General features: G+C 36.5%; 4 protein-coding genes across 4 annotated transcripts; 3 read left to right on the top strand and 1 right to left on the bottom strand.

Annotated features, from left to right (window-relative positions):
- Positions 1 to 14,254: 14,254 nt before the first annotated feature.
- Positions 14,255 to 23,191, bottom strand: LOC131650626 (uncharacterized). The gene is made up of 2 exons (XM_058920330.1): positions 22,713 to 23,191; positions 14,255 to 21,755 (listed from the first exon to the last, which is right to left on the bottom strand). Exon 2 carries the CDS (start codon positions 21,517 to 21,519, stop codon positions 16,222 to 16,224), a length of 5,298 nt encoding a protein of 1,765 aa, XP_058776313.1. The 5' UTR covers positions 21,520 to 21,755; positions 22,713 to 23,191; the 3' UTR covers positions 14,255 to 16,221.
- Positions 23,192 to 45,066: 21,875 nt separating this feature from the next.
- LOC131646179 (uncharacterized) lies at positions 45,067 to 45,793 on the top strand. The gene is made up of 3 exons (XM_058916304.1): positions 45,067 to 45,272; positions 45,370 to 45,423; positions 45,503 to 45,793. The coding sequence occupies exons 1-3, from the start codon at positions 45,174 to 45,176 to the stop codon at positions 45,680 to 45,682; spliced, it is 333 nt and encodes a 110-aa protein (XP_058772287.1). The 5' UTR covers positions 45,067 to 45,173; the 3' UTR covers positions 45,683 to 45,793.
- Positions 45,794 to 49,926: 4,133 nt separating this feature from the next.
- Positions 49,927 to 52,056, top strand: LOC131649060 (uncharacterized). The gene is made up of 6 exons (XM_058918806.1): positions 49,927 to 50,067; positions 50,158 to 50,224; positions 50,354 to 50,572; positions 50,698 to 51,217; positions 51,265 to 51,554; positions 51,626 to 52,056. The coding sequence occupies exons 1-6, from the start codon at positions 49,927 to 49,929 to the stop codon at positions 52,054 to 52,056; spliced, it is 1,668 nt and encodes a 555-aa protein (XP_058774789.1).
- A 1,303-nt stretch (positions 52,057 to 53,359) lies between these two features.
- Positions 53,360 to 54,297, top strand: LOC131646178 (uncharacterized). The gene is made up of 3 exons (XM_058916303.1): positions 53,360 to 53,507; positions 53,596 to 53,946; positions 54,032 to 54,297. The coding sequence occupies exons 1-3, from the start codon at positions 53,436 to 53,438 to the stop codon at positions 54,275 to 54,277; spliced, it is 669 nt and encodes a 222-aa protein (XP_058772286.1). The 5' UTR covers positions 53,360 to 53,435; the 3' UTR covers positions 54,278 to 54,297.
- The last annotated feature ends 17,792 nt before the right edge of the window (positions 54,298 to 72,089 follow it).

Here is a 72,089-nt window from a genome sequence, read left to right as displayed (position 1 = left end):
AACTTGCAAATAATGTTAGGAATGTTGAGACTTAATCCCAGCAACTGATATAATAAATCAATTCAATTATCATATTTCTCCCCCTTTTTGTCATAACATCAAAAAGCATAAAGATTCAGATGAAAAAGACACACAGAGTGAAGAAAGAAAAGATAATTTTCATTGATAATCATCAAAAGATAAGCAATACAGAAACAAATGCAATTCAAGTAGATGCAAAACAACAAAGAAAACAAACTAATACACAAGACAGACTACGACTAGCTAAGCTTAGAAGCTAAAACGGCCAGAAGGTTCTTAATCTCAGCGGTGTCTTCAATTTGCTTCTGAGTAGCTTCTTTCTGATCCTTCATAAAGGATCTAAAATCAGCATGAGTGTCCTCGTGTTTGTCTAGACGAGTAGCCAAAGTTGCTTGATTATGTTGAAGCTTGTCCAAAGTGTTCATCAGAACAGAGACAGAAGGTCCAGCAGAAGTAGCAGCAAAACTGTTGTCCATAGCAAGAGGATTTGCACCTGCTTCAACCATAATAACATCTTCATGATTTTCCTCAATAGGAATTTCTTCAGCAGGATGTTCTAGGCCTTCAAGAATTGCAGCCAGATTCTCTAGAGGTGTTGGAGCAACAGGTTCTGGAGGGTATTCAACTTCTGGATATACCATATCTGGTGCCTTATCAGAGGGATTCTCCCTTATCCAATTGAATAAAAACTGAAAAATCTCCAGTTAGAACCTTGTATGGATGTGGCTTCCACACAACGATTGCCAGAGGATTCTCTTCTTCTGCTAGCTCATCAACAAACTCCTTCTCTTCAAGAGGCTTCCAGCTGGTGATGGGATGGTAGTATCTTCCATCATCATACTCCAGAAGGAATCCAGAAGGTCCAAGAGCAGCAGCTAGACAATCTTTCTCAAGATCCAGAAAGTCTGATTGAATCTCCCTTCTAAAAGCTCTCCAGAGCTTCCCAGCAGCTACATGATCCATCTGGGATTCATAAGCAACCGTCAGAGCATCTAACCCTATCCGTACCTTATATTTTAACAGTTCAAAATGAATATCAACAGAGGGTTCAGGAGGGTTGATTTTGAAATGGGTGATTGAAGAGTCAGGATTGAGAACAAAATAGGGTTCAGGTTCTCTAGATAACAGAACAGAGGTGGTAGAAGAGAATAGAGAAGATGATGAATCTGCTGTGGAGGTGGTTGAAGGATCAACTAATGGTGAGATTGCATATTGAATGGAGGTGGTTGAGAAGATATTTTCAGAAGGAATTAGTGGAAAAACAGCATTTAGAGGTTGGGGGTCAAGAGATGGTTCAGAATGAAGTGGACGGTTTCTTTTAGTGGTGGTAGAAGAGGATGGAAGATCATAAGGAGGTGGTCTTTTCTGAGGGGGAAGGTCAGAGGAAGAATGTAAACTGGTGGTGTCTACATTGTCTATATCTTCTATGAGCTTCTAAAGCTGTTCAGAAGTTCTAGGAACTTTGAGGGAATCTGTTGATATTTGTTCAGAACTATTAATAGGTGCAGATTTAGAGATAACAATACCTGAAGGTTTCTTCTACTTCTTGGCTTGCTTAGCATCAGGACCTTCTTACGAGACCTTTCTCTTCAGCTTCTTCTGTTTCTTCTTCTTATCCTTTTTCCTTAACTCATCCAGAGAGGTAAGAGTTCTTCCACGAATCCAGGCAGAGTCAACATCAGATTGTGCTCTAACACAGGATTTCAAATAACGTTTAACTGCTTTTGATAGTTCTTCTTTGAACATATGAGAGAACCCAACAACAGGGTTCTTCTGGTCAGAATATCTGGAAACACCTTTGAAGGGGTGGTCACCTTTTCAATCAACTGCATCCTTCTCAGAGACTGAGCAGTTAGAATACTCCCACGAATAGCATTCAGATATTGAGAAGAGCCAGCTGCTCTCAGAGTATTTATCAGACCAATTTCAGTCAGAATATCTGATATCATCCTTCCAAAGGGAATAGTATTCTTCTTAAGCTTGGGATGCCTCAGACGTTCTTCTTCCCTTGATTCTTCAACAGTAGTCTTCAGATGTTGAAACAGAATATGAGGTAGATTGACTCTCATACCTTTTCCAATGCAGAACAAGGTGAACTTCTGATCTTGATTGATGTAGGTTGCAGAGTTTGTTGATTTTCTATGATAGAAAGATCCTAGAATGATCTTTGCCCAAACTCTGTAGGAAGGCTTCAGATCTGTAGTATGAGGAGAAGCAATTCCAGAATGAAACAACTCTGGGTCAACCTCATCCCAATGAGTTCTACCAGGGAGAGCACTTGTGATTCCACCCATACCCTCAAGACTGTATAGTTTCCTTATCAGTTTCTCAGAGACAACCACTTCATGACCTAGCACGAAGGAGATGATAGCAGTTGGAGTAACAGTGGCATGAGTCCAGAATTCCTTAACCAAAATGGGGTAAACTGGTCCAATTAGACGTTCAAAGAAGTTTGCCCATCCTTGTACCAACATTCCATTTTTGACTTTGAAATCATGAGCCAAGAGATTTTCAAAATCCACCATAGTTTCACAAAGAACCTCCAGTTCATCGTAAGGGATCAGACATGTCTTCAAAGGAGCAGTTACAGATTTCTTCTGTTGACCTTGATTTGAAGACGAAACCTTGAGTTGAACATTTGATGAAGAAGCCATTGATTCACAACTGAGATTACTGGGTTCGTAACTAGGGTTTATGAAAAGAGAGAAAAGGAGGCAAAACAAATGCAAAAACAATGAACAATGAAGATGAGTGGAAAGAGATGAAATGATAGAGAGATGCGTTTATATAGGCACGGATTTGAAATAATATGCAATGAGATTCTGAATGAAAGAGATTACAAACAATGAATCAATTTGCATTTAATGTTGAGTGACGTTAGGGGAAAACGTGATATTTGAAATGATTTGCACAGTTACCTAGGGCGGCGTCTCATCAACTGCACGCATGCTTGTCCCTTCAGAATGAACACGTGTTCATCATCTGGAATAGCTGGTGACAGCTGTTTTTCTTTAAAAGAAATTCTGAATCAACTTAGACATATGAAACATTAGCAATAACAGACTCAGAATATCTAATTGATAAACAAGTTCAGAATATCTGATAAGAAAATAAATAATCATTTCAAATCTAATCCATATATCAGATCTTCTCATCCTTTCATTATGGGCATAAATCCATACTGATATTCTTCAGAATGAACTTAAACCTATCTTCAACAAGGGGTTTTGTGAAGATATCAGCCCACTGATGTTCTGTATCCATACTTCTGAGCATAGTCCCTAATGAAGTGATGTTTTATCTCAATATGTTTAGCCTTAGAATGTAATATAGGATTTTTAGATAAACAAATAGCAAAAGTATTATCACAAAAGATAGGAATGTTACTCTCATATATCTGATAATCTTCTAGCTGACTCTTCATCCAGAGCATCTGTGTACTACATTCATCAGCAGCAACATATTCTGCTTCTATTGAAGAGAGGGCAATTGTGGCTTGCTTCTTGTTGTACCAAGAGATCAGATGACTTCCCAAAAACTGACAGCTTCCAGAAGTACTTTTCCTTTCAACTCTATCTCCAGCGTAATCAGCATCACAATATCCTACTAAGTTGTATTCTTCAGATCTTCTGTAGACTAAACCAACATTAGTAGTACCTTTCAGATACCTCAGAATTCTCTTAATAGCAGTTAAGTGAGATTCTCTAGGATCTGATTGGAATCTAGCACACAGGCATACACTGAATAGAATATCAGGTCTAGAAGCAGTAAGATATAGAAGAGATCCGAGGTTCTTACTGATCTACCTTCTTACTTATCTCATCCTTACCTAATACACACGTTGGATGCATATGAGTCTTTGCTTCTTTGCTTTCTGAAAGATTAAACTTCTTCAGAAGTTCTTTCACATACTTGGTCTGATGAACAAAAGTTCCTTCATAAGTTTGATTGATCTGGATCCCAAGGAAATACTTGAGTTCTCCCATCATGCTCATTTCAAACTCTGCATGCATAGACTTAGCAAACTCCTTTCCAAGTGTAGCATTAGATGTTCCAAATATGATATCATCAACATATATTTGACAAATTAAAATATCCTTTTTAAAGGTATTACAGAAGAGAGTTGTATCCACTTGTCCTCTAGTGAAACCATTGTCCAGAAGGAAAGAACTTAATCTTTCATACCAAGCTCTGGGAGCTTGCTTCAGGCCATATAATGATTTCTTTAATTTGAAAACATGTTCTGGAGACTTAGAGTCTTCAAAACCAGGAGGTTGGTGGACATATACTTCCTCATCTATATAACCATTTAAGAAGGAACTCTTAACATCCATCTGATACAGAGTGATGTTATGCTGAGTGGCAAATGAAATTAATAAGAGAATAGATTCTAACCTGGCAACTAGTGCAAAGGTTTATGTATAGTCAATGCCTTCTTGCTGACTATAGCCCTGAGCAACCAGTCTGGCTTTGTTTCTTACAACTTCTCCTTTTTCGCTTAGCTTGTTTCTGAAGACCCACTTAGTTCCAATGATGTTAAATCCTTTTGGTCTTGGAAACAGATCCCAAACATCATTCCTTGTAAACTGATTTAGTTCTTCTTGCATGGAAATTATCCAGTCAGCATCTTCCAGAACTTGATCAACAGAAGTTGGCTCAATCAGAGATACTAGACCAAATTGACATTCTGCATTGTTCTTAAGGAATGCTCTTGTTCTGATAGGATCATCTTTCTTTCCAATGATAACATCTTCTGGATGAGCAGGGTTGAGTCTAGAAGATCTTCTGGGTGTTGGCTCTTTAGAGATTCTGAGATTCTCTAAAGAAGCAACAACTTGATCTTCTGAAACTTTGCTTCTGGGTTCTTCAAGATATGAGTTAGAGATTTCTATATCTGCAAAATTCTCAAACTGCTTTGGCTTTTCAAGACCAAGCTTATCATCAAATCTGATATTGATTGACTCTTCCACTACAAGAGTTTCAGTATTGTATACTCTGTAGCCTTTTGAGCGTTCAGAATATCCAAGTAGAAAACACTTCTGAGCTTTAGAATCATACTTATGCAGATGATCTTTAGTATTCAAAATATAGCATACACATCCAAATGGATGGAAATAAGAAATGTTGGGCTTTATGTTCTTCCACAATTCATAAGGAGTCTTATTTAGAATAGGTCCTATGGAGATTCTATTCTGAATATAACATGCAGTGTTAATTGCTTCTGCCCAGAAATGCTTAGCCATATTGGTTTCATTGATCATGGTTCTGGCCATTTCTTGTAGAGTCCTATTCTTTCGTTCTACAACTCCATTTTGCTGTGGAGTTCTAGGACAAGAGAAATCATGGGCAATACCATTTTCTTTGAAATAAATCTCAAAGAATCTGTTCACAAATTCACCACCATGATCACTTCTGACCTTTATGATTTTGCATTCCTTCTCAGATTGAATCTGAGTGCAGAAGTCAAAGAACACAGTATGAGACTCATCCTTGTGTTTCAAGAACTTTACCCATGTCCATCTGCTATAGTCGTCTACGATTGAAGGATAGAAAAACACTTAGAAAGGGGGGGTTTGAATAAGTGTAGCTTTAAAAACTTGACAGATAAAAATAAATTGCACAGTTATTTTTATCCTGGTTCGTTGTTAACTAAACTACTCCAGTCCACCCCCGCAGAGATGATTTACCTCAACTGAGGATTTAATCCACTAATCGCACGGATTACAATGGTTTTCCACTTAGTCAGCAACTAAGTCTTCCAGAGTCTTCTGATCACACACTGATCACTCCAGGAACAACTGCTTAGATACCCTCTAAGACTTTCTAGAGTATTCTGATCCACACGATCACTCTAGTTACAACCTGCTTAGATAACCTCTAAGACTTCCTAGAGTATTCTGATCCACACGATCACTCTAGTTCCTTACAACTTAATGTAATCAATTCTAAGAGTATTACAATTGCTTCTTAAAAGCTATAATCACAAACTGTGATATTTCTCTTAACGTTTAAGCTTAATCTCACTAATATATTACAACAGCAATGTAGTGAGCTTTGATGAAGATGAAGATTCTGAGCTTTGAGTAGAACAGAGTTTCAGCAAGTTAATATGAGTTGTTTTGTTCAGAATCGTTAACCTTGCTTCTCATCAGAACTTCATATTTATAGGCGTTGGAGAAGATGACCGTTGAGTGCATTTAATGCTTTGCGTGTTCCGTACAGCATCGCATTTAATGTTATACGCTTTTGTCAACTACCTCGAGCCTTGTTCACGCTGTGTCTACTGACGTTGCCTTTAATAGCCTTTAACGTTCCTTTTGTCAGTCAGCGTAGCTTGCCACTTGTACTTCCTTCTGATCTGATGTTTGTTAATACAACGTTTGAATATCATCAGAGTCAAACAGCTTGGTGCAAAGCATCTTCTGATCTTCTGACCTTGAAGTGCTTCTGAGCGTGATACCATCAGAACTTCAGTGCTTCTGATCTCATGTTCTTCTGATGCTTCCATAGACCCATGTTCTGATTCTGCTTCGACCATCTTCTGATGTCTTGCCAGACCATGTTCTGATGTTGCATGCTGAACCCTTTGAGACAAAGCTTCTGAGCGCTGAATTATGCATACTCTTTATATATTTCCTGAAAAGGAAATTGCATTGGATTAGAGTACCATATTATCTTAAGCAAAATTCATATTATTGTTATCATCAAAACTAAGATAATTGATCAGAACAAATCTTGTTCTAACAATCTCCCCCTTTTTGATGATGACAAAAACATATATAAATGATATGAATTTGCGATCAGAAAGAGCAGACGGCAAAAGACAAATTACACAGCTATAGCATAAGCATATGAATATGTCTCCCCCTGAGATTAACAATCTCCCCCTGAGATAAATAATCTCCCCCTGAAATAAATACTCGAAGAACTTTAATAAAAGACTTCCCTGATTATTTCAGTAGAGACGATCACATAAGCTTCTGTCTTTAGAGAATTCATAGCTTCTGACTTCTGCTTCCATTGGACAGCTTCAGAACTAGAATTTCTTTAGATCCCTAGAACACTCACAGCTTCTGATTTCTGCTTCCCTCGGATAGCTTCAGAGCTTGAATTTCTACCAACATCACTTCATGCTAGATTTGTATCAGAACATTGTTGAATGTACCAGAGCATCATCAGAGCATCTCTACATCCTGAAATGTTACAGAACAAAAAACTAAACGACAAAAGTCAGCATGAACGAGTCAGAACATAAAATGTATATTAGAACACATGATATGTATCAGAGCCATATAGGCTAAAATAATGTATCAGAGCAAATAGAATTTTGTCAAAGCAAATAGACAAATATGGATCAAATTCTATTATCAGTGCTTCTGATTCATTCTTCTTTCTTGCTTCTGATTTCTGAAGCTTGATAGCACTCAGCTTGCTTCAGTTTCCATGAGTTTGCTTCTTGTGTTTGCTTTGAAGATTCTCTTCACTTCTTTATACCTGCAAAACACTTAAACCTTATAGAACTTGCAGTTCTTGTTAGTAAATGTGTGGGAGCTTTACCCAGCAACTGATAGATTAATCAAATCATTTATCATTTATCTTCTCCCCCTTTTTGTCATAACATCAAAAAGAATGTTTCAAAAGATTCAGATGAATAAAACGACAAATAAAATCACTGGAATGTAAAACAGAGAAACTTTTTATTGATAATCAAAGGATATTACATGAGAAGATGTTTAACAAGCAGATGCAACAAGGAAAGAAAACTACTAAGACCAAAGACTAAGACCCTAGCTAAGACAAATTCTGTGCCAGCATGTCTTGAACCCTGTCATTAGTTGCAGTTTTCCTTGTCATGAAGGAGTGAAACGCATCATTGACTGCTTCTTGGGCTTCCAGGCGAGGGGTCAGGGAGACTTGGTTCTGATGCAGATCTTCCACAATCTTTATCAGAGACAACATTCTCAGCAGGTGAAAATGAAGAGATTTCTTTGGAATGGGTTGAGGGAGAGGAAAGGTTAGATGAGGAGGAAGTTGAGTCTTGAAGGTAAAAAGATGAGGAAGAAGATGGAGATGATGGAGGGCTTTCACCAGGGGGTTGAAACACACGTCTAGAATAGTTTCCAGATAACTTTGCTTCGAATGGATTCACCTTGAGAGGGTCATAGGTGATCTTTATCTTTTTGGGTTTGGAAGAAGATGTTTCAACAGCTTTTCTCTTTTTGTTTTGATCATTTTCATGGTTTCCTGGGCTTGATGGAGAGTTCATGATGGATTTGCAGATAATGAACAGCTAGGGTTTGATATGAATGCAAAAAGATAGAGAAGGAAAACAAAGACAGAGTGTAATAGAGAAAATATAAGAGGGAAGGAGAAGCGTTTGAAGAGTATTTAAAAGAAAATAAAATGAAACAAATGATGGATAGCATTTAATGTTACGTGACATGAGGAGAGATAATAAAGACAAATGAGGTGACTAGCACAGTTACCTATGGTCGGCGTCCCTTCAACTGTACGCGCACTTATCCATGAACAGTAACGACAGGTTTACCATCCCGAGATAAAACGTTACAGCTGTTTTGCTTTAAAAGAGGTTCTGAATCAACTTAGACAATGAAACGTTAGTAATAACCGAATCATAATTTCTAAAAGATTTCAATCAGAACTTCTGATTTAAAAAAAAATCCACATTCATTTCAGAAGATACTCATACGTAAGAACTTCTCATCTTCTCATTCTGGGCATAAATCCATACTGATGTTCTTCAGAATGAACTTAAACCTATCTTCAGCCAGGGGTTTTGTAAAGATATCAGCCCATTGATGGTCTGTATCCACAAAGTTTAAAGATATAACACCCTTCTGAACATAGTCCCTTATGAAATGATGTTTAATCTCAATATGTTTAGCCTTTGAATGAAGAATAGGATTCTTAGATAAACATATAGCAGAAGTATTATCACAGAATATAGGAATGTTACTCTCATATATCTGATAATCTTCTAACTGACTCTTCATCCAGAGCATCTGTGTACTGCAACCAGCAGCAGCGACATATTCTGCTTCTGTTGTTGATAGAGCAATAGTTGCTTGCTTCTTGCTATACCAGGAGATCAAATGACTTCCAAGAAATTGACAACTTCCTGAAGTACTCTTTCTTTCAATTCTGTCTCCAGCATAGTCAGCATCGCAGAATCCTACTAAGTTGTATTCTTTAGATTTTCTGTAAACTAAGCCAACATTAGTAGTACCTTTCAGATACCTTAGAATTCTCTTAACAGCAGTTAAATGAGATTCTCTAGGATCTGATTGGAATCTAGCACACAAACAAACACTGAACAGAATGTCAGGTCTAGAAGCAGTCAAATATAGAAGAGATCCAATCATACCTCTGTATAACTTCTGATCTACCTTCTTACTTACCTCATCCTTACCTAGGATGCATGTTGGATGCATAGGAGTTTTGGCTTCTTTGCAGTCTAGAAGATTAAACTTCTTCAGAAGTTCCTTCACATACTTGGTTTGGTGAACATACGTTCCTTCTGATGTTTGATTTATTTGTATTCCAAGGAAATACTTGAGTTCTCCCATCATGCTCATTTCAAACTCAGCCTGCATAGACTCAGCAAACTCCTTTCCAAGTGTAGCATTAGATGTTCCAAAAATAATATCATCTACATATATTTGACAAATTAAAATATCCCTTTTAAAGGTTTTACAAAAGAGAGTAGTGTCCACTTTTCCTCTAGTGAAACCATTATCCAGAAGGAAAGAACTTAAGCGTTCATACCAAGCTCTGGGAGCTTGTTTCAATCCATACAACGATTTCTTTAGTTTAAAAACATGATTAGGAGACATAGAGTCTTCAAAACCAGGAGGTTGATGGACATAAACTTCTTCATCTATATAACCATTTAAGAAGGCACTCTTAACATCCATCTGATAGAGAGTGATGTTATGTTGAGTGGCAAATGAAATTAATAGACGAATAGATTCTAACCTGGCCACTGGTGCAAAGGTTTCTGTATAGTCAATCCCTTCTGAAGGATAGAAAAACACTTAGAAAGGGGGGGATTGAATAAGTGTGACTTAAAATCTTGAGCGATAAAAATAAAATGCACAATTATTTTTATCCTGGTTCGCTGTTAACGAAGCTACTCCAGTCCACCCCCGCAGAGATGATTTACCTCAACTGAGGATTTAATCCACTAATCGCACGGATTACAATGGTTTTCCACTTAGCCGCAACTAAGTCTTCCAGAGTCTTCTGATCACAACCTGATCACTCCAGGAACAACTGCTTAGTTCACTCCTAAGACTTTTCTAGAGTCTACTGATCAACACGATCACTCTAGGCTTAGTTCACTCCTAAGACTTTCTGCTCAGCCAACTGCCAAGACTTCCTGCTCAGCCAACTGCTAAGACTTCCTGCTCAGCTAACTGCTAAGACTTCCTAGAGTATACTGATCAACTGATCACTCTAGTTCCTTACAACTTAATGTAATCTATTCAAGAGTTTACAAATGCTTCTTAAAAGCGATAATCACAACTGTGATATTTCTCTTACAATTTAAGCTTAATCTCACTAAGATATTACAACAGCAATGTAGTGAGCTTTGATGAAGATGAAGATTCTGAGTTTAGATTTGAACAGCGTTTCAGCAAGTTTGATATGAGTTGTTTTGGTGCAGAATCGTTAACCTTGCTTCTCATCAGAACTTCATATTTATAGGCGTTGAGAAGATGACCGTTGAATGCATTTAATGCTTTGCGTGTTCCGTACAGCTTTGCATTTAATGTTATACGCTTTTGTCAACTACCTCGAGCCTTGTTCACGCTGTGTCTACTGACGTAGCCTTTAGTAGCTTTAACGTTCCTTTTGTCAGTCAGCGTAGTCTGCCACGTGTACTTCCTTCTGATCTGATGTTTGTGAATACGACGTTTGAATATCATCAGAGTCAAACAGCTTGGTGCACAGCATCTTCTGATCTTCTGACCTTGAAGTGCTTCTGAGCGTGATACCATCTTCTGATCTTCAGTGCTTCTGATCTCATGTTCTTCTGATGCTTCCATAGACCCATGTTCTGATTCTGCTTCGACCATCTTCTGATGTCTTGCCAGACCATGTTCTGATGTTGCATGCTGAACCATTTGAGACACATCTTCTGAGCGCTGAATTATGCGTACTCTTTATATATATTTCCTGAAAGGGAAATTGCATTGGATTAGAGTACCATATTATCTTAAGCAAAATTCATATTATTGTTATCATCAAAACTAAGATAATTGATAAGAACAAATCTTGTTCTAACAATCTCCCCCTTTTTGATGATGACAAAAACATATATAAATGATATGAATTTGCGATCAGAAAGAGTAGACGGCAAAAGACAAATTACACAGCTATAGCATAAGCATATGAATATGTCTCCCCCTGAGATTAACAATCTCCCCCTGAGATAAATAATCTCCCCCTGAAATAAATACTCGAAGAACTTTAATAAAAGACTTCCCTGATTATTTCGGTAGAGACGATCATATGAGCTTCTGCCTTCAGAGAATCCATAGCTTCTGACTTCTGCTTCCATTGGACAGCTTCAGAACTTGAATTTCTTTGATCTTCAGAACATTCACAGCTTCTGACTTCTGCTTCCATTCAGGACAGCTTCAGAACTTGAATTTCTGGATCTTTTAGAACATTCACATCTTCTGATTTCTGCTTCCCTCGGATAGCTTCAGAACTTTGAATGTCTACTAACATCACTTCATGCTAGATTTGTATCAGAACATTGTTGAATGTACCAGAGCATCATTTGAGCATCTCTACATCCTGAAATGTTACAGAACAAAAACTAAACGACAAAAGTCAGCATGAACGAGTTAGAACATAAAATGTATATTCAAATACATGATATGTATCAGAGCCAAATGTATCAGAGCATTTTAGGCTAAAAACATGTATCAGAGCAAATAATGTATCAAAGCCATAACATTATGTGTATCAGGGCAAATAGAATTTTGTCAGAACAGGAATGTTCAAATTCTATTATCAGTGCTTCTGATTCATTCTTCTTTCTTGCTTCTGATCTCTGAAGCTTGACAGCACTCAGCTTGCTTCAGTTTCAATGGTTTTGCTTCTAGTGTTTGCTTTGAAGATTCACTTCACTTCTTTGTACCTGCAAAACACTTAAACCATATAGAACTTGCAGTTCATGTTAGTGAATGTGTGGGAGCCTTTACCCAGCAACTGATAGATTTAATCAAATCATTTATCATTTATCTTTCTCCCCCTTTTTGTCATAACATCAAAAAGTATATATAAAAAGATTCAGATGTATAAAACGACAAAAGAAAACATTTACTGGAATGTAAAACACAAGGAAACTTTTTCATTGATAAATCAAAAAAAAGGGTTACAAAAGATTCCTATGTTTAACAAGATGAAAAACATTCCTAGCAAATACAAAAAAGGATTTCCAAAAAAGGAAATCACTACAAAAATTAAAAACAGAGCCCTAGCAAGACACGCTCTGTGTCAACCCATCAAGAATCCCGGAGGACTTCTTGTCTTCCAGACTGAAACCTCCACTGTAGGAGAGATCCCAGAACCAAGGAGGAAGTGAGGGACAGTTCACAGACAGAGAGCTAATGTTGCAAACGGGGCTTTCCCTCAACATAGACGTTGAGCCTATCTTCCCCCAACTCAAGAAAGTCTTCTATCTTTGGATGAAAGTTGATAACAACATCAAAGAAGGATCTGACTTGAGCGGTATTAGAAGAGCCATCCCGAGATGCACAGAGATCTGTCGCCTTTGAGTCATGGAGCTTCAACAGGCTTGAGGTGAATGCTAGGTTTTGAGAGAAGAAAAGAAAAACGAGAGAGAGAGAGAGAGAAAAAAAATTTTAAGAGGAAAACAAAGAGATAGGAAACCGAAAACCATTTTGAAGAGTATTTAAAGGAAAATAAAATGAAACGAATGATGAAAAGCATTTAATGTTACGTGACGTGAGGAGAGATAATAAAGACAAATGAAGTGACTGGCACAGTTACCTATGGTCGGCGTCCCTTCAACTGCACGCGCGCTTATCCATGAATAGTAACGGCAGGTTTACCATCCCGAGATAAAGCGTAACAGCTGTTTTGCTTTACAAGATGTTCTGAATCAACTTAGACAATGAAACGTTAGTAATAACCGAATCATAATTTCTAAACGAATTCAATCAGAACTTCTGATTAAAAAAATGTTCCACATTCATTTCAGAAGATACTCATACATGAGAAATTCTCATCTTCTCATTCTGGGCATAAATCCATACTGATGTTCTTCAGAATGAACTTAAACCTATCTTCAGCCAGGGGTTTTGTAAAGATATCAGCCCATTGATGGTCTGTATCAACAAAGTTTAAAGATATAACACCCTTCTGAACATAGTCCCTTATGAAATGATGTTTTATCTCAATATGTTTAGCTTTTGAATGAAGAATAGGATTCTTAGATAAACATATAGCAGAAGTATTATCACAGAATATAGGAATGTTACTCTCAAATATCTGATAATCTTCTAACTGACTCTTCATCCAGAGCATCTGTGTACTACAACCAGCAGCTGCGACATATTCTGCTTCTGTGGTTGATAGAGCAATGGTTGCTTGCTTCTTGCTGTACCAGGAGATTAAGTGACTTCCAAGAAATTGGCAACTTCCTGAAGTACTTTTTCTTTCAATTCTGTCTCCAGCATAATCAGCATCGCAGAATCCTACTAAGTTGTATTCTTTAGATTTTCTGTAAACTAAACCAACATTAGTAGTACCTTTCAGATACCTTAGAATCCTCTTAACAGCAGTTAAATGAGATTCTCTAGGATCCGATTGGAATCTAGCACACAAACAAACACTGAACAGAATGTCAGGTCTAGAAGCAGTCAGATATAGAAGAGATCCAATCATACCTCTGTATAGCTTCTGATCTACCTTCTTACTTACCTCATCCTTACCTAGGATGCATGTTGGATGCATAGGAGTTTTGGCTTCTTTGCAGTCTAGAAGATTGAACTTCTTCAGAAGTTCCTTCACATACTTGGTTTGGTGAACATACGTTCCTTCTGATGTTTGATTTATTTGTATTCCAAGGAAATACTTGAGTTCTCCCATCATGCTCATTTCAAACTCAGCCTGCATAGATGATCCGCTGTCGCACGCGGGTCAAAAACGAGTAAAATTGCAAACTGTAGTAACAACGGTAACGGTAACTCGTGTATCGTCTCTCAAGGACTCTTGATTTTTATTAACTATAAGCTAAATCGATTAAGGGGGGGGGTTGGTTTGGTGGTCGAATTACAGAAAAAGCGCTTAAAATAAGTGATTCTGAAAATAAGCTGTTTTGAAATAAGTGATTAAAATGCAAACGAATTCACTGTTTCGGGTTCTACTTATCATCGATTGATACAACTACGATCTCTATCCTATTTGAACACAATATCATTCAACAAGCGTGATCGACATCGTAAGATATATATCCCTATTGCCGGATTAAGCATACGGTTAAAGATATCGCAATTCAACGGTTAAGCAGAGTCGAATTGCGATCAAAATTCAAGAACATGTATCAATCCAAATTAAATCAACAATATTATAAGAAAATCGAATTAAGCAAACAATGATCATATAATATTATTGAAAGGAATAGAAATCTAATTGTAGTTATAACAAACTCAAAGCATTGAACCTGAATACAGTAAATCCGTCCGGATGGTTTAGTTCTCCATAGCAAATCGTGAAAAGCTCTCTAAAATTCGTGAATGGAAGATGGATGAACAGTAACCGCGGCTGCCTAACCTAAGTCAAAGCCACGACCCGTTTTACAATCCAACTGGGTCAAACATACGACCCAGGCCCAAAACCAATTAACCCGAAACTTAACTAAAGCTAGTGCAGCAACTTCAACGCAAATTCTGGCCCTTCTACAGTCCGATTCTGACTTTGACTCAAACATAAGAATTGTAGCTCTTTCTCTTAGCTTTCCGGCGATTATTAGAACGCCTCAATCGGACTCCTGGAACTCCAGATATGATCGTTTCCGTGCAGACTGTTATTGCTGAAAAATTAATACGAAAAACAAATAAGTGCAAAAATAAAATAAAATATAAAAACATATTAAAACATAAAAATAAATAAAACAAACCGAAGAAATGCTTGAGTACAAACATGGAAGAACGTGCATAAAAATGCACTGATCAAATTCCCCCACACTTGAACTTTTGCACTCCGAGCAAAATGAAAAGAAAGCAGAAAAACATCAACAGTTACTCATCATAGGCTACAGATCTTCTTCGGGTGAGTTTGCATCGATAGGTACTAATCTTGCACACTAAGGACATCGTAAGAACACTAACCACAAATATGCAGACATAAGGCTCCTAAATACACAAACCAATTCAAATCATATTATTATACCATAGCCTAACTTACTCATCCTTTTTGCTCTTTTTCATTCAGGCGCAATCACATTAAGCCCGTTATCTCCACACACTTATAGCAGGACAACCGGTTAGTGACTCTGATCCTTTTGCACGGGGTTCCGGTACTTGCGTGGCATAACCCTTTGCTTACTCAGATGTAGTTGCGGGGGATCGGACCGTAATCCTCCCTACCAAGTTCAGCACCAGAAACCGCTGAACCAACTAACAAAGAGTTTGAAAACTTTTTTTTTTTTTTTTAAAGATTACACAACCGTTGGGTTAAGTGACCGGGTGAGGATCACCAAACTTAGAAGGTGTATTACCTTTTTCTTTTCTCTTTTCTTTCTTTTCGGAACATTCACTTATATTCATCGGTTTCCTGCGTAAAGTGTGTGAGAGATGGTGCCGACTGCTGAAATAAACTACTCAAGAGCTGTCAAAGAATGAGAAATTAAGGCTAAAACATAATAACAAATTCAAATCAATTTCCGTATGCGGGAGACTTACGGTGTTAGAACGATATCGATCTTGTGAACTTTTCCCATGTCTCCGCAAACCCGACTCAAATCAGTGTGTAGCCTAAAACTTTCAAGAAGATGCAATTTTTATTGAAATTAAACAAAATACTAACACACAAAAAACAAATAAAACACACAATTTCCTCCCCCACACTTAAACTAAGCATTGTCCTCAATGAAAAGACATTACTAATAAAGTAGAGAGAAGGAAAAAAAAAACTCCCTGATCAAGTTGCAGCGTAGTCAGGTGCTTCTAAAGAAAGCTCCTCTATGCTGACATCTTCAGGCACCGGACTTTCATGGAATAACTTCAGCCGCTGCCCGTTAACCTTGAAGACTTTGTCAGTACCTGCACTTTTTATTTCTACTGCACCATGAGGGAAAACATTAGTAACAACAAAGGGGCCAATCCATTTGGATCGAAGTTTCCCAGCCATTAGCTTAAGGCGGGAGTTAAACAGTAAAACCTGTTGGCCCACAGAAAATTCCTTCCTAGAAATCATTTTATCATGGAAGTGCTTAGTTTTCTCTTTATAAATCCTAGAGCTCTCATAAGCCTCTAATCTAAGCTCTTCCAACTGTTGTAATTGGAGTTTTCTTTCAATACCTGCTTGTTGCATCTCCAAATTACAACTCTTCACCGCCCAAAAAGCACGGTGTTCTATCTCAACAGGAAGATGACATGCCTTACCAAAAACAAGTCGATAAGGAGACATCCCAATGGGTGTCTTGAAAGCTGTCCTTTGAGCCCAAAGTGCGTCTTCTAGACGACGGCTCCAGTCTTTCCTGTTTGGCTGCACCATTTTCTCTAAAACCTGTTTGATCTCCCTGTTTGAGATCTCAGCCTGCCCATTAGTCTGTGGGTGATATGCAGTAGAGACTCTGTGCACAACTCCATACTTTCGGAGTAAGGCTTCCATGGTGCGGTTACAGAAATGAGTGCCTTGGTCACTTATGATAGCTCGCGGTATTCCAAACCTGCAAAAGATATTAGACCTGACAAACTCTGCAACAACTTTAGAATCATTAGTCCTAGTGGGGATAGCTTCCACCCACTTTGAAACATAGTCAACAGCAAGCAAAATGTAAAGGAAACCAAATGATACAGGAAAGGGACCCATGAAATCGATCCCCCATACGTCAAATACCTCACAGAAAAGCATAGGCTGTTGAGGCATTTCACTCTTGCGAGTGATGTTGGTACCTGCTATCTGGCACTCTTTACAAGTGCGATAAATCTCAAAAGCGTCCTTAAAAATAGTTGGCCAATAGAAGCCTGAATCAAGGACCTTTCTTGCAGTCCTTTGAGGACCGAAATGTCCGCCGACTTGAGATGCATGAGAAAATTTTAAAATAGATTCAATCTCATTGTCGGGGACACATCTCCTGATTACCTGATCACTACCAAACTTCCATAGATATGGATCATCCCAAACATAATATTTGGCATCACTTTTGAGTTTGTGAACCTGTGATCTAGATGCACCTGTAGGAAAAACACCAGCAACAAGAAAATTAACAATGTCAGCAAACCAAGGTGTAATCCCATGCAAAAGAAACAACTGCTCATCAGGAAAGTCATCCTGAATAGGAAAAGGGTCTTCATCTCTCTCTATCCTGCTCAAGTGGTCAGCCACTAAGTTCTCAGCTCCACTTTTGTCTTTAATCTCGACATTAAACTCTTGGAGCAGCAACATCCACCGAATTAATCTCGGTTTTGCATCCGGCTTCTTCAGCAAGTACTTTAAAGCTGCATGGTCAGTAAAAACAACAACCTTGGAACCTAGCAAATAAGATCTGAATTTGTCAAGAGCAAAAACAATAGCTAGAAGTTCTTTTTCAGTGGTAGTGTAATTAGACTGTGCAGAATCTAAAGTCCTAGAAGCATAGTAAATAACATGGGCAGCCTTGTCAACTCTTTGTGCAAGGACAGCCCCAACTGCATAATTGGAAGCATCACACATAAGCTCAAAAGGAAGTGTCCAATCAGGGGGCTGAATGATGGGAGCAGAGGTCAATGCTTTCTTCAAGAAGTCAAACGCTTGTTTGCATTTGTCATCAAAATCAAAAGTGACGTCATTCTTTAACAAGTTCGACAGCGGAAGAGCTATCTTGCTGAAATCCTTGATGAAACGCCTGTAAAAACCTGCATGACCAAGAAAAGAACGAATCTCGCGAATGCAAGAAGGGTAAGGCAGTGTAGAAATCACATCAATCTTAGCAGGGTCAACAGAAATTCCTTTTTCAGAAATAATATGACCAAGAACAATTCCCTGCTCAACCATAAAATGACACTTTTCATAATTCAACACAAGGTTAGTCTCGATGCATCTTTCTAAAATCAAGCTTAAACTGTTCAAGCATGCATCAAAAGAAGAACCATAAACAGTAAAGTCATCCATAAACACTTCCATGCAATTTTCAATAAAATCAGAGAAAATACTCATCATGCATCGTTGGAAAGTGCCAGGAGCATTGCAGAGGCCAAAAGGCATCTTCCTGTAAGCAAATGTACCGAATGGGCACGTGAAAGTAGTCTTTTCTTGATCTTCAGGTGCAATATGAATCTGAAAGTAACCTGAAAAACCATCAAGAAAACAATAATGTGATTTACCAGCTAGCCGTTCAAGCATCTGGTCAATGAACGGCAAAGGAAAGTGATCCTTTCTAGTAGCCTGGTTCAGTCTCCTGTAATCAATACAAACTCTCCAGCTGTTCTGGACTCTAGTGGGAACAAGTTCATTCTTTTCATTTTTTACCACTGTGAGTCCAGATTTCTTAGGTACAACCTGCACTGGACTTACCCACTTACTGTCAGAGATAGGATAAATGATACCTGCTTGCAAGAGTTTGGTTACCTCTTTCTTTACAACATCAAGAATCAAAGGATTAAGCCTCCTTTGGGGCTGCCTTACTGTTTTCGCTCCATCCTCAAGTAAAATCCTGTGCATGCACATCGAAGGACTAATACCTGGAAGGTCGGCTAATGTCCACCCGATTGCTTTCTTGTGCCTCTTCAATACCTGCAAAAGTCTGTCTTCTTGATTTAAATCAAGGTTAGAAGAGATAATAACAGGAAGTTTTTCATTATGCTCCAAGTAAGCATATTTCAGGTTTCCAGGGAGCTCTTTTAGCTCTAAGGACGGGGGCTGAATGATGGATGGAAGGCTTGGGGCAGCCGGGATGTCAAGAGCATCGACGGCAAAAACAACCTCATCGGTAACAACTTCACCTGAAGGAAATGTATCAGGCTGCAAGGAAGCATCAATCTCAGCACAAAGGACACAAACGTTAGTGTCAGTGCAATCAGGACATGAATAATTATCATCAAAATCAGAGAGAGATGGAAAATCAAGTGCAAATAATTCAGAACAACTCTCATCAACTAATTCAGAAATCAACTCAATATTAAAAACCGAATGCTCCTCCACAGGGTGTTTCATGGCATCGAAGATATTAAATTTTGCGACGATGTCACCAAATTCCATGGACATGGTTCCATCATCAACATCAACTTTTGTCTTCGCCGTTTTCATGAACGGTCTGCCTAAGATGATGGGAGCTCTGCTTGACTTTGTTTCTCCTTCCATGTCCAGAATGTAAAAATCTGCAGGAAAAATTAAATCGTTAACTTGAACGAGGACGTCTTCCACTATGCCGGTGGGACGTGCATTGCTCCTGTTCGCCAGTTGAACGATTAAACCTGTATGCTGCATGGGACCAAGGCAAAGGTTATTATAAATAGAAGTAGGCATAACATTAATGCCCGCTCCTAAATCAAGCAAACAATTATCAAATTTCTTATCCCCGATGGTACAAGGAATAGTAAAAGTTCCCGGGTCCTTGCACTTTTGTGGCAAGACCTGAGAGATGGCCGAAACACTTTGTTCGGGCTGAATGAAAGCAGAGATGCTTCTTCCCAAGTTGACTCTATCACTTCCTTTTACTTTTCTCTTGTTTGTACACAAATCCTTCAGAAACTTTGCATACCTTGGAACCTGCTTAATCACATCAAGAAGCGGAATATTTACCGCTACTTTTCTGAACATATCCAGAATTTCTTTTTCTTTGTCTCCTTCCTCAATTCTTTTATTTTTCAGAACTCTATGTGGGAAAGGAACTGGTGGCACATACTCCTTTTCTTTATTTTTTTCAGTTCCGACCACAACAGAAGAAGGAGAAGAAAGCTCAGCTGGAGGAGGTTCAGAAGAAGAGAGTTCAGAAGTTACCTCAATGATTTTTTTATTTTTTTCAGGGGCTGGTTCTGTAACCTTTCCGGATCTCAAAGAAATAGCGCTCACATTAGCATTACCATTCGGATTGACAACAGTTTGTGCTGGAAGTTGGTTCGAACCTTGAGCTTGCATATTATTTATTTGAGTAGCAAGTTGCCCCATCTGTGTGGTCAAGGTCTGAATGCTAGTGTCGGTTCTTTGTTGAAACTGAAGGTTGTTCACGGCCATTTGCTTAACAAGATCTTCCAAGGATGGTCCGGAAGTAGTAGCTGGAGGGGTGTGATGTGGCTGGGGTAATGGAACGGTAAGCTGTTGTTGGGAAGGCTGCTGATTTCCATATCGAAGGTTGGGATGATTCCTCCAATTGGGGTGATATTTGTTGGTAGACAAGTCAGGGGTGTTGTTGTACCTGTTCTGGTTGTAAAGGTTGGCTGCGTAAGCTTGAGGCAGCTCGGTAACAGTATCATCTTTCAGAAGAGGACAAGTATCAGTGGGGTGATCATGAGCTGTACAAATACCACATACAGTTGCTGTTTGAGGTTTCGCTACTGCAAGTTGTTTGACTAGAGCGGTCAGCTCATCAAGTCTGGTTTCTAAAGCTCTGTTCGAGGAACCTTGAATTTGATGTACACCCTTGGTCTGGACAGAATTGGTTCGAGTGGTGAACTGCTGGGAGTTTAAGGACATATTTTCAATGAGGGCTCTGGCAGCAGCTGGAGTTTTGTCAACAAGTGCTCCACCACTAGCAGCATCAAGAATGTTTCTATCCATAGGTAACAACCCCTCATAAAAGTACTGAATGAGAAGTTGCTCGGTAATCTGATGTTGAGGGCAGCTTGAAACCAACTTCTTGAACCTATCCCAATATTCAGCCAATGACTCGTTGTCTTGTCTAATGCCACATATTTCTTTTCGGATTGAAGCAGCTCTAGAGGCAGGAAAGTATCGCTCCAAGAACACTCTCTTCAGAGCATTCCAGCTTGTGATTGAATTCGGTTCAAGATCATATATCCAGTCCTTAGCTGCACCCTGCAAAGAAAAAGGAAAAGCACGAAGTTTGATATGATCTTCAGTGATCCCTTCAGGCTTCAATGGTGTAGAGCACACCACCTGGAATTCCTTCAAATGTTTGTGTGGATCTTCACCTGCAAGACCATTAAACTTTGGCAACAAGTGTATTAAACCCGATTTTAATTCAAAAGGAACAGCAACAGCATCATATTCAATACACAAGCCATTATAATTAACATCAGGGGCTGCAAGTTGCCTTAGAGTTCTATTTTCAGCCATTTCAAAAGCAAGTTCAGAATCAGAATCAAACAAATTATGCAAATAATCAGTCTCGGAATCAGACTCAGCTATGGTCGGTGAAGGTGAACTATTGCTAGCCTGGCCTGCTCTACGAAGTGTGTGCAAGGTTCTCTCTACCTCAGGATCAAAAGCAACAAGTTCAGGACAGGAAGACCTAGTAGCCAGGACTAGTGCACAGCAATGCAGCAACAATCGTGAAAATGCCAACTATGTCCCTAAAACAACACAATGAAGCAAATCGATTAAAAATAATTCAAAAAAAATAAACTGACACCGAAAATAATCTAATGACGTAAAAATAGAATTTTGATATTTTTTTCGGAATTTTTCGACTCTATGAAAACAGAAAATAAATCATTAAAAATAGTAAAAAGGCTTTTTTCGCGATTTGAAAAATTTGTCACGTAACTACTCTGTAGTATGTGACTTTTGATCAGGGATTTTTTTCACACCTAACTGTCGGGACAGATTTTCGAAACGGTGAAATTTTCCCAAAAACCGATTTTTTCGACTCTAGAGGCGTTATGGCCGAAACCGTGAGGAACCTATGGCCAAAACGCACAAACACTACACCTAAGACTCTAATATCAGTTAATATTCACAAGAATCCCCGGCAACGGCGCCAATTTGATCCGCTGTCGCACGCGGGTCAAAAACGAGTAAAATTGCAAACTGTAGTAACAACGGTAACGGTAACTCGTGTATCGTCTCTCAAGGACTCTTGATTTTTATTAACTATAAGCTAAATCGATTAAGGGGGGGGGTTGGTTTGGTGGTCGAATTACAGAAAAAGCGCTTAAAATAAGTGATTCTGAAAATAAGCTGTTTTGAAATAAGTGATTAAAATGCAAACGAATTCACTGTTTCGGGTTCTACTTATCATCGATTGATACAACTACGATCTCTATCCTATTTGAACACAATATCATTCAACAAGCGTGATCGACATCGTAAGATATATATCCCTATTGCCGGATTAAGCATACGGTTAAAGATATCGCAATTCAACGGTTAAGCAGAGTCGAATTGCGATCAAAATTCAAGAACATGTATCAATCCAAATTAAATCAACAATATTATAAGAAAATCGAATTAAGCAAACAATGATCATATAATATTATTGAAAGGAATAGAAATCTAATTGTAGTTATAACAAACTCAAAGCATTGAACCTGAATACAGTAAATCCGTCCGGATGGTTTAGTTCTCCATAGCAAATCGTGAAAAGCTCTCTAAAATTCGTGAATGGAAGATGGATGAACAGTAACCGCGGCTGCCTAACCTAAGTCAAAGCCACGACCCGTTTTACAATCCAACTGGGTCAAACATACGACCCAGGCCCAAAACCAATTAACCCGAAACTTAACTAAAGCTAGTGCAGCAACTTCAACGCAAATTCTGGCCCTTCTACAGTCCGATTCTGACTTTGACTCAAACATAAGAATTGTAGCTCTTTCTCTTAGCTTTCCGGCGATTATTAGAACGCCTCAATCGGACTCCTGGAACTCCAGATATGATCGTTTCCGTGCAGACTGTTATTGCTGAAAAATTAATACGAAAAACAAATAAGTGCAAAAATAAAATAAAATATAAAAACATATTAAAACATAAAAATAAATAAAACAAACCGAAGAAATGCTTGAGTACAAACATGGAAGAACGTGCATAAAAATGCACTGATCAATAGACTTAGCAAACTCCTTTCCAAGTGTAGCATTAGATGTTCCAAAAATAATATCATCTACATATATTTGACAAATTAAAATATCCTTTTCAAAGGTTTTACAAAAGAGAGTAGTGTCCACTTTTCCTCTAGTGAAACCATTATCTAGAAGGAAAGAACTTAAGCGTTCATACCAAGCTCTGGGAGCCTGTTTCAATCCATACAATGATTTCTTAAGTTTAAAAACATGATTAGGAGACATAGAGTCTTCAAAACCAGGAGGTTGATGGACATAAACTTCTTCATCTATATAACCATTTAAGAAGGCACTCTTAACATCCATCTGATAGAGAGTGATGTTATGTTGAGTGGCAAAAGAAATTAATAGACGAATAGACTCTAACCTGGCCACTGGTGCAAAGGTTTCTGTGTAGTCAATCCCTTCTTGCTGACTATAACCCTGAGCCACCAGTCTGGCTTTGTTCCTTACCACTTCACCTTTCTCACTAAGCTTGTTTCTGAAGACCCATTTTGTACCAATTATGTTGAATCCATCTGGTCTAGGAACAAGATCCCAAACATCATTCCTTGTAAACTGATTTAGTTCTTCTTGCATAGCAATTATCCAGTCTGGATCTTCTAGAGCATGATCAACAGAAGTTGGCTCGATCAAAGATACAAGACCTAATTGACAGTCTGCATTGTTCCTAAGGAATGCTCTTGTTCTGATTGGATCATCCTTCTTTCCAAGAATGACATCTTCTGAATGACCAGAGATGAGTCTAGATGATCTTCTGACAGATGGTTCTTCAGAAATACTTAGATCCTCCAGAGAAGCTGTTACTTGATCTTCAGATTCTTTGCTTCTGAGGAGCTCTGCTTCTGATGCGTTGCTTCTTGGCTCAACAACTTCTGATATGTCAATATCACAACCTGCAAAATTATCAACTTGCTTTGGTTTTTCAGAACCAAGCTTATCATCAAACCTGATATTGATTGATTCTTCTACAACCAATGTTTCAGTATTGTATACCCTGTAGCCTTTTGAGCGTTCAGAATATCCAAGAAGGAAACACTTTTGAGCTTTGGAATCAAACTTACCAAGATGATCTTTAGTGTTCAGAATAAAGCATACACATCCAAAAGGATGGAAATATGAAATGTTGGGCTTTCTATTCTTCCACAATTCATAGGGAGTCTTGTTTAGAATAGGTCTGATAGAGATTCTATTCTGAATATAACATGCAGTGTTTATTGCTTCTGCCCAGAAATGCTTAGCCATATTGGTTTCATTGATCATGGTTCTGGCCATTTCTTGAAGAGTCCTATTCTTTCGTTCTACAACCCCATTTTGCTGTGGAGTTCTAGGACAAGAGAAATCATGGGCAATACCATTTTCTTTGAAGAATTCTTCAAAGGATTTGTTCTCAAATTCACCACCATGATCACTTCTGACCTTTATGATTTTACACTCTTTTTCAGATTGAATCTGAATGCAGAAATCAAAGAACACTGAATGAGTCTCATCCTTGTGTTTTAAGAATTTTACCCATGTCCAGCGGCTATAATCATCTACGATGACTAATCCATATTTCTTTCCTCTGACAGATGCTGTTTTGACTGGTCCAAACAGATCAATGTGCAAGAGTTCTAATGGCCTTGAGGTAGAAACAACATTCTTAGACTTGAATGCAGGTTTGGAGAACTTGCCCTTCTGACATGCTTCACAAAGAGCATCTGATTGGAATTTCAGATTAGGGAGTCCTCTGACAAGATTCAGTTTGTTAATTTGAGAGATCTTTCTCAAACTAGCATGACCTAATTTCCTGTGCCAGACCCACTGCTCTTCAGAAACAGACATAAGACAAGTCACCTTCTGACTCATAAGATCTTGCAGATCTGTCTTATAAATGTTGTTCTTCCTCTTGCCTGTAAATAGGATTGAGCCATCCTTCTGATTTACAGCCTTGCAAGACTCTTGATTAAAGATTATATCATAACCATTGTCACTTAATTGACTGATAGATAAAAGGTTATGTGTTAATCCTTCTACAAGAAGTACATTAGAGATGGAAGGAGAGTTACCAGATTTTATAGTTCCAGAGCCAATTATCTTGCCCTTCTGATCTCCTCCGAACTTGACTTCTCCTCCAGACTTAAGCACCAGGTCTTGGAACATAGACCTTCTTCCTGTCATGTGTCGCGAGCATCCAGAGTCCAGGTACCATGACATGTTGTGCTTTGTCCTTCTTGCAGCCAAGGATATCTGCAATAGGAATAATCTTATCCTTAGGTACCCACATCTTCTTGGGTCCTTTCTTGTTAGATTTTCTCAAGTTCTGATTGAACTTGGGTTTAACATTGTAAGCAATAGGAGGAACAGCATGATAATTCTTAATGTGAGTTTCATGATATTTCCTAGGTTGTGTCACATGCTTCTTAGTGTGTGTAATGTGAAAACTTTGTGCATGTGAGGTGTGCCTAATATCATGTGAGTGGCCATACTTGAACTGATCATACAATGGCTTGTATGTAATTTTCATTTCATCAACAGGTTCAAGTTTGTATGGGGTTTCACCCTCATAACCAATGCCAACTCTTTTGTTTCCAGACACAGCATATATCATAGAAGCTAGCTGACTTCTGCCAATACTTCTAGATAGGAACTTCCTGAAACTTAAATCATATTCTTTCAGAATATGGTTCAGACTGGGAGTGGATTTTTCTGAATCAGAAGGAGATCCAACATTATTGGATAATTTTAAAAGTTTTTCCTTTAATTCAGAATTCTCCAACTCAAGCTTCTTTGTTTCAAATTCAAATTGCTTTTTCAGCTTTTTGTATTTGAGACTGATCTGAGACTTGAGTTCCAGAAGTTCAGTTAGACCGGAAACTAACTCATCTCTAGTAAGTTCAGAAAATACCTCTTCAGAATCTGATTCTGATGTAGATTCTGATCCGTCATCTTCTGTCGCCATCAGCGCACAGTTGGCCTGCTCATCTTCTGAATCATCTTCTGACTCATCCCAGGTTGCCATAAGACCTTTCTTCTTATGAAACTTTTTCTTGGGACTTTCCTTCTGAAGATTTGGACATTCATTCTTGTAGTGTCCAGGCTCATTGCATTCATAGCACATGACCTTCTTCTTGTCAAATCTTCTTTCATCAGAAGATTCTCCACGTTCAAATTTCCTTGAACTTCTGAAGCCTCTGAACTTCCTTTGCTTGGTCTTCCAGAGTTGGTTTAGCCTTCTGGAAATCATGGACAGTTCATCTTCTTCTTCAGATTCTGATTCTTCAGGATCTTCTTCTCTAGCCTGAAAAGCGTTAGTGCATTTCTTGATATTAGATTTTAATGCAATAGACTTACCTTTCTTTTGAGGCTCATTTGCGTCCAGCTCAATCTCATGGCTTCTCAAGGCACTGATAAGCTCTTCCAGAGAAACTTCATTCAGATTCTTCGCAATCTTGAATGCAGTCACCATCGGACCCCATCTTCTGGGTAAGCTTCTGATGATCTTCTTTACATGATCAGCCTTGGTGTATCCTTTGTCAAGAACTCTCAATCCAGCAGTCAGAGTTTGAAATCTCGAAAACATCTTTTCAATGTCTTCATCATCCTCCATCTTGAAGGCTTCATACTTCTGGATTAAGGCAAGAGCTTTTGTCTCCTTGACTTGAGCATTTCCTTCATGAGTCATTTTCAAGGACTCATATATGTCATAGGCCGTTTCCCTGTTAGATATCTTCTCATACTCAGCATGAGAGATAGCATTCAGCAAAACAGTTCTACATTTATGATGATTCCTGAAAAGCTTCTTTTGGTCATCATTCATTTCTTGCCTTGACAGCTTCACGCCTCTGGCATTTACTGGATGTTTGTAACCATCCATCAGAAGATCCCATAGATCACCATCTAGACCCAGAAAGTAACTCTCCAGTTTATCTTTCCAGTATTCAAAGTTTTCACCATCAAATACCGGCGGTCTAGTATAACCATTGTTACCGTTGTATTGCTCAGCAGAGCCAGATGTAGATGCAGGTGTAGGTATAGTCCTTTCACTTTCATCAACCATCTTTTAAATGAAGCGTTTTTCTCTTCCTGAATCTTTTCTAAACACGGTTAAGTGCTTGCACCTTAGAACCGGCGCTCTGATGCCAATTGAAGGATAGAAAAACACTTAGAAAGGGGGGGATTGAATAAGTGTGACTTAAAATCTTGAGCGATAAAAATAAAATGCACAATTATTTTTATCCTGGTTCGCTGTTAACGAAGCTACTCCAGTCCACCCCCGCAGAGATGATTTACCTCAACTGAGGATTTAATCCACTAATCGCACGGATTACAATGGTTTTCCACTTAGCCGCAACTAAGTCTTCCAGAGTCTTCTGATCACAACCTGATCACTCCAGGAACAACTGCTTAGTTCACTCCTAAGACTTTTCTAGAGTCTACTGATCAACACGATCACTCTAGGCTTAGTTCACTCCTAAGACTTTCTGCTCAGCCAACTGCCAAGACTTCCTGCTCAGCCAACTGCTAAGACTTCCTGCTCAGCTAACTGCTAAGACTTCCTAGAGTATACTGATCAACTGATCACTCTAGTTCCTTACAACTTAATGTAATCTATTCAAGAGTTTACAAATGCTTCTTAAAAGCGATAATCACAACTGTGATATTTCTCTTACAATTTAAGCTTAATCTCACTAAGATATTACAACAGCAATGTAGTGAGCTTTGATGAAGATGAAGATTCTGAGTTTAGATTTGAACAGCGTTTCAGCAAGTTTGATATGAGTTGTTTTGGTGCAGAATCGTTAACCTTGCTTCTCATCAGAACTTCATATTTATAGGCGTTGAGAAGATGACCGTTGAATGCATTTAATGCTTTGCGTGTTCCGTACAGCTTTGCATTTAATGTTATACGCTTTTGTCAACTACCTCGAGCCTTGTTCACGCTGTGTCTACTGACGTAGCCTTTAGTAGCTTTAACGTTCCTTTTGTCAGTCAGCGTAGTCTGCCACGTGTACTTCCTTCTGATCTGATGTTTGTGAATACGACGTTTGAATATCATCAGAGTCAAACAGCTTGGTGCACAGCATCTTCTGATCTTCTGACCTTGAAGTGCTTCTGAGCGTGATACCATCTTCTGATCTTCAGTGCTTCTGATCTCATGTTCTTCTGATGCTTCCATAGACCCATGTTCTGATTCTGCTTCGACCATCTTCTGATGTCTTGCCAGACCATGTTCTGATGTTGCATGCTGAACCATTTGAGACACATCTTCTGAGCGCTGAATTATGCGTACTCTTTATATATATTTCCTGAAAGGGAAATTGCATTGGATTAGAGTACCATATTATCTTAAGCAAAATTCATATTATTGTTATCATCAAAACTAAGATAATTGATAAGAACAAATCTTGTTCTAACACCTTCTTGCTGACTATAACCCTGAGCCACCAGTCTGGCTTTGTTCCTTACCACTTCACCTTTCTCACTGAGCTTGTTTCTGAAGACCCATTTTGTACCGATTATATTGAATCCATCTGGTCTAGGAACAAGATCCCAAACATCATTCCTTGTAAACTGATTCAGTTCTTCTTGCATAGCAATTATCCAGTCTGGATCTTCTAGAGCATGATCAACAGAAGTTGGCTCGATCAAAGATACAAGGCCTAATTGACAGTCTGCATTGTTCTTAAGGAATGCTCTTGTTCTGATTGGATCATCCTTCTTTCCAAGAATGACATCTTCTGAATGATCAGAGATGAGTCTGGATGATCTTCTGACAGATGGTTCTTCAGAAATGCTTAGATTCTCCAGAGAAGCTGATACTTGATCTTCAGATTCTTTGCTTCTGAGAAGCTCTGCTTCTGATGCGTTGCTTCTTGGCTCAACAACTTCTGATATATCAATATCCCAATCTGCAAAATTATCAAACTGCTTTGGTTTTTCAGAACCAAGCTTATCATCAAACCTGATATTGATTGATTCTTCTACAATCAATGTTTCAGTATTGTATACTCTGTAGCCTTTTGAGCGTTCAGAATATCCAAGAAGGAAACATTTTTGTGCTTTGGAATCAAACTTACCAAGATGATCTTTAGTGTTCAGAATAAAGCATACACATCCAAAAGGATGGAAATATGAAATGTTGGGCTTTTTATTCTTCCACAATTCATAAGGAGTCTTATTTAGAATAGGTCTGATAGAGATTCTATTCTGAATATAGCATGCAGTGTTTATTGCTTCTGCCCAGAAATGCTTAGCCATATTGGTTTCATTGATCATGGTTCTGGCCATTTCTTGCAGAGTCCTATTCTTTCGTTCTACAACTCCATTTTGCTGTGGAGTTCTAGGACAAGAGAAATCATGGGCAATACCATTTTCTTTGAAGAATTCTTCAAAGGATCTGTTCTCAAATTCACCACCATGATCACTTCTAACCTTTATGATTTTACACTCTTTTTCAGATTGAATCTGAATGCAGAAATCAAAGAACACTGAATGAGACTCATCCTTGTGTTTCAAGAATTTTACCCACGTCCAGCGACTATAATCATCTACGATGACTAATCCATATTTCTTCCCTCTGACAGATGCTGTTTTGACTGGGCCAAACAGATCAATGTGCAAGAGTTCTAATGGCCTTGAGGTAGAAACAACATTCTTGGACTTGAATGCAGGTTTGGAGAACTTGCCCTTCTGACATGCTTCACAAAGAGCATCTGATTTGAATTTCAGATTAGGGAGTCCTCTGACAAGATCCAGTTTGTTAATCTGAGAAATCTTTCTCAAACTAGCATGACCTAATCTTCTGTGCCAGACCTACTGCTCTTCAGAAACAGACATAAGACAAGTCACCTTCTGACTCATAAGATCTTGCAGATCTGTCTTATAAATGTTGTTCTTCCTCTTGCCTGTAAATAGGATTGAGCCATCCTTCTGATTTACAGCCTTGCAAGACTTTTGATTAAAGATTATATCATAACCATTGTCACTCAATTGACTGATAGATAAGAGGTTATGTGTTAATCCTTCTACAAGAAGTACATTAGAAATGGAAGGAGAGTTACCAGACTTTATAGTTCCAGAGCCAATTATCTTGCCCTTCTGATCTCCTCCAAACTTGACTTCTCCTCCAGATTTAAGCACCAGGTCTTGGAACATAGACCTTCTTCCTGTCATGTGTCGTGAGCATCCAGAGTCCAGGTACCACGACATGTTGTGCTTTGTCCTTTTTGCAGCCAAGGATATCTGCAATAGGAATAATCTTATCCTTAGGTACCCACATCTTCTTGGGTCCTTTCTTGTTAGATTTTCTCAAGTTCTGATTGAACTTGGGTTTAACATTGTAAGCAATAGGAGGAACAGCATGATAATTTTTAATGTGAGTTTCATGATATTTCCTAGGTTGTGTCACATGCTTTTTGGTGTGTGTTATGTGAAAACTTTGAGCATGTGAAGTGTGCCTAATATCATGGGAGTGGCCATACTTGAACTGATCATACAATGGCTTGTATGTGAATTTCATTTCATCAACAGGTTCAAGTTTGTATGGGGTTTCACCCTCAAAACCAATGCCGACTCTTTTGTTTCCAGACACAGCATATATCATAGAAGCTAGCTGACTTCTGCCAATACTTCTAGATAAGAACTTCCTGAAACTTAAATCATATTCTTTCAGAATATGGTTTAGACTAGGAGTGGATTTTTCTGAATCAGAAGGAGATCCAACATTATTGGATAATTTTAAAAGTTTTTCTTTTAATTCAGAATTTTCCAACTCAAGCTTCTTTGTTTCAAATTCAAATAGCTTTTTCAGCTTTTTGTATTTGAGACTAATCTGAGACTTGAATTCTAGAAGTTCTGTTAGACCGGAAACTAACTCATCTCTAGTAAGTTCAGAAAATACCTCTTCAGAATCTGATTCTGATGTAGATTCTGATCCGTCATCTTCTGTCGCCATCAGCGCACAGTTAGCCTGCTCATCTTCAGAGTCTGAATCTTCTTCTGACTCATCCCAGGTTGCCATAAGACCTTTCTTCTTATGAAACTTCTTCTTGGGATTTTCCTTCTGAAGTTTTGGACATTCATTCTTGAAGTGTCCAGGCTCATTGCATTCATAGCACATGACCTTCTTCTTGTCAAATCTTCTGTCATCAGAAGATTCTCCACGTTCAAATTTCTTTGAACTTCTGACGCCTCTGAACTTCCTTTGCTTATTCTTCCAGAGTTGATTTAGCCTTCTGGAGATCAAGGACAGTTCATCTTCTTCTTCAGATTCTGATTCTTCAGGATCTTCTTCTCTAGCCTGAAAAGCGTTAGTGCATTTCTTGATATTGGATTTTAATGCAATAGACTTACCTTTCTTTTGAGGCTCATTTGCGTCCAGCTCTATTTCATGGCTTCTCAAGGCACTGATAAGCTCTTCCAGAGAAACTTCATTCAGATTCTTTGCAATCTTGAATGCAGTCACCATAGGACCCCATCTTTTGGGTAAGCTTCTGATGATCTTCTTTACGTGATCAGCCTTGGTGTATCCCTTGTCAAGAACTCTCAATCCAGCAGTAAGAGTTTGAAATCTTGAAAACATCTTTTCAATGTCTTCATCATCCTCCATCTTGAAGGCTTCATACTTCTGGATTAAAGCGAGAGCTTTAGTCTCCTTGACTTGAGCATTTCCTTCATGAGTCATTTTCAAAGACTCATATATGTCATAGGCCGTTTCCCTGTTAGATATCTTCTCATACTCAGCATGAGAGATAGCATTCAACAAAACAGTTCTGCATTTATGATGATTCCTGAAAAGCTTCTTCTGATCATCGTTCATTTCTTGCCTTGTCAGCTTTACGCCACTGGCATTTACCGGATGTTTGTAACCATCCATCAGAAGATCCCATAGATCACCATCTAGACCAAGAAAGTAACTTTCCAGTTTATCTTTCCAGTATTCAAAGTTTTCACCATCAAATACCGGCGGTCTAGTATAACCATTGTTACCGTTGTGTTGCTCAGCAGAGCCAGATGTAGATGCAGGTGTAGACTTTGCAGTTTCATCAGCCATCTTTTACTGAAGCGTTTTTCTCTTCCTGAATCTTTTCTAAACACGGTTAAGTGCTTGCACCTTAGAACCGGCGCTCTGATGCCAATTGAAGGATAGAAAAACACTTAGAAAGGGGGGGTTTGAATAAGTGTAGCTTTAAAAACTTGACAGATAAAAATAAATTGCACAGTTACTTTTATCCTGGTTCGTTGTTAACTAAACTACTCCAGTCCACCCCCGCAGAGATGATTTACCTCAACTGAGGATTTAATCCACTAATCGCACGGATTACAATGGTTTTCCACTTAGTCAGCAACTAAGTCTTCCAGAGTCTTCTGATCACACACTGATCACTCCAGGAACAACTGCTTAGATACCCTCTAAGACTTTCTAGAGTATTCTGATCCACACGATCACTCTAGTTACAACCTGCTTAGATAACCTCTAAGACTTCCTAGAGTATTCTGATCCACACGATCACTCTAGTTCCTTACAACTTAATGTAATCAATTCTAAGAGTATTACAATTGCTTCTTAAAAGCTATAATCACAAACTGTGATATTTCTCTTAACGTTTAAGCTTAATCTCACTAATATATTACAACAGCAATGTAGTGAGCTTTGATGAAGATGAAGATTCTGAGCTTTGAGTAGAACAGAGTTTCAGCAAGTTAATATGAGTTGTTTTGTTCAGAATCGTTAACCTTGCTTCTCATCAGAACTTCATATTTATAGGCGTTGGAGAAGATGACCGTTGAGTGCATTTAATGCTTTGCGTGTTCCGTACAGCATCACATTTAATGTTATACGCTTTTGTCAACTACCTCGAGCCTTGTTCAAGCTGTGTCTACTGACGTTGCCTTTAATAGCCTTTAACGTTCCTTTTGTCAGTCAGCGTAGCTTGCCACTTGTACTTCCTTCTGATCTGATGTTTGTTAATACAACGTTTGAATATCATCAGAGTCAAACAGCTTGGTGCAAAGCATCTTCTGATCTTCTGACCTTGAAGTGCTTCTGAGCGTGATACCATCAGAACTTCAGTGCTTCTGATCTCATGTTCTTCTGATGCTTCCATAGACCCATGTTCTGATTCTGCTTCGACCATCTTCTGATGTCTTGCCAGACCATGTTCTGATGTTGCATGCTGAACCCTTTGAGACAAAGCTTCTGAGCGCTGAATTATGCATACTCTTTATATATTTCCTGAAAAGGAAATTGCATTGGATTAGAGTACCATATTATCTTAAGCAAAATTCATATTATTGTTATCATCAAAACTAAGATAATTGATCAGAACAAATCTTGTTCTAACAACGATGACTAATCCATATTTCTTCCCTCTGATTGATGCAGTTTTGATTGGGCCAAAAAGATCAATGTGCAGAAGTTCTAGCGGCCTAGAGGAAGAGACAACATTTTTAGACTTGAATGTAGGTTTTGAAAACTTCCCTTTCTGACATGCTTCGTAAAGAGAATCTGATTTATATTTCAGATTAGGGAGTCCTCTGACCAGATTAAGTTTGTTAATCTGAGAAATCTTTCTCAAACTAGCATGACCTAATCTTTTGTGCCAGACCCACTGCTCTTCACTAACAGACATAAGGCAAGTAACCTTTTGATTTTTAAGATCATGAAGATCAATCTTGTAAATGTTGTTCTTTCTCTTGCCTGTAAACATGATTGAGCCATCCTTCTGACTAATAGCTTTACAAGACTTTTGATTGAAGATAATGTCATAACCATTGTCACTTAATTAACTTATGGACAATAAGTTATGAGCTAATTCATCTACTAAAAGAACATTAGTTATAGAGGGAGAGTTACCAATGCATATGGTTCCAGAGCCAATGATCTTGCCCTTCTGGTTCCCTCCAAACTTAACTTCTCTAGCAGATTTAAGCTCCAGGTCTTGGAACATAGACCTTCTTCATGTCATGTGTCGCGAGCACCCAGAGTCCAGGTACCATGACATGTTTTCCTTTGTCTTTTGAGCCTTGAAGGAGATCTGTAATAGGGATAATCTTTTCCTTAGGTACCCACATTCTTTTGGGTCCTTTTGGGTTAGTTCTCCTCAAGTTCTGATTGAACTGAGGTTTAGCATAAGATTTATCATAAGATTTCCTGGTGTGTGCAACATATTTCTTGGTGTGTGTTATGTGGAAACTCTTAGAGTTAGATGTGTGCTTTATATCATGAGAATGGCCAAACTTGAACTGATCATACAAAGGTTTGTACGTAATAACCATTTCATCAACTAGTTTAAGTTTATATGGAGTTTCACCCTCATAGCCTATGCCTATTCTCTTGTTTCCACTTACACCATATATCATAGAGGCTAGCTGACTTCTGCCTATACCTCTAGATAGAAACTTCCTGAAACTCAAGTCATATTCCTTAAGAATATTGTTCACACTTGGAATATACTTTTCTGAACTTGAAGATGATTCAACATCTTTAGATAGTTTTAAAACTTTTTCTTTAAGTTCAGCATTTTCTATTTCAAGCTTCTCAGTTTCAGATGCAAAGAGCTTTCTCAGCTTTTTGTATTTGATACTAAGTTTAGCCTTGATTTCCAGAAGTTCGGTTAAGCTGGAAACTAGCTCATCTCTAGAAAGTTCAGAAAATACCTCTTCAAAATCTGAGTCTGATGTAGATTCTGATTCATCATCAACAGTGGCCATCAGTGCTATGTTTGCCTGCTCATCTTCAGAGTCTGACTCTTGATCAGAAGAATCTGAGTCATCCCAAGTAGCCATTAAGCCTTTCTTCTTTTCAAACTTTTTCTTGGGCTTTTCCCCTCTGAAGCTTTGGACACTCATTCTTGTAATGTCCTGGCTCTTTACATTCATAGCACGTCACCTTCTTCTTGTCAGATATTCTGTGTCCAGAAGATTCTCCTCTTTCAGGCCTTTTGAAGTTCTTGAAGTTTTTGAACCTTCTCTGCTTGCTTTTCCAGAGTTGATTTACTCTTCTGGAAATCATAGAAAGTTCATCTTCTTCTTCTACTTCTTCTTCTTCTTCTGATTATGACTCTTCAGAATCTTCTTCTTCAACCTGAAAAGCGTTAGTGCATTTTTTATTATTAGATTTTAATGCAATTGACTTACCTTTCTTCTGAGGTTCATTTGCATCCAGCTCTATTTCATGACTCCTCGGGGCACTGATCAGCTCTTCTAGAGATACTTCATTCAAGTTCTTGGCAGTCTTGAATGCAGTCACCATGGGACCCCATCTTATGGGTAAGCTTCTGATGATCTTCTTGACCCATAAGATGGGGTCCCATGGTGACTGCATTCAAGACTCTTAAGATGATCCAGCAGTCAGAGTCTGGAATCTTGAGAACATTGCTTCAATGTTTTCATCTTCCTCCATCTTGAATGCTTCATACTTCTGGATTAAAGCTAAGGCCTTTGTCTCCTTAACTTGAGCATTACCCTCATGAGTCATCTTTAAGGATTCAAAGATATCATGAGCAGTTTCTCTATTTGTTATCTTCTCATATTCAACATGAGAGATAGCATTTAACCATATAAGTTCTAGACTTGTGATGATTCTTGAAGTCTTTCTTTTGAGCATCACTCATGGCTTGTCTAGAAACTTTGACACCTTGAGCATTTACAGGATGTGTGTAACCATCCAGCACTAGATCCCATAAGTCACCATCTTGACAAAGAAAGTAACTTTCGAGTCTATCTTTCTAGTACTCAAAGTTTTCACCATCAAAAACTGGTGGTCTATTATAGCCATTAAAACTATTGCTTCCATTACCATTGTTGTTTTGTTCAGGAGTAGGAGTAGATGAAGTTGTTTCAACCATTTTAACTTTGTGTTTTTCTCCCTGAATCTTTTGTCTAACACGGTTAAGTGCTTGCACCTAGAACTGGCGCTCTGATGCCAATTGAAGTATAGAAAAACACTTATAAAGGGGGATTCAATAAGTGTAACTTCAAAAACTTGGAAGATAAAAACAATGAACACAATTATTTTTATCATGGTTCGTTGTTAACGAAACTACTCCAGTCCACCCCCTTAGAGTGATTTACCTCAACTGAGAATTTAATCCACTAATCCAACTGATTACAATGGTTATCCACTTAGAAAACTTCTAAGTCTTATAGAGTATACAGATCACAACTTGATCACTCTAGGAATCCTTCTAGAGTCTATAGATCACAACTTAATCACTCTAGATATCCTTTTACAATCAATGTAAAAATAATGTTTACAAGAGTATAGATTTGCTTCTTATAAAGCTGTAATCACAAATGTGATATTTCTCTTAAGTTCTAAACTTAACACTCACTAAATATTACAAGAGTTTGTGAGGTTGAAGATGAAGTTCGTAAGCTTTTGAATTTGACAGCGTTTCAGTATATTGCACAAGTGTTCTTCTTTGCTTCTGATCAAAACTTCTATTTATAGGCGTTGAGAGGAAATGTCCGTTGGGAGCATTTAATGTTTTGCATGAATAGTACAGCTCTGCATTTAATGTTTCACACTTTTGTCAACTACCTCGAGCCTTGCTTTTCCTGCTTTTACTGACTTTGCCTTTTGTAGCTTCTAACGTTCCTTTTGTCAGTCAGAGATTAGACGTTTCAGCCTTTCATCTTGTACTTTCTTCTGGACTCAGATTTTGTATATAACAACGTTTGAATATCAAAGTCAACAGCTTTGGTGCAGAGCATCTTCTGTCTTCTGACTTTGAAGAGCTTTGAGCGTGATACCATCAGAGCTTCAGAGCTTCTGCTTCTGACTTCATTCTTCTGATGCTTTCAGTTCATGTTCTGATTGTGCTTGACCATCTTCTGATGTCTTACCAGAGCATGTTCTGATGAAGCCATCCAGAACCTTCTGAGTCAGTTGCTTCTGAGCGCTGATTTGTGCATACTCTTTATCTATTTTCTGAAATGAAAAATGCAAAGGATTAGAATACCACATTATCTTATACAAAATTCATATATAATGTTATCATCAAAACACAGAATATTGATCAGAACAATTCTTGTTCTAACAGGCGTTACAAAACGCGTAAACTTATAAGCCAATGAGCGACATGAATTTCACGCCGCAAATTTGCCACATGTAATTCACGTCGCAACCTTGTCAACGGTAATAAATAAGATTCTCTCACCTGCAAAAGCCTACTCCAATCAGAGTCAAGTCAGACCTTTTATTTAGCGACGTGAATTCCACATCACTACTTAAAATTTGAAAATTTTTAAACTCCCCCAAGTGAATGTCACCGTCTGTTTAATTTTTTAATGTAGTTTGGGTTGCGACGTGATTTCCACATCGTAATTTTTTTAGAATAAAAATCTGACACACAATGTTTACGTTATGTATAATATTTTAATATTAAAAATTTTAGTGACATGATTATCACGTCACAACAGACTTTTTTTATCCACGTGATAATCACGTCACAACTTCACGTGACTGAGGAGAGTATTTCTTGTAGTGCAGGCTCATGGTGGAAAGCAACATACTTATTACCATCCCTTATCATACCACTGATGTTCAACCATGATCGTATCTCTTTTTATACTATGGTGAAAAGACATTTACGTAGTTGAAAGACTCATGTTGTTTAATAAAAAAAAGGGTTAAGTATGTTTTTGATCCCTATAAAATTAACAAATTTTGTTTTTGGTCCCTATTAAAAAAATGACATCTTTTAGTCCCTACAAAATTATTATGCACGTAATTTTAGTTCCTCCTATTTTTTAAAATTGTAATAACTATTTAATTTCTTTTAAATTTTTAAATTTTTGAATAATTTTTTTCATACGTGTTTAGAATACTATAAAATATTTCTTTACCAATTTATATAATTTTTTAAAATAAAAAAAAATTAAATATGAAAATTTCTTAAATTTCAAAAGATAATGATAAAAGTAATGTAAAATTCGACTTATAAATCAAATTTTGAGTTCATTTTTTTGATGAACTTTTTATAAAGTTTTAAACATGTCTGTAAAACAATCATTCAAAAATATAAATCGGTTTAATATCATGGACAAAAATTACGTGCATAATAATTTTGTAGGGACTAAAAGATGTTATTTTTTTAATAAAGATCAAAAATAAAATTTGATAATTTTATAGGGACGAAAAATATATTTAACTTAAAAAAATTGAAGTGTGAATAATGTAATAATTAGGTCACTAAGTCCATAATTAATAAACATAAATAGTAAAAATATATTAGGTGATAGAAATAATTGATTTAGGTATAAATCACAATTTTTTTTTTGACAAAAGGTATAAATCACAATTAAATAACTCACTAAGTTATAAAACAATCAACCAATAACTTATATTGATAATCAATTAAATATAAAAAATGTTTAAGAGATAGGAGCATTTGATTAAAATAATATAATAAGTAGAATTAATAATATTATAGTAAAGAATGAAAATGAATCAAACCAATTAAAAAATATTTTGACTCGATGTTGAACATGGTTCAAGAATCAAATGAGTTAGATTCTAGCTCAAAAATAAAGACTTAAACTAGGTATAAAATCAATTTCCACCAATAAAACGTTTTTATTGAATTTATAATATGATTATAGTTGAAGATGCCAATCATAGATTAGGACCACCCTAATCCATTCTACAATTAAAAAAACACCAAATCATAATTCATACATCCTCTCCCGCACTAAGATCCATATATATCTTTGGTTCATCTCCATTTCATTGTTTCCTTTCATTTCATATATCGTTAAATTAGGCCACATTTAAAGCATACATTCATAATCTCAACAAAAAAAATAGAACATACATCTATATTTTCAATAAATTTTGTGGTTATTAGAAAAACATGTATTATCTATTTACCCCAAAAAAAAAAAATTCATTTCTTAACAACATCCCAAAAGGAACCGATATCTCAAAAAAAAAAAACATAAAAAAGAGAAAAATAAATAGAAAAATATCTATAAATTTATGTAAATAAAACAATATTAACATTTTTTGTCGTTAACAAAGTGACAAACACTATTCATAATAGTAGATTTCCAATTTGTTAAAATTTTTAAAAAAAACTAATTTAAGAGTACGACTGACATAAATATATTTTTTATAACAGAAATGATATTCTTACACCAAATCTTACACCTACACCGTAGGTACGGACGACACTGTTCATGTACGGACGACACTGTTCATGTACGGATGAATACTAATCATGTACGGATGTTTATTTTTAATACCTGGACGTGCATTAACCAACTTCATTATTGTATTAACCAAATTTTTACACTGCATTAACCAAGTTTGATGACTGCTAAAAATATTTAATACCTGGATGTTGCATTAACCAACTTTATTACTGAATTAACCAAGTTTTTACACTGCATTAACCAAGTTTGGTGACCGCTAAAAATTATTTTTAATACCTGGATGTTGCATTAACCAACTTCATTAACCAAGTTTTTACACTGCATTAACCAAATTTAATGACTATTGTAAAATATTATTGGGTGTAATTATTTGTGTAACAATTGGGTGTATGAATAACATTACTCTTTTTATAAACTAACATAAACATATTTAATTTGTATTCATGAGGTGACAAGGGTGGGCTCCACCCCTTCCCAAATTCTTTCGAATACCTTATCAAGAATACAAGAGTCATTCACATTGATTATTACAAAGGATATGGATATACAATAGTTTTGTTTTAATACAAAAAATATAAAAATAAAAAGGCATCTAAGAGTACGATTGAGTAACCTCAGAATGAGTGATACGTGATGATATTAACAAGTAATTTTGATTAAGTATGACTTAGTAATAAGTTTAAGTATTTGACGGCTAGATGAAATTCAATTCTGTCGAATTCTCTTTTATTTAAAGAATATATTTATATTCTTGTTCATAATTTACTTTTCACAATTTAAGCGTTAAACCATTCAACCCAAGCTCATAAATGCAGAAACTGTTGAACAACATTTTTTCCTCGCACCGATCCCTGTGGATACAATAAACCCGGAATACTTTCCATCTTTTGCTTGTCGCTTTACTGCTCCAACAATCATGCACATCCATAGGCTAATAATATGTTCATTTACTCAATAATACTACCACCTATTACCCTCATTCGTATCTTCTTCCAATCTCCATTATGTGAAATCAGTGTAGTACCCAATAGTTAATATATCAGACTATTAACCAACACACATCATTAAGACCCAACAGTCGCAAAGTAGCGAGACTCCACACTGATCCTGCTACAATCAGTTGCGGAGCCAGAAAAATTATAAAGCCTGGGAAAAAATTTAAAGACCGCAAATTCACATGATATATAATATATAAATAATCATCAATTAAAATAAAAGAGACTCGTCATTTTGTCAACAAAAATATAGTTTAAAATAAAAGAGATAAACATAATCTTACAATAGTGGGTTAAATTAAAGGTGAACACTTCGGTACCCTTGAGTTTAGTTGGGTATTGGTACCCTTATTCAATCAAATACTATGATTCAATGACACGTCATTTTTTACAATTATTTTATTTTCAAAGAAATTCAAATATTAAATTAATTTGCACCTAGAATACCGGTACCCAATTACTTATCATGGGTACCTAAGAATTTACTTAAATAAAATTACGAGTGGGTACCTAAGAATTTACCTAAATAAAATTACAAGTCAAGTGTCATTTCAGAGATTTTTTTGCGATGAACATTCGAATAATATCAATATCATCAAGTGACTTAAATATCTATCGCTCGGTGTAATCAAAACAAAACAGTGCTATATACCAATTTAATAATAATACCAATTTATGAATAACCTAAATAACCTAAAAAATTTCCTCATCAAATCAAAACATATATTATTAATTTAAAATAAAAAAATAAAACCATTACATTAGTTTTAAGAAAATGAAGTTGCCGATAATATTTGTTTCCAAGTTATAGTAGATAACATTACATTAGTTTTAAACATCATTATTTTAATTATGTAGTTATTTATTTATTTATAGGAAATAATTAGGTTGAAAAGGTCATTGGTATTAAAAAAAATGGGAAAAAGTCATTTAAGTTGACCAAAGTCAACTTTATTTATTTAAAGTTGAAAAAGAAAAAGAAATGGAAAAAGGGGGAGACTAACCTAATATTCTAACCTAATGAATGTTGTTTTTGTACAAGGAAAAGGGAGTCTAAATCTAATTAAGAAAGATTTAATATTCTAAGGGAAAATACTAAGTATAAAGGATGAAAAAAAGTCATTTAAGTTGACCAAAGTCAACTTTAACAACTAGGGGTATTTTGGAAATTTCACAAAGTACTAAAATATTCACAAAACATAAGAGAATTAAATTCTAAGCTAGTCAATGAAATATTCACAAGCATTTTGACATTTTTATTAAGCCTAAAATTATTTTTATGAATTAAAAATTAAAAACTAACTAAGTATTTTCATTTATGGTGAGCCAATCAAAGATTGAAGAAAAATAACAAACAATCAATTAAAAATCTTAAAAAAAACTATGGATTCCTAAAATTCTAATTGTTCAGGAAAATAATTTTTATCATTTTTTATTTCAATGGAAATTGATTTATTGATCAAAAATAAAAAAAGGAAACAATTTTAAGTAAATGAGAAATGTGACATACAGGGGTGCATTAGCAATCAGGGAGTGTGCTCAGCGAAATTGGTGATGAGCCCAAGTAACAAATGCCTCTATGGCCCAAACGAAAACCATCTTCATCACTTATTCCATTCTTATTTCCATTTTATTCATTTTTAACACTAACAATCAGCATGTGCATTTATATCCTATGGTATTTGTATTAACGTGACATGCCAAAGAAGTAAACAAAATCAATTGGTCACCCTGGGTTTAAGTCACAAAATGACAAAAAAGCTCTCCAGCCAATCAGGGCTTCACACGCAACGTTCCAATCATTGAGTAAAAAGACAAAAAGGAAATAAAATGGGAATGCGAACCAATGCACGTGTGCCACGTCAGCAAAGAGGAAAAGATAAAGGAGAGAGACTCAGATGCCGGAGACGGAGCTCAGGTCGTCTTCTCCGGTAGTTCCAGCGGCGGAGACGAATCATCTATAAAATAAGAAAACAAGTGTACCTGGTTAAGACCCATTTGCCCTTTGCTTAAAAAATTCCACCTATTTTTTTTGGGGGCAAAATGTGTCTAAATAATACTTTTTGTGACTAAAATATGTTTTTGGCTTCAATCTAACTAATGGTTTCATCTGTTTCTCTCTCTATTGGCCAAGGTATGTACTATCTGCACTTTTATTTCTAATGTAAATGAACCAAATAGTGCAGTATCCTCTTCCAAACAGTATCTGTACCCATTTTCACTTTTTCATTACTCCCAATGTTGCTTTCCAATCACAACTCAGCTACATCCTGCCCTATGTGGCTTCACAAATCCCATCTGCACTCTATCTTTTTTCTCACTCTTCGTCTACCATCACTGACCATTCTTTCAACCTACTTCTTTCAAAACCTTTCTAACCATCCAACCATTTTTTGACAATACAACCTCCTCTTCCACCGAATCTGTAGCCATCGTTTAAACCCGTCACTTTAGGCAAGACAATGGCACGACCTTTGGAAAAAATCTCTGATGTTAACGATGAAAAGGAATTTTGGAAAGTTGCTGTTAAAATACATCACAAATGGAGTGTCATCTCGAACAACAAGGAACATTTTGAAATGGTTGTTTATGATTCTGAGGTTAGTTTCAACTATAACTCCTGAAAAGTTGGTTTATTAGTCTTGCACTGTTGATTTAGTTTAGTAAGAAATGGTTTTTATTTTTTTTGTTGTTGAAGGTTAAACATGAGTTAACATTTTATAGATTTTCTTTGAATCTTTTCATTTTTTTACGATAACCATGATTTATGTTGTTTTCGTTGAATCTTTTCGTTTTTTTACAATAACCATGGTTTATTATATTTTATGATTTATTATATTTTGATATAGTATGTTTTGGTATTGAAAGGTTAATATTTGGCTGTAGGGAGGTGATATTGATGGATTTTGTATTGATGAATTATATTTTATGATTTATGATATTTGGCTGTAGGTTATATTTTATGATTTATTATACATTGATGGATTTTGTTTGTATTATTACCTCTGTAGGGAAGTGATATCCATGTTATCGTACCTCCCATGTATAGGCAGAGTTTTGATTCGCTCTTTGTTGTGAACGATACTTACACTATTGCAAACTTCCAAGTTCAGCTGAATGATCTGCTGTTCAAACCTTCTGCTCACAAGTACCTCCTTAAATTTACTGGTGGGACCAAAGTCAGGGATAGAAACGTGCATCGGATTTCGGAAAAGGCTTGCAGACTCACTTCTTTTCTTGATATTTTAACTGGGAAATGGAATAAAGATCAACTTTTAGGTAAAACTCTATATCATTTTTTGTACAATCTCAACTTATATGTAGCACTCTGCATCTGATCTTTCATTCAACCTGCACCATTTATCCATTGTCTTTTACAGATGTTATCAGACTAGTTGATGAAATTGGGTACACACAGGCTCAGGTTGGAAGTAAAAAACAACAGGTCAACTTTGTCATTCGCAACTTGAGGTCTCAGTTTGTTTTTTACCTTTCATACATCTTAATGGTAGCCCTTAATAGCTTATATTTTGCCTGATATGTTAGTTTAAACGTGCAAATTTTAGCAACAACACTATAACGGTTACGTTATGGGAGGCGTACGCGGTGCAGTTTATCAACTACGTTGAACAGCAAGTCGATACTTCCATTCCGGTTGTGATTCTGATTCAATATGCAAAAGTCAAAGAAGCTTTTGGTATATATTACTCCATCCCTTCAAACTGATTGCTACGGTTCATAAAGTGTGTTTTATGTTTTCAAGTCGATGTTGTTATTAACTTATTTTGTCTTTGCAGGCAAATATCCACTATCTGTTACCAACACTTACAATGTCACCAAAGTGGCTATCAATGAAGATTTGGAAACAATCAAACAATTTGCCAAATTGTACTCACTTGGTTTATCGCATTACCCTGCCCTTGGTATGATTCTGCATAATTAACACTGACTATGTTTTTTTGGTCTTCAGGCTTACACAGGATACTCTAATGGCTGTCTCAGGCCTTCGCAGTCAGCAGTCTCAGGGCAGGTCGCAAAACTCATACACTTCTCGCCAATCACCTTCCCAAAAATTGTTGTCTAACGCTGTGCTTCTTCCTCTTGAGCAAATTGTTAAACTGAAAGAGATAGTAATCTTGCATTTATTGTTTAAGCGAATAATTGAGTTATGTCATTTATACTATATTTGATTTTCCCTTAACCACCCTTTTTTAAACTCAGACTACTTTTTGTGCTACGGTTGCGACAATTACGAAAATATTTGCATCAAGATATGGCTGGTACTACCAGGCATGCCATGAATGCCCAAATAAAGTCACTGGTGATAAACCTCCCTACAAGTGTACAAAGGGCCATGAAACGGAAACCGCCATATTCAGGTATAACCTCCAATTATTTATTTGATAAACTAATTTTCACAGCAACTTTATCTTTGAAATGTGAACTTACATTTTTAAGTGTACAAACTTAGGTATAAAATAGAGGTGGATGTTGTTCATGCTGGTACAAAATGCAAGTTTGTTTTGTGGGACAAGGAGAGTGAGGAACTATTGGAAGTGTTGGCTGCTCATATGCGCGAAACAATGTTTAAGGTACCGACAAAAATATAACTTCTTTTGAATTTTAAAACATGCTGGTTCAACACTACATATAATAACTCATGGTATATATATTCATTTTTTTGTAGGCTAGAATATTTGATCCCCTAGATTTTCCCCTGGCACTTGACAAGCTGCTGGATCAGGAACTTGCGTTCAAAGTCAAGTGGCAACCAGATTGGACAAATTGCTCGGTCATCATGTTAGTGAAAGATAAACCTGTTGTTAATCAACTAAAAGTTGAATGGGTGGCTGCAACTACAGTTAATTCACATCAGCTATGTGCCCCTGTGAACCATGTAAGATTTCTCTTGTGCTGTGTCTAACATTTTCTGCTATATTAGTTGAATACATTTTGAGTATTATTTCTGATTTTTTTATTCATCATGTTTATAGATCAAGGAGAGTGTTGATGAGGCTGTTCTTGTTGATGATTCCGACATTGTTACGGTGTTGTTTTGAGACCTATACAAATGCCAATTATTTTCCTACATCAATGTACTTCTTTCTCACCTATTTTTAACTACAGGATCCTGAAATTACTTCTAAATTGCACCCTGAACCAGTCACACCTACGGCAAAAAGACAGAACCCGAATCCATCCAGTGAATCTACCAGCCTTGCAACACACAGCGAAGGAGATTTGTCTTCAACAAAACTTAAGAAACCAACGAGAATCACTAGGAAATTAGTGAAGATTGAAAAATAGTTTATAACATGGTCATGGCTGCTATTTTTTTGGGAAATTTTATGTATGGATTCAATTTTGAAAATACATATTTGGTTGTAATATTACATTATTACTCGACTACTGTTCGATCAATTTAACGTACGCTTTCGGTATTATACTACTGTCTGATCAATTTAACGTATGCTTTCGGTATTATACTACTGTCCAATCAATTTAACATTATAACTCGACTACATTATTTGGTTGTAATATTACATGAATGTAAATTATGTTTGTTTAAATATTTACCCAAATATCTCTTTATACCATCACCACAAGTTACATATATATATATATATATATATATATATATATATATATATATATATATATATATATATATATATATATATATATATATATATATATATATATATATATATATATATATATATATATATATATATATATATTGGTTGTCTATAACTCTTGCTAACAACACAATTGAAGTTACGAAAAAAATACTACATACTAAGTTCATGATTGCATGAGGCTAAGTCCAAAACCACTGGCTCATTAAATGTATGGCTTTAGGCTAACATTAGACAAATATTATGGTAACTTTATAGACAATTTTTAGACAAATATTACATGAGGAAAAATACAGCTGCACTCTAAGACAAATATTATGGTCACTTTTTATAATAAATTGTGATTAGACACTTGCTTTTGGCTATTGGGTTGCTATTGACTTTTGTGTAAAGTTAGCCCCCTTTCATGTCTCACTTCCATCGATACATTGACTTATTTTCATCACAATGATTCCATAAAACAGCACAAAAATACAGCCTCCTACTACCTCTATTCTTAGCCTACTATTTTATATTTGATTTTTTCTTATTTAGTTTATTTATGTAGAGGAAAGACTGACTTTTTCTACATTATTTTTCATATTTATCCTTAATTCAAATTTGAAATTTTCCCAGCTTTTTTTTAACTGACATTCTATTTCCCTCTATTTTTTTTAAGAACAAGGACCAATTACTTGCCTCCTTTATTTAAACCATTCATATCTCACATTTGTTCTGTTTTTCTTGATACTCTATATCCATCCCATTTGTTGCTATCAACTACACTTCATACCACCAATTTATTCAATTCAACTAAATTCATTTCAATGGATGGCAACCCCTTTGATGCAAATCATTCCACTTCAGCTCTTGCAAGAAAAAGGAGGAGGATTTTGTTGTCAAATAATAAACGCTCTAACCATGGCCATAACAAGGAAAACCAGCCAACATCAACACCTTTTGCTGGAACATTCACTGATTTTTCCAGGGACACAACAATGAGATCTTCCCTCCAGCCTGCTATCTCTAACGATTCCCACACTCTGCCATCTCAACAACATGTTTCCATAATACAAAACAAAAAAAAAGATCAAGATTTCTTGCAGGCAATGGGGTGAATCTATTCAGCCGTTTCAACAATGTTGAGACATCCCCATCGTTCCATGTAGGTGAATCATCGAACATCGGCAAACGGTAAAAAATTGGTCAAACTCAACTACTTCTTTCTACCCCTACTGCTCTTAACAATTCACACACTTCTCCTAAAATATCAAGCCCAGCATATTTATCTCCTCCTACTCCTAATGTATCTATACCAGATTATTCCTCTAATGAAGGAATAGGAGATTCTGAAGAATGCGACTCATTTGGACACAACTCTGATTCAGATGACTCTATAGAACCTGATGATATTCATGATCAACACAACCAGTGTAAGTTGTTATTTAACTTCTTCCTACACAATATTTGTGTAAATTGATACCGGTTTGAAAACAATTAAAATATCTTATTTATGCAGCTTATTCTGACATTGGTGACCCTGTGTGGGAATGTTTAATTTGTCATGCTTGCATGTGGTATGCAGAGCGCAAAAATATGAGAAAACATACTACCGTTCCAAAGTTTGAATTGTGTTGCAGGAGCGGTAAAATTGTTGTACCCTACATGAAACAACCACCGTTACTGTTGGAAAAGCTACTTCATCACAAAACTGATCCTGGAAGCAAAAACTTCCAAGCCAACATACGAACATACAATGCAATGTTTTCGTTTACTTCTCCGAGAATGAAATTTGACACTAAAATTCAAAAGGGAGGAGGTCCTCCAACGATGCGCCTACACGGTCAAACATGTCACCGAATAGGCAGTCTTATACTACCACAGGGTCAACTACCACAATATGCCCAATTGTACATTTACGACACTGACCACGAGATTGCAAATTGAATGTGTTGTTTCAAGTAATGAAGTTTCTTCTCCTAAATACCAATGTTTTTCTACGTTTACTTTAACAAATAACACTATATTTGCTACTATGTTTTTCAGGGACAATACGTCTATTGAAACATCTATTGTAGCTAAGTTAAAGTGTATGTTAGATGAAGTTAATGTTCTTGCCAAAGCGTTTCGAATTGAGGCTAAAACTTATCAGTGACAGACATGACGATGGTCGTGTGTATAATATGCCAACCGTTGCGGAAGTTGCTGCCCTTATTGTCAGTGATATTGACACAGCTGAAAAGAGAGACATTATTGTCCAATACCGGAGTGGTAAATTACAAAGGATAGATGAGTTCAATCCAAGTTATCTTTCATATCAATACCCATTGATTTTTTGCTATGGTGAAGATGGATACCGGAATAATATAATTCACAAGTATAAAGATGAGACTACTGTTACAAGGAAAAATAGGCAATCTATCAAGGATTGGCTGTGTTTTCGTCTCCAAGAACGCACACATGAACCTAAAACATTATTGTACTTAAGGAAACTTTTCCAACAATTCTTGGTTGATGGTTACGCTATGATGGAAACAGAACGTCTCAATTGGTTGAGAAAAAATCAATCCAAGTTAAGGGTCGGAAAATACAATAATTTGCAAGCAAGGTGTGAGGAAGGAGGCACGAATCCAGGTAACAAACAAGGTAAACGTGTTGTTCTGCCATCTTCTTTTGTGGGTAGCAAACGATACATGGATCAACTTTACTTCGACGGTATGGCAATTTCAAGCAGATTGGGCTTCCCATATTTGTTTATCACCTTCACATGCAACCCGAATTGGCTGGAGATTACACGGTTGCTGTCCTGGAAAAACTTAAAACCACATGATAGGCCTGACATTGTTTCGAAAGTTTTCAACATCAAGTTTAAAGAGCTTATGGTTTATTTAACAAAAAAAACATATTCTTGGGAAAGTATTGGCATGTAAGTTTTTCCCCCAATATGTTTCTAACTTTTCCATATTCTTTATTATTCACATTTACCATTTTTTTTATACTTACTTATGCAGTTATGTATACAATTGAGTTTCAAAAGCGAGGCTTACCCCATGCTCACATTTTGATTTTCTTGCACCCCCAAAGCAAGTATCCAACACCGTCCGACATTGATAACATCATTTGTGCCGAGATACCTGATCCTATACTTCATCCTACTTTATACGCACTGGTAAAATCACATATGATACATGGATCGTGCGGTCTTTCACGGCCTAATTCACAATGTATGAGAAATCGGCAATGTTCGAAATATTATCCAAAAAGTTTCATCGAAGATACAGTTGTTAATGTCGAAGGTTATCCATTATATAGAAGAAGATCTAACACACATGAAATTACAAAAAATAATATCAAGTTGGATAATAGAAATGTGGTTCCCTATAACACTCGGTTATTGTTGAAATATCAAGCACATATTAATATGGAATGGTGTAACCAATGCACTTCTATCAAGTATCTATTCAAATACATTCACAAAGGATATGACAGAATCGGTGCAAGTGAGGTTGCTTCCAAGTCTAACACCGGACACCAGCATGAATGTGTAGATGAGATCAAACAATATCTCGATTGTAGGTATGTTTCTCCGAGTGAGGCGTGTTGGCGAATATTTTCATACAAGGTTCATGGAAGGAAACCTGCTGTTGAGCGAATGTTTTTCCATCTCATTGGTGAAAAGGCTGTCTATTACAAATATTGTGAACAAATGGAGCATGTCTTAGAAAATGCAAGCGTCACAGAATCTATGTTCACGTCTTGGCTGGTAGCAAATGGAACATATGAGGATGCCCAATCATTAACATACGGTGAATTCGTTACAAAGTTTGTTTATGTTAAGAGAAATAGATTGTGGAAGCCACAAAAAAAGGGTTCACTATCGGACGTTTAGTGTGGGTTCCACCGACAACCGGTGAACTTTTCTATTTGCGGATGATGTTGACTGTAGCAAAGGGACTAACTAGCTATGAAGAAATCAGGAAGGTCAGTGAAACACAATATGAAACCTTTCGAGAAGCATGCTTTGCAATGGGATTTTTAGATGATGATCGAGAATACATTTGTGCGTTAAAGGAGGCAAGTGCTTGGGGGACAGGTCATTATCTTAGGAAGCTGTTTGTTGTTATGCTGCTATCAGGTGCTGTAAACCGTCCTGCTCATGTATAGAAAGAATCATGGATTATATTGTCGGATGGTCTCTTGTACGAGCAAAAACTCATTGCCAACAATCCAGGTACACTAACTTTGACATCCCATGCTATTTATATTCTTATCTACCACATAATACAATAACAGTACTACACATAATGTAACCTATTATTGTGACCTTACTACAACGACACGTTTTTTCAACGGAGCACAGATTTAACATTACCGGATGAGGCAATCCAGCAGCTGACATTGATAGAGATCGAAAAAATGCTGCAACTGAACCATCGTACTCTACATGATTACAAGCCCATCCCTTATCCAAATGGCTATGTTATTCAACAGTTGGGAAAACGACTTATATACGATGAAAGACAGTACAATATCCAGGACATGAAGGCGGAATTTGATAAGCTATTCAAATGTCTCACTGGTAATGAAATCTAAGATAAACATATTTCTTATTACTAATTTACATACTTTCTTAAACAAATATCAACAAGTATCATTTATGCATGAATATCATTTTATAGTATTTGTTATTATGGTGTTAACAAGATGAACAGAGGAAGATTTATGACCAAATAATGGATGTCGTTAACAAACAGAAAGGTGGTGTCTTCTTCCTGCACGGTTATGGCGGAACCAGTAAGACATATATGTGGAGAACACTTGCAAGTGTATTGAGATCTAAGCATGAGATTTGTCTTACTGTTGCAACAAGTGGGATAGCATCTCTTTTGTTGCCAGGAGGTCGTACAGCTCATTCAAAGTTCAAGTTGCCGGTTCCATGTGTCGAAAACTCAACTTGCAAAATTAATTTCAATGACGACAGCGCTGGTCTTCTGAGGGAGGCAAATCTAATTATATGGGACGAGGCACCAATGGCACACAAATATTGTTTTGAAACGCTGGACAGGACTTTGAAGGATGTCATGAGTAATTACAGTAACTCCGATTCTGTTTTCGGCGGGAAGGTTGTGATTTTTGGTGGGGATTTCCGTCAGATATTACCCGTTGTACCCGGAGGAAGCCGTTCTGAAATTATCCATTCAACGATTAACGCTTCTTACATTTGGCATTATGTTAAAGTCTTGAATTTGACAAAAACATGCGTCTATTTAGCGGACCAAGTGAACAAGATAAAAAGGAAATTGTAGATTTTTCAGATTGGCTTTTAAAGATAGGAGAGGGAAGAATTTCGAAACCTAACGATGGTTATGCCAACATTGACATACCGCCCGAATTGTTAATTACAAACTTCAATGACCCTATTCTTGCCATCGTCGAGAGTACATATCCTTATTTCTTAAATTGTTACCAATCGTGTGATTATCTCAAAAATAGGGCCATTCTTGCTTCCACTTTGGACATTGTTGACAAAATCAATGACCATGTCCTTGCCATGATGCCAGGTACACTTTTGCGTTAATTATAGTTACTGTGTTTTAGATTGTTATATCTTTTCTAATGGAAAATTTTATAGGGGAAATACGAGATTACTACAGCTCTAACTCAGTTGATCGATCAGAAATTCATGACAGCAACATTCTTCAAGTGCTGAGCCCAGAATTCCTAAGCTCTTTAAGAACTTCTAGCCTACCCAACCATCACTTAAAGTTAAAGGTTGGAACACCAATCATGCTTATGCGAAACATTGATCAATCACAAGGTCTATGTAATTGGACGAGGCTTATAGTAACTAAAATGGCTACTCATGTCCTTGAGGCCAAATTGATGGGTGATAACAATAATGGAAAGGTTATATACATCCCGCAAATGGATATGTCCCCATCTCAATCTCCATGGCCATTCAAGTTATCGAGACGCCAATTTCCAGTTATTATAGCCTATGCCATGACCATTAACAAATCACAAGGCCAATCATTGGATTGGGTTGGACTTTATACCTCGTGATGTTTTCACACATGGACAGATTTATGTTGCCGTTTCAAGAGTTACAACAAAAAGAGGTATCAAGATATTGATACATAATGATAAAAACATCCCAAAGCTTTCAACATGTAATGTTGTATACAAAGAAGTTTTTAACAACATTTAGACGGTACATATATCTCTTTTTTTCGGTTTCTCTGTTCCAGATGTATATGGCATAGAATAATAAGTTATGTTTATCACTAATTTTTGATAAGATTTTCTATATTATACATACTGTCTTTTATATCTACTTTACATTACCATGTTTTGCATTCTAATAAAACCTACCTTTCCTGTGCAGATCATCCAAAATTACAGGATCCCAACATTTTTGAACTTCAATCTTAACTGATATTGTTGTATCTGTAGCAATAACATTGCCAACATTATTTTCTATTTTGAATCTATGTTTGTTTTGCTCTTCATTTACTTATCGTTAAGTTAAAATTTGCATTCAATATGTCAATTAAGTTGCAATTTTTACCCTTCAAACACCTACCAAAACATACCTTCAGAACATGAGGTAAAATATTTACCACTTAAACTAACATGATTTTCATAATTTAATCACAATCAAAGCATTATAATCAAAACTACATAACTGTTTTAGCTGAAATTATAAATTGAGTTTCAAGCCTTCTTTCTGTTAGCATCCCAGTTGAGAATGAAATATATATAACTTCATTCCATAGCAAAGCTTCAATTTCCATCTTTGCCAATGTTTATATTAGTTTTTTTATCACAAAGTGTAGGACAAAGCCATCGTTTCTTGTTTTCTTCCTCTTAAGTGTAGGATAAAGCTTTTACTTTATAAGTAGGTCTTCAATTATTCATCTTTTCCTTCTTTCAATATAGACTTTCACGTGATACTTATAATTGGTAGTATATAATGCTGTTGGCGTTATCCCACATGAGCACAACTTTTTATTATATTTGCAACATGTTCTATGCAAAACCAGTTCCCAACATATCACATGCTTATGGAATATATTCCTTTGTCTTTTGCGATTGCCATATATATGGTTCCAGTGGAATTCACATGCAATGATAAGCTTTATTTTTTACTTTCAATGATTTTGTAGTCATATTTATCCAATAAGCATATATGTCTTGTACTATATTTATCATTATTTGGGTCCCATGCATTATGTATCACTCTTTTTAAATATGGTATCCTATGCACTATGTATCACTCCATTATTTGGGTCCCATGCAATATATTTATCATTATTTGCTTCCACTATTCAATTATGGTATCCTATGCACTTCCCTTTAAATATCATTCCTTAGATTTGGAAGATACACCACAAATATTGAAGTATCTTTTCTATCCCAACAACAACTACCACCAATTCCATATGGCTTTGATAGGAAAACTATGTCACAGTGAATTGGAATACTCCTTCACAATAGCAAAGCTATCTTCACAGGTTATAAATTTTTTAATTTGGGTTTTATTTTCATATTTTTATATCTTCCTAACACACCTATTTAAATAACTTCTATATGAATTGACAGAAGTTTCCAGAAATTGATCCCACCTTTATATGTCGATTTAACAAAAGCATAACAAAAACATGGACCATCTTAAACAACCAAGGTGTGCATCACGTCCTAATCTATAACAAAGATCAAGTTCATCCACTTATAATTAGTGGATGGAAAGACGTTGAAGCATTTTATAGTTGCCCCTCTAATGTTGTTCTTGAAGTGGGTTACTATATGAATGACAATTTTAGCATCCTCAACATCAAAAATATAGTAGAAATCGAGCAATTACCCTTTTACCATAGCAGGTCTTTTTTCCCAAACAACATTATGGTTTTCGACCTTGGTCTAACAAATGTTGAACTATCACAAACAAAATTGGTAACATCATATGTTATTTTATAGTTTCATTTAAGCTTTATCTTGTTCTTATGTATTGATTTATTTTTATTTCTACTGTCAATAGAGATTGGAGGAGGACTTTGCTGAAATTTTAAAAGATTACAACTACAACTGTCTCAACTTGTGCTGTGATAATGGTACGAGGACAATCCTGGAATTAGCAAACATAAACACTACATACCCCACAAAGTTAGGACCCGACTGGGAAGAATTTTGTCAAACCAATATGTTCAAAGTTGGTGACACGATTAGGTTTAGATTTGATATCAGGTCTCCGAACAAAAAATGTCATGTATATAAAATCCATTAATTTAACAAATTTATCTTAATTCCACGTTACAATCTTTAGTATTTTATTTGATTTCTGTTCAATGATATACAATTCGCTTAAACAAATTTAAGATGGCAGATTACATTCATGCTACATTTTTAGCTTATACTATTTTTTTACTTTATATAAACAGACAACTAATTATTACAGGCTCACATATTGCTGCTTATTGATACTTCCGTACCATCTATCCTTTGTAAATACTCCTTATGACTATTCAACAAAGATATTCATAAAATAATTTGTTTATTTTTAGTTATATCTCAACACTTTCTTCAATCAACTTATGCCAAAATATTTATACCAAAAATTCACCACCACATAAATAACAACATTATAACTGTTATAAAATTATTACTCCAATACTATATCATATATATTTAACCAACAACCATTTATATAATATTACTAATATTTTAACCAATACCAAAGTACAATTACGTTCGAGTTTGGTTTTCCATAAATATAACCACTAAACGTACTACCCTTCCACATAAATACTTTTGTTACAATCACATACACTTTAACTTCACTGCATCTTTATAACCTTCAAAATGACATTAACTACACAGCCTACATCACAAATATTTTACAACAAAAACATCCAAACTTACTTAATTAACCAACTCAAGTCACACTATTCTAACCCAAAATACAAGTTTCCAAAGGTAATTCTTCACTATTTGCCACAGACAAAACACACCAAAATTTCTTCAACAGGTGGGTACCTAATGGTGAAATTTAGAACATCACCTTTCTTGAACTTCCTGCTTTCCCATACTCATACCAGCCCCTGCAAAGAAACATTTCATTCTTATCCTCTCTCTTCTTCAGGACACAATTGTAGGCCTTGCGTTTGTCCGTGTCATACAGTCCAATGGTAGTCTTGCCTTCCAATACACAATCAGTTATGACCTCAACAGGAATTTGCTACAATTCATTAGAAATTAATCACATTAACACAAGGCATTAATTACAGTCACTTTAGTTACAATCATACAACAGTTATGGTTTACTTAAGGACTTACAAGAACTTGCGTGCCCATTGTTGGTGGGTTTGTAACCACCTTAGTCCAGCTTTTTTCTTTTTGCATTACAACAAAACGATCATCATGCCTGTATTTCAAATCAACATTTAAAACTATTATATTATTAACTAAAGTCTATTACTAAAACGGAATATACATCTACAAATATGACACTTCTATTTAGGTTGTCCGATTAATTTGGATTTAGCTTCTAAATATATAACACAAATTATTATATTTATCCTTCCTTATCGGATGATATTGAAATGTGGTCATCTTCCTCTTCGACCATAACTCCTTTGTCCTTCCGGTCCGAACTCCTTTCTTTGGCAATGTAACTTGGTCCTTCTTGATTCTTTTTGCTCTTCTTTTGCTTATCACATTCTTTGCCATCCTTCTCTTCCCTGCATCCAGAAGAACAACGATAAACTATTCTTTCTAAACATTTTAACTATTATTACAACACTTTTATCATTATTTATTGCGTACTTATTATCATCTTTATCTTACATGCATCCAAACATTACCTGCTATCACATTACTAATAACAGACAAACAATAAATATCTAACTAACAAATATTATGTCTATGTTTTACCTTTCTTTGGCAATGTAACTTGGTCCTTCTTGATTCTTTTTGCTCTTCTTTCGCTTATCACATTCTTTGCCATCCTTCTCTTCCCTGCATCCAGAAGAACAACGATAAACTATTATTTATAAACGTTTTAACTATTATCACAGAATTTTATCATTATGTATTACTTACTTATTATCACCTTTATCTTACATGCATCCAAACATTACCTGCTATCACATTTCTAATAACAGACAAACAATAAATATCTAACTAACAAATATTATGTCTATGTTTTACCTTTCTGAATCTGAAGATAATACAATCACATGACGTTGTGCTTATCTTCTCGACATTCTTTTCCTTTCCCCAACACCAACCACAACCTGTTCTTCAGCCTTGCCTTCAGTATTGCCAGAAGGGTTTCCGCCCAGACCGGAATTGCTTGATTGCCATGCTGCCTTCCATTCTATTGAACTACGTCGTGTCTCAAGAGCTGCCATCATAAACCTAAATTTTCTTTCACGTTCCCAAAGGCATGCGTTCCTCTTTCTGCGGTTAAACCTTTCCCAAACTTTCCTCCATTCACCTACAACACTCACCAACTGCAACACTCGGCGAGTCTCAACATCTCTCTTCAGTTTTTCCCAATTGTTCTCCATTCCAACTTGCTCTATGGTTCTAAAATTTCAAGGACAAAAATATAACTTTCAGACTACGAGAATGAACATGCAACTCACAAATACATATCTTATACATCTGTTAAAATTTCAACGACATTTACATATCTTATAAACGATAAACACATTCAATATACATGCAACTCGCCGATCGAGAATGTTAAATGGCGAAGAGTACGTCATTGCACCGTCCAAGGTTTGTTTGCGCCGTCGACCAACTCCTCCTCTATCAGAACGAAACCCTAATTTTGTTTTTGGAACTTATGTTTTGTCACCGAGGAAGAAACCTTTAAAGCTACTTCTTTGACATGTCTATATCTTGGGCCCATTTCATATATATTTATCCAAAGTCTTTAAGTTGGGCCCATCTATTTTACTGCTTTATTTGTCCTTTTTAACAAAAACATACCATGGCCCCAACTAATATATCTAATACATAACTAAGTTGGGAAATATCTTTTTTTTGTCTGTACTTTGTTTTGTCCTTTCAATTGTTTCTTACCTTTATATCATTATTGTTTTTGGCCTATTATAATTCCTTTTTTGGTCACGTTTTTACTATTATTTTGTACTTATTTTCACTATATATAGATTATAAATAATTGTTTTCTCATTTTTCCTATTTATAACATAATATATACCCATTCATCCTATTATATTTATTTCTACACATTTTCTCCACCCAAATATGTTCTTCAAATTGTTTTTTTACTAACACCTCCCTTTTTAGAATTTTGTTGATTACGTCTCTGTATTAAAAAAATTTATTATTAACCAATTATGTTTTTTTTTTTGGGATTTTCATAATTTTTACATGTTATATTCTTATTCAAAACATAACACCAACCGACAGCAGAACCCGTGCGGACGCACGGGTTTCCAACTAGTTTTTCTCAGAAACACAAAAAGCTAACACTTTCTCACTCGATTTTTCGCACTGATTCTGAATCTACCATTAGTTCTCCTTAATTCTTTCTCTAACGTCTGAACCAAGACTCTTTTGGAAACCCTAACTTGTACAACTTCCATGGAAACTCATGCTATCTATAGCAAAATGATCCTCACGTCACGTAGACCTCAATCATACTATTCAAACACTCAAACATCCATTATTCAACATGAACAGAAATTAATTTCAAGAATTCATAAGCTTTGTACAAATTCAACATACAGTTGAATACATAGTGCTACCTAACTCAACTCTCTAAGGATTAAGTGCTCACAGACCTAAACATGATGCTACATGCAAGGGATTAAAGGAAACTCACCTGAAAGATTCTTGAAACAAAATTTTAAGAAAAAAGACTCCGCAATTACTACCATCCACTCCTTTTGAAAAGCTGCTGATGATGATATCAAAATGAAGCAGTTCCAAACCTCTGAGAAATAAACTCAGAGGTGATGTATATAGGTGATGAATGCTTCTTAAAACCTTTTGCCACGATAGTAATAATGATTACGTAGATGATGATGAGAAGATGATGATAAGAAGATGCTGATTGTTATAGTGATGGGGATGGGACAATGAAGATGGTGATTGAAGTTTGTTAGAGTTTGTTAGGGTGGTTGAAGTTTGTTGGAGGTTGTTGAAGGTGAGGAGAGAGAGAACGAGGGAGAAGATGAGTGAGACAATGTGAAACTGGAAAAAGTGAAAAAAATGAATTGTGAGTGTGAAATGGGAGTGAAGTGATGTTTATATATGTTGAGTGTATGATGTTATGGTGGGCTGCATGTAATTGATAATTATTCCTCTTTATGCATGGAAATTGTAGTAGAACCTTTTGAATATGCATGGTTTGATGGAGTAATAGCTGATGGTATGACAGAATTATACACGTGCCTTGCTGCATCAATTTGCTTGGTACTTTTGCCAACACAACTCATTCACGACATCAATTTTGCACGCACATAACTTCCACCATTGTTCACCGGTCAATTCAATCTTATGATCAATGTGACGAGGGCGCAGAATAAAATGATTTTGATGTTGGAAGTTCTTGGAATGAGGCTTAGAAGTGTAACACCCTTTCTAAACCCCGCGGCAATTAAATAAATAATTCAGAGTAACATGAAAACAAGGGTGCCATAATTCAATTTAAAACAAACATCATACGTCATTGTCATGCATTCATTGAGGAAAATTCATCATAAATTATAACATCTCATGTTAACACATCGGAAATTAAATCACACGGATAAGTTTAACATCATTGAAACTATATCCCTCAAAACTCAAATTAAAACAAATAGAGTCATAAAATCATAAACTTAAACTCGCGTTCCCCAGTGTTACAATATCAGAGCATGACACTTGACGCTATACTAAACACACTGACTTATGAGCTAATCCTCACCAAGTCGAAGCCGTTATCCTTAATCTGAAAATGACAACATGTAATGATGAGTTTCATTCACAATTAACAAATATTATTGCATCATAAACAACAACATATCATAGTTATATTATTCACCCAATTGCATCATATTCAGACAAATCATCATCACACAATCACACATCATCGAACATAACATCGAAACACATTTATTCTTGCTATGAAAATCATGCATATGTATGAACTGACACTATCCATGTGGTACCAACATCATCAATGGGAATAACCCACCGACCGATCCAACATCATCAAGATACGACCCTGCCAGCACAAATTCCACACAATGGGAATTATGCCCTTCACTTATCCACAACAATCATCTGGATACAGCCCTCAACAATGATTATGAATGAATGCAAACATATATATAACATACTTATACCATCGTCGAATCAATGAGTAACATCATCTCATACTCAAACCATTATCATCATCATCATCATCATCATCATCAAGCATGTTTATATATATATATAGATATATATTAGCATCATTCAAATAAAATCAAATCATCAACCAACACAAAGGTTATTTCATAAGGTTTATCATACTCAAAACGGCACTCAAAACAAGCCAACGGTTCAAAAGTTACGCATCATCAAACTTTCAAAAATCACAAAACGGGAAAATTCTGCACACACGTTGGTCATACGCGTATCGTACGCGTATCAGCAGAGGCTGATTTTCACACAAAAACACGCCATACACGTATCACCTTATCATACGCGTATCCCACCTCTTCATACGCGTATCGTACACGTATAGGCAGAGGAGTACAATTTTGGATGAGACAGGGCGCGTACCATACGCGTATGGCCCTAGGGAACGTCCCTCATACGCGTATCATACGTAAAACGCCAGAGACTTCCAAATCCCGCAATCGCACCAGTTCGTCTTCCTCTCGATTTTCACCATTACAACCTACAATTTTGGGTCTAAAACAAAATTTCTGCATACTTTAACATATATGATTCATCTAACTTCAACGACCTATCATCCTATATCAATTTTACACATTAACAGCCTAACTTCTACTCATTTAGTTAGGGATTCGCATTCATAGATCCAGTTTCATGGAAGAACATAGCAACACATCAACAATACTATATTCATACCAAAATATATATTCACACACAATTATACACAGAAATTAACATAGGCATTATCAATTATATGATTTATTCAAAAATTATCCCAAATCCCAATCTATTCATATGATCAATTGACCTAACAATACCTCTAATCAACGTTATTATCTACAATACGATAAGAGATGCTAACCAGAAGAATCCCCCTTACCTTAGCCAAGAATTCTTGATTGGTCTCTTCCTCTTCTGGTCCTCTTTCACGTTCTTGAGTTTCTTCCTTCACAGTTCTTCTTTCTTTTTTCACGTTCTATTCTCTTCTTTCCAATTTCCTTATTATTTTATTAAAAATAACTTTTAATTAGAAATAGGGCTTTACTAACATAACACCCCCCATTCCTTACTAATGTCACACATGGCCCAATGCCATAAACCAATATTTTCCAATTAATTTCCACAAAACCAATAATAATTCTAATTGTTAATTTAAATTCCAATTAAATTAAAAATTAAAATATACGGGTGTTACAAGAAGCATGAGAAAAATAGTCATGAACCTGTTGTGTCATCCTTTCCCTTACCCGCGCGCGTCATGCCTTATCACTTGGCTAGTCATACGCAGTTCCATATGCATGAGTTTAAGACTTCACATCTTGCTCTACACACAACCAAATGACATCAGTCTTGGATCATTGGATAGATGACATGGAGGAGAATAGTTTGACATTAAAATTGACTCCAAATGTTGCTTGTACTTCTCTGAAATTAGCTTCAAAAATGGTGCACCACGTGTTTGTTTAATTGCTCGCGCGTGCCCTGAGTTTGTGCCCAGCATCATGACTTGAACAAATGTGATTCTTCAAACTTCTCTCTTTTGTATCTTTTAAACCATGCTTCAAATCATAAAACTTCAAACTACAAAATTGTAGAGGGCCATGAAGTGAACAAATTTGGCGTTGAGCTTGTCTTGAATTGAAGCCTCGAAGCTTGTGTAAAATGGACTCAAAGTCAGCTGATCAACCATGTTTAAAACCCAAAAACTTCAAAAAAATTCTAAGTCTTTTTCACTTTCCATTTTTAGCCTTCACAAACCAACCACTTCCATTTTTAGTAGGTTTTGGTTATTCTTGATTTTTCCTATTTCTTTGACTTTCTTTGACCAATTTTCCACCAAAAGTCAACAATGGGATAATTGACCTGATTTTGACAAAAACATCCAAAAGTCAACTGTTTGACTTTTCCAGCTCCTGATGAATTTTTTGATTAATCAATTTTCAACCAATGGCAACCTATTGAATACTTCCACATAGACCCCATGCAGCTTCCCCTTATAAAATCAGCTCCTGATAAAAGTGTTGACCAAAAAGTCAACTACGTTGAATTTGGTCAAAACCCTAACTTTAGGGAGATCAGATGGACTGAAGTCCATACCTTCCAATCAATGCCTTGAATTGAGCCACATGAACCCTGATTTTCAAAGATCTGGATGAAGATATAGAAGTCAAATGAAACCCCCTCACACATTCCTTCTTTAATCAGAGATTTCCCTTAAATAGAAGCCCTCTTCTTGTCAAATTTCTGGAGCAGTAACAGTGCTATGAATGAATGCATTGGATAAATGACCTAAATAAAACATGTGTATGAATGGGATGCAAAAGTCAGTTAGGAATAAATAGGTAGGACAAATTTGGGGTATGACAGAGCCCGGGCATAGGCCCATGCTGGTCGTATGGTGGATTCGCCTATGGCTACAATACGCGTGAATATTGAGCCTATACCTATGTCTAGGCTTAATATTCAATAGATGATTATCTTGAACCTAATAATGATAAGCACCTTTCGATGTCATGTCACACTATGAAAATAAGTTTTAGGTTGGAAAACTATAACAAGCATTAAGATTAAATAGTCGTCAATATTATAATATGAGTACATTTACATAGAATTCTATGACCTATTTAGTACATGAATATAATGATTATGTCTAACCCAAACAATAGAAATTTTATCTACGCTTACACATGGTGTATGTAACAGCTAGTCTTTCTAAAGAAGTTGACTTCAAAAACAATATCAACCATGTCACCTGAGCAACACTTCCATCTTCAAACTTCCTTTCTTATTCTCATGTTGTAGATTTGAGTGAACCTTCTCCAATTTTGTACTTCCTCAATTCACAGAAACTCCCTTTACGCTGAATTGGAAACTTCTATTTATAGGCAAAATTCTGAGGCTCTCGTTGGGTGGATCGTTCTTGCGCCCAACGCCTACCTTGCTTTGCAACTTTAACCAAGCAATTTTTCTTCTTCAGCAAGCAATGCTTGCATGTCTTCCATGTATCCCTGGTCGCCTTTGCTCGCCGAACAAACCATCCCTTTGACTAGCGCGTTAACCCTTGCTTCACCATGAAGTACTTGCATCTGATCATGCCACCTATTCTTATTCTGCACTTAGCACATCTCTAACTTGGGCATAGTGAGCCTTACTTCTTTAATGTTTTGCTTTTGCATGTTTTCTTCATGTTGATTCATGATTTTTCAATTCTTTTCACCAGTTTTTGATTAATGCATACAAGAAAAATCCAATAAGTTGTTTTCATACTTTTCATAGATAAATCAAGGAGTTTTGTAATATTTGATTGTGAGATAAGTTAATAAGCGTTGATGTATTTAACGTAAACTTGACACTTATCAACTCTCCCAACTTACCTTTTTATTTGTCCTCAAACAAAATCAATATCAATGGTTCAAAATATTTTATTAAGTAGTACTCATGAAAGGTCTCAAGATATGATCAAGAAATTTTTGAAATTACTTTGAAGTATGACATGGTTTTTTTTCAAATGGAATTTCATAATCAATATGATAAGCATGAAGATGAACTATTTGCTTGACCAAAGTATGATTTAAAATGTATTTGGATTCTCTCCAATTTTTTTCCAACTACCGCTAATTTTGTCTCATCTCAACCATCCATTGATATTTTTTCTCTCTCATCAAATCAATTTCATTTTATTTATTTCATTTGTATTTATTCCTGGCCATTAGATGGAGCAGTAGGGGAATGGCTGCAGACAAAAGTAGTAGGGGATCCATTTCCATTTACAATATATCCAGATTAACATTCAATTGTTCATCATAATAGTTATAACATGTGTATATCACTCAAATGGATTAGTGTTTCCCTCAAGAAAATTTCTTTGCCAACCTCCCAACCTTCTAGTTCACCTCTGGTGAAAAACCCAAACTACCCCTGACTTCGGAAATGAACTTCCGAACTGCATGAAAAAGGTGTTTTCGGAAGTTCATCTCCGAAAGCGCCTTTTTTTTTTAAAAAAAATTGTCTTATTTCGGAAGTTCATTTCCGAAACCACAATTTCGGAAATGAACATCCGAAATAAGACACGTTCTGCAGATTAAGCAGAACACTCCCCCTCCCCCATTCATTTACCCTAATCCAACATCAAACAACACCAAAGGCGAAATTTTGTTAAAAGACTTCCAAGGCAACATCAAAGGCTCCAACAAGCTTCCTATACTACATTAAAAAGCACTTCAACCTCTTCAATCGGTAAGCATTTTGAGTTTTAGATCTATGCTTAAAATTGATATTAGGGTGTTTACAAATAGGAAAATATGTATTAGGTTAGGTTGGTACTGGTATTTAGGATGTTTAGAATGTGTAGACATAGGTTTAAAGTTTGATTTTGGGGTCTGCCATTGTAGGTTGCAGAAAAGCTCTGCGCAGGGGTGTTTCGGAAGTTCATTTCCGAAAACACCTCCATCCCAGTTTCGGAAATGAACTTCCGAACTGTATCAGAAGTGCATTTTTTTTTGTTTTTTCATTTGTCTCGCATATTAATCGATTTCGATTGTTTACAGGAACATGTCAGACAACCAGCCAACACGCATCAGACAGGGCAGGGAGTCCCAGACTGCGTCGGCTAGACGCGAGCGGGCGGCGGCGCAGCTGGCGTCGACACGCGGGCGGGGCCGGGGACGCCGTGTGCACGTTCCACAGGACTTGGTGGAGAGTTCATCTGCTTCAGGCTCTAGGAGTAGGCTGGCTCGGGTATCTTCTTCCCGCCAGCGAGAGGAGGAGGATGAGGATGAGGAGGAGGAGGAGGAGGTCATACCGGATGTTGACCCTCCAGTCGGGGAGGAGGAGGAGCAGGAGGAGCAGGAGGTGGATAGCTATCCGGGAGGGCCTTTTGACACTTCCCTGCTGATTCACTACCAGGATCACGTCGCTCGGCGGATCTGGGAGGGAGAGGTATTTTTTTTAACTTAGCCGTTTATTTGTCACCATTTTTTATAATTTTACCGTTTATTTCTCGCTTATTTGTTTTTTTTTGTAACAGGAGAGAGAGCCATTGAAAATGGTGAACCACTCCAGGAAGATTTTCGGTCTGTTTAAACCAGCAGCTCAGTGGTTTAACGACCATGTGCGAGGTTCAGGGCTTAGCGGGCTCTGCATGACCGGGTACACCACCATCAGCACCGGCATGCAGGGGGCATTTGTGGAGCGCTGGCACAAGGAGACGTCTTCTTTCCACTTGCCGGTGGGGGAGTTGACGATCACCTTGCATGACGTCCAGTGTCTTCTCCACCTGCCTATTAGGGGGCCGTTGTTGCACCACTCCAGGATCCAGAGGGTCGAGGCCATTGAGTGGATGATGCACTATTTGGGCCTGCCGCACGAGGTTGCTCACTTTGAGTGCGTCACGACTTGTGGGCCTCATGTCCGGTTCACTACACTGAGCATCTATTTTGAGTTCCACCTGGACGCAGCGGCCGAGGCCGAGCAGGAGGATAACGACCTATTCAGGGAGTACCACCGCGACTGCGCTCTCCGGTGCTGGTACATGCATGTGGTAGGCGCAGCATGCTTTGTGGACAAGAGTGCCAGGTACGTCGACGTGGCCTACCTCCGCTATTTCATGGACCTGGATACCGTTCACCAGTGGAACTGGGGGTCAGCTACTCTGGCATATCTCTACCAGAAGCTGAATGAGGCCTCCAACTGGAGGACGAGGCAGTTGGTCGGATCCTGCACACTGCTTACGGTACGTTTTATTTTAATACATTATCATATTTATTTATTTATATATGTTTCGTATTTAATTTTAATACATTATCTTGTTTCTGTTTCAGAGCTGGATCATCTCCTACTTCTCCCGCATCCACGGCTTTCACATCGATCCTGCGTACGTGGATGCCATGCCCAGGGCCGCCAGATACGCTCTCCAGAGGGGGAACGATGCGGTGGGACCATACCGTCTGTACTTGGACCGCACGATGCACGACGACGTCACCTGGAGGCCGTTCGTCGACTACGCTCAGATTGTCCCCTTTGACGGCATTGCTCTATATTCAGGCTGGTTGGCATGCGGGACCGGCATCATGGTTCGATATCTCCATGAGCGGTGCATGCGTCAGTTCGGATTCGTGCAGCGGATACCCAGGTCACCCTTTGAGGCTGCTCCCGACACTGTGACCCGAGTGCAGCTCACTGCCATATGGGAGCATTGGGAGGATCATGTGGTACCGCTGGAGTACCGTCTCACTCGGGTCACCCAGGACTGGCACAGTGAGGAGGGATACGTCACATGGTTCTACCGGGTGTCACATCCTCTTCTGAGACCCGACATTCCCGGCGCTCCTAGGCCAGCACACGAGGAGATCCTGGAGAACCAGCTGGCCGAGGATGATCACGCCATTGATCTCATGCCGATCTGCCAGCGGATATCGATGATTGGGCGAGACGCGTTGGATCGAGGTATCGTGGAGCGGGGCGGTCCAGAGGCAGTCGCGGTGATGGAGATGATCGTCCTTGATGCGGACCGTGCGGCGACATACACGCGGCAGAGGAGGTCTCAGGGCGAGAGGTTTAGGCACACCCAGTAGTGGTCGGGTTTATATATTTTTTGTTATCGGATTGTATCTTTAGCACACTATTTTTATTTTTTTCGGTTTGTATATATTATTTTCATCGGATTAGTATTTTTTTTGTTTATTTATCATATTAGTATTTTCAGTTTATCTATTGCTTATTTTATTTGGCGTTTGCGTTTAATTAAAATGCGAGACTGTTACGAAAAAACATAAAAAAAAACACAGTTTCTGCATAATTCGGAAGTTCATTTCCGAAGACACCCCCCATGAGGTGTTTTCGGAAGTTCATCTCCAAAGACACCCCCGATGGGGTGTTTTCGGAGATGCACTTCCGAATTAAGGAAATTTTTTAAAATAAAAAAGCGCTTCGGAAGTTCATTTCCGAAGCAGAGGTATTTTGGGATTTTCGCTGGGGGTGACCCCCATAGGGAGGTGGCCAAAGAAAAAACCTTCCCTCAATTATTAGACCATGCATCAATTATAAAAATCTTTTGCACCTCCATCTAAGTAATATCACATGATACATTATCCCTTATCAGTCATGAATTACTAAAGTCTTTGTTTTGATTGTAATGTGGTTGGACTTTAAAAAAAAAATTGATTTTTTCTTGAATTCAAAAACCAAAATAAAAGAGCAAATAGCCTGTTTGGATACACGTTACAAAAGCCAAAAGCACGTTGGATTTTCACGTTGACGCAGAAGCTACCTTTTGGAGCTTCTTGAAATCACGGCAGGAGGGCTGGTAGACGTGCGTTTGGTTGCTGAAACGCCAAATCAAACAGGCACAAAGTCTTTTTAGGTGTATTTAAAACCAATAACTTATAAGAGAGCAAAGTCTTTTTAGGTGTATTCAAATCCAATAACTTATAGATAATGAATTAAGTATATAAAAATGATTAGGAGATAGGACTATTTATTTGATTAAAATAACGTCAGTAGCAAAAAGCCTAAAACCACTCCGTTAATACTAATGAGTTATACAATTAGTAATATTAATAGTAAGAATGAAAATGAATCAAATCAATTCAAAAACATTATCTCTCATTTAATTTATTTAATTTATGATGTGGATGCTTGGCTCTCAAGACTTTGCTCTTCTTAAGGTTTTAGGTTCGAAGGAGCCTAAGATCAACTTTTGGAGACTACGTGAGACAGCAATACTTTCGGGTGGATTAGTCGGTACGGAAAAAATGTGATTACTCTATATAAAAAAACCGGTTTCAAATAATCCACTCAAACTTCGCCAATGTGTAAAACTTAGCTTGGTAGAATCAATTTCCACCAATAAAACGTTTTTATTGAATTTATAATATGTTTATAGTTGAAGATGCCAATCATAGATTAGGGTGACCACCCTAATCCATTCTACAATTAAAAAACACCAAATCGTAATTCATACATCCTCTCCCGCACTAAGATCCATATCTTTGGTTCAACTCCACTTCATTGTTTCCCTTTCATTTCATAAATCATTAAATTAGGCCACACTTAAAGCATAGATGTATTTATATAAAAAATAGGAACATACATAATCTAAAAAGAAAATTAAAAAAATAGCACATCCATCTATTTTTTCAATAAATTTTGTGGTTATTAGAAAAACATGTATTATCTATTTACTCAAAAATTAAATTAATTTCTTTACAGCATCACAAGAAAAACCGATATCTCAAAAACGAAACTGCATAAAAAAAATATAAATAGAATAATATTAACATAAATTAATTTTATACTATTATCTAGAATTATAATATTCTATCATGTCATATTAATATTTTTAAAATTAAAATATATCTTGATTAAATAAACGTTACTGATTAGTTTTTTTTTTTAGACGGTAACGTTACTGATCCTGTAAAAATAATACATTGTTTTCTCCTTGTATATTTATATAAATAACATTTTTTGGTTATATAAAAATTGCGCAACCAATAACAACATAAACATATTTAATTTGTATACATGTGGTGACAAGGGTGGGCTCCACCCTCTCCCAAATTCTTTCGAATACGTAATCAAGAATACAAGAGTCATTCACAATGATTATTACAAAGGATATGGATATATCCTATAGTTTTGTTTTAATACAAAAGAGAAAAATAAAAAAATAAAAAAAGGAAAAAGGCATCTTAGAGCATTATGCCATCTCAGAAAGAGACCCATGAAGAATCTCACCGCCGGGTCGGTCAATTTTATTATCTCTTGAAAGTTGAAACCAACTGTACATGGAACCCACAAATTCCATCCAAAATGCTAAGTATGAATTGGATATTGTGGCTATAATATTAATATCATTGTAATGCAAGACGTGGCCTTATAGTTACACCATATAAACTCTTGTGATGGGATATTATTTACAGTTGAATTTTGTATTTATGACAAATTCCACCCTCTCCTTGTCGATCATCAAATACTTGGCTTTAAGTCGGGGAGGAATTCATGTGGCCTTTAAAATCTTCTCTATTCAATCAAAATTTTGATCAATTCAACTTTTTTTTGTTTATAATAAATGTTATTGTACTATTTTATTTTATTATTAGGACATTTGATCATTGAGTCAACAGGAAAAGATTTAAACAAACCTCTTAAACATTTTTTTTTATATGAGATGAGTATTATACGAGATGCGGGACGGGTTTTGGTAGGTGATGAATCCAAAATTTCAATTTAATTTATTATTTTTGGCGGTTGTGTGGACCAGTCCGGCAGACCACCGTCCGTTTTACCACCTTTAATAATTGTTAAGATTATTTTTTAATCCGAAACATCTAACTATCAAACTGCAAAGACATATTTTGAACGGAAATATTTTTTTAAGAAATTTAACATGTTAAATTATCATGGTTGAGTTCGAATAGAATATCAAGAGATTCATGTAATTCCATCAAGTGCTTTTTGGATAGATTCACCATAGTTATGTGATTTTTTTTTTTCATTTTATAAATATAAATTGAGCTTAATTAGATAATTATACATTTGCCACTTTTGTTTTTTAGTATATAAGTGTGAGTAAATTTTTTAAATAAGATAAAAAAATGGATAGAGACTACATATAATAAATTAAGATGTGGTGTCGAGTTTTTTTTGAGGTTGTTCAAATTTAATAGGTTTAACACCCCAAATTTTATTATTTACTTTTGTTTTGAGTCGATTAGAAGATTCAATAGTCGTTGTCCAGAGAGTATGTTGATTCACTAAGTCACCTGTAGGGCAGAAGTGCTATTTTATTTTTGATAGCCTAACGGATATGAACTTTATAATTAAGCGTGATTAATTTGGAGTAATATTTGGATGGGTGACCTTCTGGAAAAAAATTGGAAAGCGTGTGAGTGAGGAGAAATGATCTTCAAAAGATCTGTGTTAGTTTGTAAGGTCAGTCGATAATCTTGAAAGCAGTTTGGAGCGTTACAAATGATATCAGTCAGACCTCTCCCAGTATGATGTGGTTCGGGGACGAACCAAGCGGAAGCAGGTGGGCATGTAACACCCCAAACCAACGAAGGCGGGAGTGATTGTCGGTGCACGAGGCATGACAATGAGACACTCTTAAGGCTGAAGAGTGCGAGGAGTGGTTGCCAAATTCACATCGGAATGAGAGGGATCCTGGAGCCGTGGATGTATGAGACTGCATGGTTGAAGGAAGGCTTATTGAATGATATTACATATACCAACAAGATGCATCTTCTTTTTGGTTTCCTAATAGATAAGAACGTCATAGTTAAGCGTGCTTTACTTGGAGTATTATTTGGATGAGCGACCTTCTAGAAGTTTCTCGGAAAACGTGTGAGTGAGGACAAAACATGCTGAAAAGACCTATGTTGGTTTGTGGGGTTAGTCGATAATCTTGAAAGCAGACTCGGGCGTTACAACAAACATACTACAACATTGTAAAAACATAATTGCAATAAAACAAACATGAGAACATGAAAAATAAGAAATAAATATTCCATGCAAAGTATAAAAATTACATGCAAATACTTCATTGTTCATGCAATAAACTTATAAGATAACATGATCAAGCATCAAACGAGTAAAAATACTTCAATTTTGAAACACATATGAAATTATGACACTTACAAAATATATCTTAAGTCGGATGTCCTAACAACACACAATGTCATGATAGATGTTATAACATCTACTAACTGACAACACAATTATCAAAACTGAAATTAAATGCAGAATGATATATAACACAGTAAATTGTTAACCTAGTTTAGTGCAACAACATCTAATCTGGGGGCTATCAAGCCAGGAAGGAAATTCACTATTAGCATTACTATTTCAAAGCCTAAACAGCTCCACTTTACAACTTCTTTCCTAATCACTACCTAGTGCAACTTCTACCTAGAAATCAACATCTAGATATGAGAAATCGATATCTCACTCATAATCACCTCAATAATAAAAATAGTCACACACCCCGTGACCAAAGGAACCAAATAGAAAGATTACACTTTAAAATAAACAATACTTAGTCAAGGACCTTAACTAAGAACAATACTTGATCTTTCTTAAAAGCTTTGATCAAGGACAATTTTGATCAAGGACAATACTCAACTCTTTTGCTTAAAAGCTTCAAGAGTGAGAACACACGTCCACCTCAATATATCAGAATATACATGAGTGACACAAAGAACAAAACACACGAAAGACTTGAACTCCCCTCAAAACCTAAACCCTTACTGCACCCATGGTTTCCCTTTTGTGAATGCTTGCAATACTAGGTTTAACAAGTCTCTATTTATAGACTCTTGCAGTATGCGCTTGGACCTCTGAATAGAATTCAATTTTATCCTTTTTGAATCAGTAACAAGATCTTTACACAAAATAGGAACAAATTAAATCAAATCAAATCTACGTTTCCTAAAAAAGTCTTAATGATCTTTTTTTCCGAAACTCAATCAAATATGCATTTGTCCTAAAAACTCCTTGATTGGCTGCGCCTGTATGAGTGTCTGAATCTTCTAGAATCTCGTGTTTTTCAATCAAATCTTCAAGGATTAAAATTCAGTCTAAACTGTCAGGATGTTTTGGTATAGCATGTTACAACATGTGGCAGAACATCTGTCAAAACACATAACAGCTAAACCTGTTATGACAGTGTTACCCTAGGATTTCGACTTACTAAATAAATGGGCAACTAAGGCCCAAAATTGGCAATTGGGCCTCAATTTGGTGAGAAGGCCCTAAATTGGTAATTGGGCTTCAATTGAATAATTACATTGCCATTTGGGTCGAAGTGGTTCGACCGAGTAACGCTCAGTAGTCAAAGCTGTTCGATTAGAAAGATGATCAGAGGCTCCAGCGTGCGACCAAACCAAAAGGATGCGAAGACTTAAGGATTTTTGGCTGCAGAAACTGAAGTGGAGGTCGAGAGGCAGTAGAAGTTAAGAGGCAGTTCCAGGCAGTTTTTCTGGCAGTTCTCACAGGACGCGTGGAAGTCTCACAATTGAAGATCTTGCATGTCGAAGACACGTGTTGACTGATAGCCAGTCGACCGTTAGTAGTAGTTATTTTATTTTTCTATTTAAGCAAGTTTTATAGGAATAGTTAGGGGTCCGCATTTTCTACATAAACACAAGTAAAACTCAAATCTCTGCGCAATGAGTAACGAGTGCAACCTTGGAATGTACGTATGCGTACCAGTTTAATTAAATGCAATCATTTTACATTACATTTTATCTTTCAGTGCACATTTACTGCCTTCTTTTTTATTGCTTTGATTTACTTTAAAGCCTTTAATTTCAGTGTTTACTTTTACGTTAAAGTCACTATTTTACATTTAATACAAACCAGATACACATAACATAACAAAATAAAGCAATCAGTCCTGGAGTATTCTAGTTGACTCCGCAAAGTAACCTTTAAAAAGGGAACTAGCGCTTGTTTACCATTTTTCTGGGTAAACAGACAGTTGGTAAAGATGTTTCAACATCTTGCTCAACATTAGGTAAGAACCATGTTTTAACAAAATTATGTCAATCAAAAAACCATGAACCTAATAATGTAAGGTAACAATACAATAACATGAAGTCACTGTAAACATATAGATTGAAAACACTTGGTTTAACAATGAAATTTTTGGAAGTGAACACACATGAGATGTATTATTCATCAAATATATCATACAATTT

The sequence above is a fragment of the Vicia villosa genome, linkage group LG2, assembly GCF_029867415.1.
Source record: "Vicia villosa cultivar HV-30 ecotype Madison, WI linkage group LG2, Vvil1.0, whole genome shotgun sequence".
Classification (NCBI taxonomy): Eukaryota; Viridiplantae; Streptophyta; class Magnoliopsida; order Fabales; family Fabaceae; genus Vicia; species Vicia villosa.
Note: the sequence above shows the minus strand (reverse complement) of the source record. Positions and strands in the feature narration are given on the sequence as shown.

Bases quoted from the DNA above. Each gene is read 5' to 3' on its own strand.
- LOC131649060 (XM_058918806.1), top strand. From the start codon at position 49,927: ATGTTGACTGTAGCAAAGGGACTAACTAGCTATGAAGAAATCAGGAAG. The intron at 50,225-50,353 runs GTACACTAACTT...AACGGAGCACAG, and splicing joins ACTCATTGCCAACAATCCAG to ATTTAACATTACCGGATGAG. The intron at 51,218-51,264 runs GCATTATGTTAA...GCGTCTATTTAG, and splicing joins ATTAACGCTTCTTACATTTG to CGGACCAAGTGAACAAGATA.
- LOC131646178 (XM_058916303.1), top strand. From the start codon at position 53,436: ATGGCTTTGATAGGAAAACTATGTCACAGTGAATTGGAATACTCCTTC. The intron at 53,508-53,595 runs GTTATAAATTTT...ATGAATTGACAG, and splicing joins TAGCAAAGCTATCTTCACAG to AAGTTTCCAGAAATTGATCC. The intron at 53,947-54,031 runs GTAACATCATAT...TACTGTCAATAG, and splicing joins AACTATCACAAACAAAATTG to AGATTGGAGGAGGACTTTGC.
- LOC131646179 (XM_058916304.1), top strand. From the start codon at position 45,174: ATGTTAGTGAAAGATAAACCTGTTGTTAATCAACTAAAAGTTGAATGG. The intron at 45,273-45,369 runs GTAAGATTTCTC...TCATGTTTATAG, and splicing joins TATGTGCCCCTGTGAACCAT to ATCAAGGAGAGTGTTGATGA. The intron at 45,424-45,502 runs GTGTTGTTTTGA...TTTTAACTACAG, and splicing joins ATGATTCCGACATTGTTACG to GATCCTGAAATTACTTCTAA.
- LOC131650626 (XM_058920330.1), bottom strand. From the start codon at position 21,519: ATGGCTGAAAATAGAACTCTAAGGCAACTTGCAGCCCCTGATGTTAAT.